The sequence below is a fragment of the Ovis aries genome, chromosome 7, assembly GCF_016772045.2.
Source record: "Ovis aries strain OAR_USU_Benz2616 breed Rambouillet chromosome 7, ARS-UI_Ramb_v3.0, whole genome shotgun sequence".
Taxonomy (NCBI): Eukaryota; Metazoa; Chordata; class Mammalia; order Artiodactyla; family Bovidae; genus Ovis; species Ovis aries.
This window is the reverse complement of record NC_056060.1, coordinates 22,454,810-22,526,898: the sequence shown is the minus strand read 5'-3', so window position 1 is coordinate 22,526,898 and position 72,089 is coordinate 22,454,810. Positions and strand designations below refer to the sequence as shown.

Sequence of the window (72,089 nt, the reverse complement as noted above, 5' to 3'; positions counted from 1 at the left end):
CAGGTTTGCTTATATACTTTTGTTATACATAGGGATGAATACAGAGTCATGCGGGGGTCAGCAGACCTGACCCTTGTCACAATCAAGTGCTTCATATAAAATTATACAAAGGTCTTATGGATTTTACATCATCTTCTGGCCATGAGGCCTGCTGACATTTTATGGCCCTTTCTGATAATGGTCAGAAAACTCATTTTTTCCAGGGGTGATTTTTTCTTAAACCAAGCGCCACCCTCCAAATAAAGTTGCATTCCTATAGGGTGAGGGTGTAGTGGGTTACAATCAAGAAAGGAAAGTTTAACATGATTAATCTTAAAGGTTAATACTTATTTCTCCTATATGCTAGTTATATTCATTATAAGGGCAGGGAATATGGAGATTTAGCAGCAAACATCAGCCCAACAAATGAAAACCCTTCACCAATGTTCCCCTTAAGATCAATTTAGTCTTAAGATAGTGATAAGCTACATTTTTGCATAGCAAGAACACAGTGATTTATAAAAAAAGTACAGTGATCTATAACAAAAGAGAAAATTCATTAACTCAAAAAGTCTAGTATTGCTAACATCAAAAACTACTATATTTCCTTTTCTATATTCCAAATACATTGATTAATATATTCCCAGGTGCCTAAGGATATGGAGGCCTGGTGGCAATCAATGAGAAAAGCCCTATGCTAATTAAGACTTTCAAAATACTCCAAACTCTCTGTGCTGTTTATGGTTGAGAGGTTGTCACACAAGCTAGTCTGTCAGCAGAGAGGTTTGACCTGAGACACCCTTGTTACACCCAGGGCAGGGAATTAGCAGCAATTATTGGCACAACAAATGAAAAACCCTTCACCAATATAATTCCTTATCAACCCACTATAATATACTAATAATTTTCTAACTTCTCAAAAGAGTCTGTATTTAGAAAGTTTTAAAGCATCTCATGCCTCTCACGGTTGAGAGGCTATAAACAATCACATGTGGCCAGACGAACCTGCTCAGGCAGGCTAGAGAACCTTCAGAGGAGTTTGCAAGTTGAAACACTCTTGTTACACCCAGGAATTTTTATTAACTGGAGCTGCAAGTTAACTCCTTCTCCAAGAGAAATGGTGATGGGGGAGAGCCCCCGTAAAGTCAGAGGTATAGGTGAGAGCATGAAACAGTAAAGTAGGTAGACTCTGGTTTTGGGGGTAGATGCTCAGGAACAGGGGGTTTCCTGAGGCTTGATCCCGCCTTTGCGTATGCCGAAGCCTCCTTCCTCATGACATTTGCCGTGGGCGGAGTTCCTCACACTAGCTCCCAGCACTACCCAAAGCAATTTATAGATTCAATGCAATCCCTATCAAGCTACCAGCAGTATTTTTCAGAGAACTAGAACAAATAATTTCACAATTTGCATGGAAATACAAAAAACTTCGAATAGCCAAAACAATCTAGAGAAAGAAGAATGGAACTGGAGGAATCAACCTGCCTGACTTCAGGCTCTACTACAAAGCCACAGTCATCACAGAAAACAGAAATATAGATCAATAGAACAAAATAGAAAGCCCAGAGATAAATCCACACACCTATGGACACCTTATCTTTGACAAAGGAGGCAAGAATGTACAATTGAGAAAAGACAATCTCTTTAACAAGTGGCGCTGGGAAAACTGGTCAACCACTCGTAAAAGAATGAAACTATAACACTTTCTAACACCATTCACAAAAACAAACTCAAAATGGATTAAAGATCTAAATGTAAGGCCATAAACTATTAAATTCCTAGAGGAAAACATCGGCAAAACGCTCTCAGACATAAACCACAGCAGGATCCTCTATGACCCACCTCCCAGAATATTGTAAATAAAACAAAAAATAAACAGATGGGACCTAATTAAAAGTAAAAGCATCTGCACAACAAAGGAAACTATAAGCAAGGTGAAAAGACAGCCTTCTGAATGGGATAAAATAATAGCAAATGAAGCAACTGACAAACAACTAATCTCAAAAATATACAAGCAATTCCTACAGCTCAATTCCAGAAAAATAAATGACCCAATCAAAAAAATGGGCCAAAGAACTAAACAGACATTTCTCCAAAGAAGACATACAGATGGCTAACAAACACATGAAAAGATGCTCAACATCACTCATTATCAGAGAAATGCAAATCAAAACCACAGTGAGGTACAAATTCACACCAGTCAGAATGGCTGCTATCCAAAAGTCTACAAGCAATAAATGCTGGAGAGGGTGTGGAGAAAAGGGAACCCTCTTACACTGTTGATGGGAATGCAAAATAGTACAGCCACTATGGAGAACAGTGTGGAGATTCCTTAAAAAACTGGAAATAGAACTGCCATATGACCCGGCAATCCCACTGCTGGGCATACACACCGAGGAAACCAGAATGGAAAGAGACACGTGTACCCCAATGTTCATCACAGCACTGTTTATAATAGCCAGGACATGGAAACAACCTAGATGTCCATCAGCAGATGAATGGATAAGAAAGCTGTGGTACATATACACCATGGAGTATTACTCAGCCATTAAAAAGAATACATTTGAATCAGTTCTAAAGAGGTGGATGAAACTGGAGCCTATTATACAGAGTGAAGTAAGCCAGAAAGAAAAACACCAATACAGTATACTAATGCATATCTATGGAATTTAGAAAAATGGTAACAATAACCCTGTATGTGAGACAGCACAAGAGACACAGATGTATAGAAGTCTTTTGGACTCTGTGGAAGAGGGTGAGGGTGAAAGGATTAGGGAGAATGGCATTGAAATATGTAAATTATCATATGTGAAACAAATCTCCAGTCCAGGTTCGATGCATGATACAGGGTGCTCAGGGCTGGTGCACTGGGATGACCCAGAGGGATGGGATGGGGAGGGCGTCGGGAGGGGGGTTCAGGTTGGGGAACACATGTACACCCATGGTGGATTCATGTTAATGTATGGCAAAACCAATACAATATTGTAAAGTAAAATAAATAAATAAATGGAAGAAAAATAAAATGGAAAAGAGAAAAGGAAAGCAAAAAGTAATAACTAATTTAATACAGGCTAAAAATGAATGTAAGTATACTGCTTACTCTTGTTCAACAGTCAATTATTCTGACTTACTCAAACACAGAATTAAATACAACTTATTCTTAAAGTTCCAAGTATCTTTTAGATAAAAACAATGTTATTAATAACCTAACACATGAAGTTCCACTCACAACTTTATTGTCAAAAGAAAACAAAACTTACTAAAAGAACTTCTAGACAAATATTTATTCAAATTTAAAGGAGGGGAGAGAATTTCAAAAGCTCATCCAAGCACTGAGAATGGCACATGATGAAACCAAAACCCCCACATAAAGTACCACAACTAGAGAAGCCTGCATGACCCAATGAACACCCAACACAGTCAAAATTTAAAATAAAAAAAAATTCATAATTGTGAATTTTTTCTCTATCACTTTGAAATGTATGTATATCTTTTAAAAAGCTAAATAAGCCTCTTGCCAGTTTTACAATCCAGAAATATTTGTCAAGCACCTGAGAGCCATCTCTTTGAAATGGACTCATCAAGGGGGACACTCCCGCCTCTAAGTGTCTGTGAAGGGCAAGAGCCTAACCTCGGCTGGCACCTTGCTGTAAGTTGTAAACTTTACTCCTGTCAAAGAAACGAGCCATTTTTTCTTCAGGTCAAGAAAATCAGCAAGCACAAGTGGCTACCCCAAAGACCAGGTAAAGGTAAGAAGGAATTCTTGACAAATGGTGCTGTCAAATCTTCCTACCTAAGAACTAGTTATTTTTTATCTTGAGAAATGCCTAAAATGAGCTGCATGTGTTTGGCTACATAATGGGGTAAAAAAATTTTTACCTCTTTGCAGTATCTTTAATGGATAGACCAGGAAAAATACTATATTCTGATTTAACTTTTATTCAATAATAAAACTGTTTTCTTTCTTTTCTTACCCTTATGGAGAGGTGTTCTGGATTGGCAGGAAATTTTGGTTTTGTTTTCCCAAGAAAATGGGCCATGTCTTTCCATAATCACTGCTCTTACCTGTAAAAGTTGACATGACACTTTGAGACGAGTGTGGGATATCTATGGCTCTGCCACTTACTGGCTGTGGGGCATTATACACCAGTGTTGTGATCATCAATTTCCTCATAAGTACTTTGGAAGTAAATAAATAGCACTTACTTTACAGTGCTATTATGAGGATTAACAGTGTTTTGTGAATTGCCAGGCACCATGGATTAAAAAAATTAAGTTTGCAAGGCAGAATGACAGATTCAATAAGATACATTAAAAACGTCATCTGGGGGGTCCTGATATTCTGTGCAGCGAATATGTAAAGAACACAGTTTCCGTATTCAGGGAACTCGTTCTTGGGATGATGTAGAGCCAGTCACTAGTTCCCATAGCCATTGATCTTCATGAGCCACAACTTAAGAATCCACTCACCTACAACTTCCATTCAGAGAAGTAATTTTTATGAACAACTCGGACACTCTCCATGCTCCTGAGGTAATCTGTGCCTTCATAAAAACACACTGTGATGCTGAAGGCCATAATCAAAAGCCCTTGTTTGGGTATGGACTTCCCTGGTGGCTCAGATGGTAATGAATCTGCCTGCAATGTGGGAGACCTAGGTTTGATCTCTGGGTTGAGAAGTTCCCCTGAAGAACAGAATGGCAGCCGACTCCAGTATTGTTGCCTAGAGAATTCCATGGACAGAAGAACCAGGTGAGCTACAGTCCATAGGGCTGCAAACACTACTGAGCGACTAACACACACACACACACACATTTCTATATATGAAGTGGTGTCAGTGCTAGGTTTTAGTCCAAATGGAGACACTGTAAGTGTCTTTAGGCTTTCAAGATTAACTGTTGAAGGAAGAATGAAGATCTCTGAAACAGGAAAGGGATTAATAATTAGGGCCAGGGCAGAGGAGGGGGAGCAAGAGAATTTCTGGACAAGAAAATTGTTCATAATGCACTTGGTCCTGCTTTCTTATCACCAATTCTTATCTCCAAGTGTCAAAATGAAGCTTGAAATTAAAACAAGACAATTTATTTCATACTGCTGTAATTTTATAGTTTCATGAATCCATATGTCTAGGTATCAGGGACCAATATGAGCTTTTATTAATTTGTCCAGAAATTCTTTTCAACTTGATTGTTTCTCTTTTCCAAACCATACTGATACCTCATATAAGAATAGAAACTCAAAAATAAGAAAAATAAAAGCAAAGATAGAAGCAAGTAAAAAAAGGTAAAGTATATATGGAAAGAAGAGGGTGGAGACATAAGGAGTAAGAGAAAATGGCAGAAGAGTGTTTAAACTGGAAGTCGTTGTCTATATGAGTTTCTCACAGCAGCACTTGGGGCCCAGTGACTTTTTTGTGGGAAGGGGCTTTCCTGTGCATTGGAGGATATTTAGCAGCATCCCAGGCCTCTACTCACTAGATACTAGTAACACACTCTCCTTTCCCCAGCTGTGACAACCAAAACTGTCTTCAGATACTGCCTTTGGGGGGCAACTGGTTGTAAACAAACGGTTTATATGTTAAATTTATTGAGTAGAAGCTTCAAAGAGATGATAGAAAGATAAATAACAAATGTATGTTGATAGGAGAGAGATGATAGATGGATGAATAGACACAGTAGAGCTGGATATTTCATATAGGTATTTCATTTTATATATTTCATTATATGTGTGTGTGTGTGTGTGTGTGTGTGTGCGCTCATATTGGGCTTCCCTGGTGGCTCAGAGGTTAAAGCGTCTGCCTGGAATGCAGGAGACTTGGGTTCGATCCCTGGGTTGGGAAGATCCCCTGGAGAAGGAAATGGCAATCCACTCCAGTACTCTTGCCTGGAGAATCCCATGGAGGGAAGAGCCTGGTAGGCTACGGTCCATGGGGCCGCAAAGAGTCGGACACGACTGAGTGACTTCACTTTATGCTCATAATATAGATATCCTCAAAGTTTCTGCTCTCTCAATTTGACGTAGGGATCATCTAACATTCACTTCTTCAGTCAATTTTGTGTGTAATATTTCATATCATATATATATATATATATATACTGCCAATATATGTTTCTAACATATATATATATATATGTAAAAAAGACTGAGGAACTAAATATTTTGACTATTTCCTATTATTTCCTAGCATTTCCTAAATATTTCCTATTATGACTTTTTTTTATTTCAAGTGGCTATTTTTCCTAGACTGTTTCTGTGTCATTTGACATTAATACACTCAAAAAGTAAAATACATGGAGTGTAAAAAATGCAAATAGTCATATGTATTTGCATTAATTATATATATTTGCATAATATATAATGTGTATGTTATATATATCAGAGAAGGCAATGGCACCCCACTCCAGTACGCTTGCCTGGAAAATCCCATGGACGGAGGAACATGGTTGGCTGCAGTCCATGGGGTCGCTAAGAGTCGGGCACGATTGAGTGACTTCACTTTCGCTTTTCACTTTCATGCATTAGAGAAGGAAATGGCAACCCACTCCAGCGTTCTTGCCTGGAGAATCCCAGAGACAGTGGGCTCCCGTCTATGGGGTCGCAGAGTTGGACATGACTGAAGCGACTTAGCAGCAGCATATTATATATATATATATAGGTCATCACAACCCAGAAAACTCTAAATCTGATCATATCTGACATTTTAGCTTGGCCAATATCTCTTATCTATGGTTCTTTATAGATAAGAAACCATTTCTTTATTCTCCCTGTAAGGTATGGTCTCCCTATTCTTTACATGATATATTCTATATATACTCAGAGTTTACAGAAATAGATTCCTAAACACTAAAAAGACAACCCTTCCATTATCCCCAACATAATAACAGACCCCCACACACTCCCACAGACCACAGTGTGTAGAAGGACTAAGTCATAGATGGGTGGAGCTCCCACTACACAGCTGAGTGATGACACTTAGGCTTGGCTGCTGTTGAATCTCTCATGAAAACAATCAGACACACAGGAACAGAATCAGTCCCATGAAATTCAATATTTAAAGGAGCTTGACATTAAGGTGTGTCCCTGTAGCAAAACAGTAAAGAATCATGAAGACACAAAGAAGAGTCTTGCTGAGTCTCCTATGGATACAGATTTGCTGTGAGTTAAGAACATCCCAGGGGGAACCTGAAGGAACATCAAGATCACACCTAAATTTGGAAAGGAAAAATGTGGGAGGGTATGATGGAGGAAAAGAGAGAACACAAGTCTCTTGGACTGTGTCCACCATGAGGATGGAAACAAGAGGAAAATGCCCTCCACTTGGAAACAGCCACAGTCATTGTTCAGGGACCCTCACCTGTGCCTTTTTCTCTCTTTCTCAACAGGGCTCAGCGTGCAGATGAAGGTGGAGCAGAGTCCTGGGGTTTTGACCCTCCAAGAGGGCAGAAATTCTTCTCTGATATGCAATTATTCTATCTCCATAAGAAGCGTGCAGTGGTTCCAACAAAATCCTGATGGACGCCTCATCTCCTTGTTTTACATAGCTTCAGGAATGCAGCAGAAAGGAAGACTGAAATCCACAATCAATAGCAAGGAGCGTTACAGTCAACTCTACATCAGAGACTCCCAGCCTGGGGACTCAGCCACCTACTTCTGTGCTGTGGAGACACAGTGCTCTGCAGACACCTGCAGCCTGTACACAAAACCATAGTTGAGGACTTAACCCAACCCCCAGAGTTGGAGCAGATGCCCAATGTGATTAGAATTGAAATCTCATTGTCTTGCATCTCCTGATTCCTGCAGAAGGCATTTCTATAGAACTACAACTTGACACTGCAGAGTAGGCATATAAGCAGGTCTTCCGGAGATCTCTGTAACTAGGTAAAATCTATAGACTGATAAACTCTTTCCTATCTGATTCTGTCTTTCTGGACAGAAGTGAGCAGCTGGTTCAGTGTAGAGCAGAACCCTTGATCCCTCCATCTCTGAGGGCAAGAAAGCATCAGTCTCACCTTCTCTTCAACATCTTTTTATAGCTTACACTGGTACAGACAGAACCCTGGGAGAAGGTCTATTTTCCTTTTTGAATACACTTAAATGGGGAATAAAAGGAGCAAAAGAAACCAAGAGCCACTATTAGTATGAAGGCTGGCCAGAACTTTCTGCACACCAGATCAGAGACTTAGCCACATCCCTTGTGTTGTGGGGACACAGTTCTTCCCAGGCACCTGAAGTCTGAACCCAGATGTATGTCTGCAGTCCCCAAACCCAACACGAGATAGAGGTGTCTGAATGTTTTTACTGACACCTAACGTGGTATTAAGAAGTGACTCTGGATAAATCAAAGTGATTTCACTTTCAAAAAAAAAAAAAAGGAAATGCTGATGAATATTAAATTAGTAACTATCTCTTTCATTTCCTGAATAGAACTATTCCTAACATCCTAATCCCTAAATCAGAGAATCAGTGACATAGTAATTCTAGTTAGCAAATCTTAAGCCAGGTTATAAGGTTCTGTGTAAAAATGGTTATATTCAACCTGAATGCTGTTTATTCATAACCCATATTATTCTCATGCTTGAAGGGAAATCATAGAAAGTCAAACCTTTAAGTGTCAAAGAAAGACAATGCCATGCTCTATAATCCTTCACTTAATTTTGTTTCAACTTCTTACAGTGCATTTAATTGTTGATTTTGTTCATATTCAACAGTATTTACTTATATCATTTGTATCATTATCCTTTTTGTTATGTTTTGGAAGACCATTGGAGAAAAGCTAATTTCAAGTCATGAAAATGCTATTTCATCTTGAGAAAATGAGTCACAATTTTTGTACCTCATTCAAGAATCCTCAGTTGAGGACATATTTTCAACCCACTTATTCACAAGGTTTGTATATTCAATCATTCAACAAATATGCATTTAATATCTGTCAGGTAATGGATAAGGAGGTTTCAGTAAATAAAGAGTTCTTTCTCTTGTTGAATATGTAGCCCTTTGGCAAACAGATTTTTGACATCATACATTTCTTATAAAGTAAAATAGGATGAAATTTAATATTATAGAGGCAAATAGATGTCAGTCAGAGAGAGCTTCCTGGATTGTGTGATGCCTCAGTTTGAAGCTTACTAGTTTAATAGGAGTTAATTGGGCTAAAGACAAAAGAAGGTGGGAGGAAAGTGCTCCAGTTTGAGGAAAACCATATACATGTGGGAAGCAGACAGATGACAACTAATTTAAGACCTAAAATATAATTTGCAAGTGATAGAAACACTTCATGTTGTGAGGGACTTAAGATAAACAATAATAGTTCTTGAAATAAGCAGTCTTAATATTATGATGTGATACAGTAAAGGATATGAGGAACAAAAGTCACTAAGCACACCCACATACTCAGGGTGTAGAGGTAGGAATAACTGCATTGAGGACCAGTAAAAAGAATCATAAATCAGTTTTTTAAGGAATCTCCACACTGTTCTCCATAGTGGCTGTACTAGTTTGCATTCCCACCAACAATGTAAGAGGGTTCCCTTTTCTCCACACCCTCTCCAGCATTTATTGCTTGTAGAATTTTTGATCGCAGCCATTCTTACTGGCATGAAATGGCACCTCATTGTGGTTTTGATTTGAATTTCTCTGATAATGAGGGATGTTGAGAAAGAAATATTAGTTCTCTAGAAACCCTATTCTTTTTAAAAGCAGAGAACATTTTGAAATAAGCTGTGGAAGATATCATAAATACAATACATATGCATGAAACATTTTGACTATTGAATAAAAAATGACAGTTGCTTTTAAAACAGGAGAAATAGTGAAACAACTAAGACAGAAAGATAAATGCTTTATGATTTCACTTATATGTGAAATCTAAAAACCAGGACAAACTAACAAAGATAACAAAACAGAAACAGAGTTATGGATGAAGAGAATAAACAGAGCAAAACAAGGCATGAGGAGGAGGAAAAAAGAAATAGGTGAGATAGATTAAGAGGCACAAACCTCCAGCAGCAAAATAAATGAATCACAGATATAAATTGCATAGTGGAGGAAATATAGTCAATGGTTATGTAATATCTTAGTACGGTAAAACATAGTGACTAGACTTTTGTGGTGAGTATTTTGAAATTCTGAATCACTATGTTCTTTAAAAGATCAGATTGTGGTTACCAGGGGCAGGAGGCAGGGGGAGATGGAATAGGATGAAGGCAGTCAAAAGGTACAAAGTTTCAGTTATAAGATAACTAACTAAGTACTGTGAAGGTAATGCACAGCATAATAAATATAATTAACACTGCTGTATTTATACATAAAAGTTGAGAGTAAATCCCAAGAGTTCTCACCACAAGGAAAAACAATGTTTTCTATTTAATTTTATATCTATATGAGATGATGTATGCTCACTAAACCTTCTGTGGTAATCATTTCATGATGTATATGTCATTATGCTGTACAGATGAAACTTACACAGATCTGTATGTCAATTTCATCTCAATAAACCAGAAGGAAAAAAAAAGAGAGTAAATATGCTTTTTTTTTCAAGTGCTATCTTAAGAGAACAAAGATTTTCTGGCTATTCCAGAATAGCTGATATAGAATTATCTTCTAACTGTCAGTTCAGTCAGTTCAGTCACTTAGTCATGTCCGACTCTTTGCAACCCCATGAATCACAGTACTCCAGGCCTCCTGTCCATCACCAACTCCTGGAGTTCACTCAAACTCATGTCCATCAAGTTGGTGATGCCATCCAGCCATCTCATCCTCTGTCGTCCCCTTCTCCTCCTGCCTTGAATCCCTCCCAGCATTAGGATATTTTCCAATGAGTCTACTCTTTGCATGAGGTGGCCAAACTATTGGAGTTTCAGCTTTAGCATCAGTCCTTCCAAAGAAATCCCAGGGCTGATCTCCTCCAGAATGAACTGGTTGGATCTCCTTGCAGTCCAAGGGACTCTCAAGAGCCTTTTCCAACACCACAGTTCAAAAGCATCAATTCTTTGGTGCTCAGCTTTCTTCACAGTCCAACTCTCAAATCCATACATGACCACTGGAAAAACCATAGCCTTGACTAGACAGAACTTTGTTGGCAAAGTAATGTCTCTGCTTTTGAATATGCTGTCTAGGTTGCTCATAACTTTCCTTCCAAGGAGTAAGTGTCTTTTAATTTCATGGCTGCAGTCACCATCTGCAGTGATTTTGGAGCCCAGAAAAATAAAGTCAGCCACTTTTTCCACTGTTTCCCCATCTATTTCCCATGAAGTGATGGGACCAGATGCCATGATCTTCATTGTCTGAATGTTGAGCTTTAAGCCAACTTTTTCACTCTCCTCTTTCACTTTCAGCAAGAGGCTCTTTAGTTCACTTTCTGCCATAAGGGTGGTGTCATCTGCATATCTGAGGTTATTGATATTTCTCCCGGCAATCTTGATTCCAGCTTGTGCTTCTTCCAGTACAGCGTTTCTCATGATGTACTCTGCATAGAAGTTAAATAAGCAGGGTGACAATATACAGCCTTGATGTACTCCTTTTCCTATTTGGAACCAATCTGTTGTTCCATGTCCAGTTCTAACTCTTGCTTCCTGACCTGCATATAGGTTTCTCAAGAGGCAGGTCAGGTGGTCTGGTATTCCCATCTCTTTCAGAATTGTCCACAGTTTATTGTGATCCACACAGTCAAAGGCTTTGGCATAGTCAATAAAGCAGAAATCGATGTTTTTCTGGAATTCTCCTGCTTTTTCCATGATCCCGCGGATGTTGGCAATTTGATCTCTGGTTCCTCTACCTTTTCTAAAACCAGCTTGAACATCAGGGAGTTCACGGTTCACATATTGCTGAAGCCTGGCTTGGAGAATTTTGAGGATTACTTTACTAGTGTGTGAAATGAATGCAATTGTGTGGTAGTTTGAGCATTCTTTGGCATTGCCTTTCTTTGGGATTGGAATGAAAACTGACCTTTTCCCATCCTGTGGCCACTGCTGAGTTTTCCAAATGTGCTGGCATATTGAGTGCAGCACTTTCACAGCATCATCTTTCAGGATTTGAAATAGCTTCACTGGAATTCCATCACCTCCACTAGTTTTGTTCATAGTGATGCTTTCTAAGGCCCACTTGACTTCACATTCCAGGATGTCTGGCTCTAGGTGAGTGATCACACCATCGTGGTTATCTGGGTCATGAAGATCATTTTTGTGTAGTTCTTCTGTGTATTCTTGCCACCTCTTCTTAATATCTTCTGCTTCTGTTAGGTCCATACCATTTCTGTCCTTTATCGAGCCCATCTTTGCATGAAATGATCCCTTGGTATCTCTAATTTTCTTGAAGAGATCTCTAGTCTTTCCCATTCTGTTCTTTTCCTCTATTTCTTTGCATTGATCGCTGAGGAAGGCTTTCTTATCTCTCCTTGCTATTCTTTGGAACTCTTCTAACTGTAAACCACTCCAAAACTGGGAAAACATATGAAACAACTGTTTCCAAGGAGTGCAGACAGTGAAAGTTTGCCATTTGTGGAAGAAAGAAAGCCTGCAGAACGACTGCCACACTCACTAGACATCTCCCAGGGGATTTTCTAACCTTTAGCATAAGGACCTGGAGCCCCGCAGAGTGGCAGCTTGCTGTATGCAAGAAACAGAGATCAGAATTAGGGCTGGTAATATCACTGGAATTTGAGGGGAAAGGTGTTGGAGAGAATTGAACTTCTTAAAAAGGACCTTAAAATCTGTAGAGGGAGTTTTTTGAACCTACACAAGAGCTACACATGCACACACACACAGAGAGAGAGAGGGAAAGCTGGCAGAAAACAGCTTTCGAGGGTCTAAAAACTCCAAGGAGATTTCAGAGACTTCGTTGTGTTGGGAAGACCTAGGTGCTCTGGCTTTTCTACAGTGAAGAATTTTGGTAAAAATGCCTTGCTCAACTGAATCACCAGAATAAAAATTATGGGCCAAAAGTAAGGGCTAAGTCCTGGTACAAAAATAAATAAATAAGGAATAAAAAACTTGCCCTAACAGATATTAAAGTAAAACTCAAAAATAAATAAAGTAAACCTCAACAGACTTTAAGTGATAATTTAGCAAACAATATATTTTTGACAAAGACAAAATAATCGAGTTCTGCCTCTTGTTTTTTCCAACTTTTTGTTTTGTATTTTAGTTGATTAGCCATGTTGTGATGGTTTCAGTTGTACTGCAAAGTGACTCAGTTATATATATACCTGTATCTATCCTTCCCTGGTGGCTCAGATGGTAAGGAATCCGCCAGCAATGCAGGAGACCTGGGTTCAATCCCTGGGTTGAGAAGATCCCCTAGAGGAAAGTATGGCTATCCACTCCAGTATACTTGACTGGAGAATCCCCACGGAGAGAGGAGCTTGGCAGGCTACAGTTCATGGGGTTGTAAAGTGCTGGACCCAACTGAGTGACTAAGAACAGCACAGCACATTCTATTTTAAAATCTTTTCCCATTTAGATTGCTATAATACATAATATTGAGCAGAGTTCTCTGTGCTATACAGTAGGTCCTTGTTGACTATCCATTTTAAATATAGCAGTGTGTATATATCAATCAAAATTCCCTATCGTTTCCCCTCACCCTTCCCCTCTGGTAACACAGAAATACCATACTGACTGGAGTAAGTCAGACAGTGAAAGAGAAATATCCTATGATATTGTGGAATCTAAAAAGAAATGATACAAATGAACTTATTTACTAAACAGAAATGGACTCACAGACTTAGAGAAGGAACTTATGGTTACCAGAGTTCTATTTCCATCTTCAGTTCAGTTCAGTTCAGTTCAGCCGCTCAGTCGTGTCCGACTCTGCGACCCCATGAATCGCAGCACGCCAGGCCTCCCTGTCCATCACCATCTCCCGGAGTTCACTCAAATAAATATTTCAGCACTTATTCTTACCTACAATTATTAATTGCCCAACTGATTTAATATTGAAATCACAATAGATTCTTCTTGCCTTTTACATTGGATTAAGCTATGGAGACATATTAGATGTGAATCAAGAGTGAAGACAAAAAAGCATGCTGCCTTTTTGGCATCTTCTAGTACCTTTCAAAATGGCAACCCACTCCAGTGTTCTTGCCTGGAGAATCCCAAGGCCAGGGGAGCCTGGTGGGCTGCCGTCTACGGGGTCGCACAGAGTCGGACACGACTGAAGTGACTTAGCAGTACCTTTCAATGTTATGAACTCGTTCTGTCTATAGACTTTACAGGATTATGTAATTTTTTCTCATTTGTGAATATGGAACATGTTAAATGAGCCCATCTAAATTCTAACAGAGGTAATTCAGTTCAGAGGTCGATTTAATAAAGAGGATGAATTTTAGTGCTCTCATTTGAGTTTTTAAGAGAAGTGTCTAGAATTTGCATCAGATCAAATTACCCTGTGATGCTTATTTTTATTTAATTAGAGTAAATATGGTACCTTTGAAGACCATGTAGCATGCAATTACATTGATTCCAAACTCCACATGTTCTAAGTTTGAAATCGTTATGTTTAATGGAACACAATACCCTTATGTGTCACCCACGACACCAATTCTTCTTAGTACATTTAAATAAAGTATTTGTCTAAACATATCAGTCGACAAAGTGCCTCTCATTTGATCTTACATAATTGTCTGTATTCTTGGTTATCAGTTATCATTTTTACTTACTTTCTCTCTAAATATATATGCATGTAATAGATATGTGGTTGGCCAAAAAGTTTGTAAGCTCTTACAGAAAAACAAATGAAATTTTTGGCCCACCCAATAAAATTATGTGATCTCTGAAAACGTTTTTTTTTTTTTCTCTTAAAACCTCTGATTTTAATATTTTTAATGGGTAAAGGATTGCAAACTCATATTTAGGACATAGAGAAATGCATTTTCAGAAATATTCTACATGTGAACTAAAGGGGGCAATGCTTCCCTTCATAAATATGAGTAACTGGTTAAAAACAGGGCTGTTTACATGTGAAACAGAAGGCACTGTGGAAGGAAATGAATAAAGTGGAAGAAGTGACGGTCAGATTTCTGTTTGCTTGGGCAGGAGAGAGGACGACCTGAGTCTTTGCAGGAGAAATGAGCAAGTTCTTGGGAACATCACTGTTGATTCTGTGGCTCCAGTCTGACTGTGAGTTGTGGGAGGGAGGTTTAAATATAGGATAAAAATGCCAAGAACAATGCAAGGCTGGGAGCTGAGACAATCGGGGACTTTTATTTCAATATGTTTTACTGGATAATAATGATTTTCTGTGGAAATTTTAAGAACAAAATTTGAAATCTGTTACTCTCTTTCCAAACAGGGGTGAAGAGTCAACAGAACAGTGCTCAGCAGCAGGTTAAACAAAATCCTCCATCCCTGAGTGTGACAGAAGGAGGGGTTTCTATTCTGAACTGTGACTATGATAATACTATACTTGATTACTTCCAATGGTACAGAAAATACCCAGCAAAAAGTCCCACATCCTTGATATCAATAAGTTCCATTTTGGAGAAAAATGAGGATGGAAGGTTCACAGTCTTCCACAACAGAAGTGCCAAACACCTCTCCCTGCACATCTCAGCCTCCCAGCCTGGAGACTCAGCCTTGTACCTCTGCGCAGCCAGCACACGGTGCTCCCCAGGCACCTGCAGCCTGTACTCAAACATGCTCTGGGGACTCAGACTCAGAGACACACAGACTTGCTTCCCATTATACGTGGCAGCGTGAGAAGCTGTGCCGTAAAGTGGGTGAGACTGCTGACCTTTCCCTTCTCCAGGGGATCTCCCCAACACAGGAATCAAACAGGGGTCTCCTGCACTGCAGGCAGATTCTTTACCAACTGAGCTATCAGGGAAGCCCAGCTAAACTTCAAAGACGACCAATAGGTGGCAAGTCCTACATTCCATGGGCTCCAGGGTTTCCAGGAATCTAGCCTTTTTACTCTCAGAAAGAGGCTGCTGGGTCAGCTAAGCTCCAATCACTGGTGATGCTTTGTTGCCATTTGCTCCTGGAATGAGGTACCCTGTTTCACCTGTTTTCCAGAGAAAAGAGGTGTTCAGGATGGGGAATCAGATCCCACTGCAAGTTTTATAGTGAATGCTGGTGTGCTTTTGAATATCACAGCCATGTGCTTCAGTTTTATATAAAATGGATAATATAATACATTATTATTTTTCTGGCTAAATATGCCTTTCCATTTAATGCATTTGAGGTTGTGTATGCTGTAAATCACATTCATTTACTTGTTTCTTAATTTATAAGTACTTCTAGGCAATGCTTTAGCAAATCACTTACTGTGTACTCTTTCCCTGGACGACATTCAAATATTTGACACATTGTCATCAGTAAAAGACATTGTCTTATTGTTGTTCAGTCACTCAGTTGTGTCTGGCTCTTTGAGACCCCATGGCCTGCAGCATACCAGGCTTCCCTGTGTTTCACTATCTCCAAGAGTTTGCTCAAACTCATGTCTATCAAGTCAGTAATGCCATCCAATCACCTCATCCCATCCTTCTCATCTCATCCATCTCATCCTCCTTCTGCTGCCCCCTTCTCCTTCTGTTCTCAATCTTTCCTGGCATCAGGGTCTTTTTCAAAGAGTCAACTCTTGACATCAGGTAGCCAAAGTATTGGAGCTTCAGCTTCAGCATCAGTCCTTCCAATGAATATTCAGGACTGATTTCCTTTAGCATGGACTGGGTGGATCTCCTTGCAGTCCAAGGGACTCTCAAGAGTCTTCTCCAATACCATAGTTCAAAAGCATCAGTTCTTTGGCACCCAGCTTTCTTTATAGTCCAACTCTCACATCTATATGTGACTACTGGAAAAACCATAGCTTTGACTATACAGATCTTTCTTGGTGAAGTGATGTCTCTGCTTTTTATTATGCTGTCTACGTTCGTCATAGCTTTCCTTCCAAAAAGCAAGAGTCTTTTAATTTTAAGGCTGTAGTCACTGTCTGCAGTGATTTTGGAGCCCAAGGAAATAAAATCTGTCACTGTTTCCACTTTTCCCCTTCTATTTGCTACGAAGTGATGGGACCAGAGGCCATGATCTTAGTTTTTTGAATGTTGAGTTTTAAGTCAGCATTTTCACTCTCCTTTTTCACCCTCAGCAAGAGGCTCTTTTGTTTCTCTTCACTTTCTGCCATTAGAATGGTATCATCATTAAGCTTTTGTGGGAGTTAACCAGGTTGAAAGACAGCCTAGAAGAAAAGTGATCTTACAAGTAAGAATAGCACACACACAGGGCAATAGAGATTATAGTGAATTTCAGGACTGAAAGTCAAGATTATGTTATGAATAAAATCACACAAATACAACATTTTCAAACCAACACTGCAAAGTAACCATAGTCTCAATTTTTAAAATGAGCAAACATAATCTTCATGAAGTTATCAAAAGTATTCTTTATTTACTTGATATTCTAATAATTTTTTTTATTTGACATATGTCCTAGATCCAAATACATATTGTATCTGCACTCAGGAAGCATGTAAAACTGGAAAGGCCATTACAAAACAGTGCAAGCAAAGCTACCACAAGGGAAAAGTAAAATATGGGCACTAACAGAGGCATCCAAATTGGAAAAGGAGTATAAGAGAATACTACCTAAGATAGGTGGTGTCAATGTCAAGACTTTTAAAAGAATTCATCAAAGATGGAGTCAGGTAAAGAGTATTACAGAAAAGGGGAAATAGAATGTGCAAACGTCAAGTTAAGATTTTGTTTAGGAGGATGACATCAACTCAGAATGGCTGGAGCACACAACTCCAAACAGGCAACAATAAATATAAAACTAAAACAATAAGCAGAAGCCACCTTGTGAAAATAATTATGAACCATTATGAGATGCTGTATATTATCTGGAAGGCATTGAGAAGCACTGTAAGGGATCTGCACAGCAAATGTTACACTGAAATGTTAGTATATGAAATATGATTATTTCATATATGCATATGTACTTATATATGTAACTATATATATACTGTATTTATAAATACAGTATATATATAGTTATATATGTATATATACATATGCATGTATGTATATGTGTGTACATACATATATACATACATGTATATACATGTACATATATATGTATATATACATGTATATATATGTACATACAGTATATATATAGTTACATATATAAGTACATATGCATATATAAATATATATACACTGATATTTACCTTGGTTTTTCTTTTTCTGTTAATCTTGGAGTAATTCTCTCTCTAACACTGGTATTGATAGACCTAACCTTATAGAAGAAACATCTTGGATGTAAACTTATTCAGGAAAAGTCAAAATTCACTTTTCAATGAGCATTTCTTAGTCTGACCACAGGGAGCACTGTTCTCAAGGACTCTAGACAGGCATACAGTTCCCTGTGAGCTGTGAAAGTGTTGTAAAATCTCTCTGATTGGTTATCCCCAACTAAAAGTCAGCATCCTAGCACCACCATACCATGTTGATCACCTCCTACAGTTTTATTTAGAGAACCTAGGCTCACTTGAAATGACCACTTTTGTTTAATAATAAACATGTTACCTACACTTCACTGAACACTTAGCATATTCTAGGAACTTCCTGCAGGAAATTTTACTTAATTCTTGCCTGGTGGGAAAGGTGAAACTCTTGAGAGATTATTCTTCCCGACTCCCATCCTTTCTATTATACAGAAGGGAGAGTGAGGCTAAGATACTCATCCAACGTCAGAGTTAGTAAATGGAGGATATGGGATTTAATTTAAGGGATTACATTTAATCACAATCATCTACTACCTCTGAGAGTAGACGCACAGTGATACCCCGGCCTTCACAGTCTGTGCCCGACCCTGAACCTGGACTACAGATGCTCTCCAGACAGGACTTCTGCAGGGCACTGACCAGAAGAGTCCTTCAGGAAGAAAGAGAGACCAAGGGAAACAGTTGTTTCAATGTGAAATGCAAAAGGGGGTTTTGCTCTTAAGATCATATCTAATTTAACATTATTTTCTTGATCATTATATAATTTCTGGTTAGATAATTGTGTAACTGCATAGTAGGTATTGTATATTAAATAAACAACCACACAAATTTCAATTTAAAAAAACCAAAGTGAGTCACCATATGACTGAACTACACATGTAAACTACATTGTTGTCTGTAAATGAAATGGAACACCTCTTTCTTCTGCTAGATATCCACAGCTTCTCATTATTAAAAAAAAAAAAACAACTAAGCAATAGTGTACAGAGGTTCAGGATTTTTAATTTTAGGGGGGCAGTATGACAAGCTGAAGGTAATTAAAGATAAAAAATAATTTCTCCTCATCTCACAGATGTCAAGTGACCTGGAATCATAGGAAATAATCTGTCATCATAGAAGTGATCTTCTACTATAACTGAGCCCAGGACAAATAACATTGAATAGAATGGAAATTTTCCTTTGTCCTAGTGAAATAGTTACCTAGATCACCTTCAGAAGTCTAAGATAATCTGAAAAGGGAGCAGACTTTAAAGGGAGGTGTTTAAAAACATGATTTGAGAAAGAAAAGGATGGCAGAGAACAACACCTAGGTTGTGAAATTTCTACCTTGAAATTCTGTGTGTAATAATATAGAACTATCCCTTACAAGGACACAAAACCATATCTGCAGTTTAATTTAAAATATTTTTTCTTTAATTGAGAAGGAAAACAGATATTGTATTTTTAAATGTCAACCTAAATTAAAGGGTACATTTACATGGCCCCCAAATTTCTGGAGAATATATGAACAACTTTTTCAGGAGGAAAGAGACTATTTTAAATGCATTTGGTGGTTCAACTTATTCTATGCAAGAATGCACAGGATATGATCTGACAGTTCATCCTACCAACCAAACCAATGTCTGCTCTGAGAGAGCTGTACTGCTCATGGCCAACAATTCTGTGGAGCTTTACACAAAGCCAAATAAGACTGAGCAGGGTCAGCGCAGGAGATGGCTTCTTAAAACACAGGAGCCAACATGACTCTTGTCAGCATATGATGGGCATGATGGCCTCTGACTCCACTGGTAGGAAGAGTTGCTAATAGGGAGGCTGAGGACAGTGTTGGATTGTGGGGAGACAGTGAGAAGGAGCAGAGAGGGTGAACAATGACTTAACGTAACAAATACTCAGGAAAATAAGAAGGGAGGAGAAAGGAATCCATAATTGACTCCCTTAGTCTTGACTGAAGATTTAACTCCTGCCCTTGAAGTTTTTGGCCAGTTCCTTATTTGTCAGCACCAAGCATCAAACTTTTTGTTTCTTCTGTTTACAGGATCCAGATTGTCCCAGATCACTCAGTTCTAACCAACAACAGTTAGTCAGGAGAGCAAGAATGAGGAACTGGACAGTTCCTATGACAACAGGCTTATATGTTTTGTACTGTATTGTACAAAAGTCCTCCCAGTGAGGAGATGACTTTCCCCAAACTCAGCACACAGTGCAGAAGCCGATGCAACAGAGGGTCAAAATTTTGTGAAATTCCAGAAAGCTACAAAAATGATCAGGCTCATCATATTATCATCACAACTAGAAGATTCTGCAATATACGTTTGCTGTCTCAGAGAAATGACTACAGAAAAAATAAAAACATGATAGAAGAACTTTACAAAAAACTCATAACTCAGCTGGAGCAATTGCCTGTTCCCATATTCGCAGAGAAGACACACAAATCTTACCCAGACATTTTTTTAGAAGCTGGTGGTTAAAGGGAGTAAGATAAGATTTATAAAGGAAGTCACTGAATTCATTCTAGGAAGAACTCCCTCACAGCTTTCTCAGCGACCATACTGCATGCCATACAGAAGCAACATATGAAGGACAGTGTTTAGAAATTATACATGATTCTTGCAGTTTTTATACCTGCTCAACTTAACCTTTTCAAGGAGAGTCCTTTTAGGTCTCCTGGACCCAATTTCCACATGTGCATTGGTGGGGAGTTTACCACACAACACCAAGCACTTCTCTGGACACCAGCTGCATCCTTCTATTCAACTCAGCTCTGCCATCCTCCAGCTGAAAATAACATCATTTCCCAAAGGCTAGGGCTCAGTACTACCAGACAGCCTCCTCTATCCCATCCCTCACTGAAACTGGAGGTTCAAATAATTTACTCCAGGGCTTCCCAGGTAGTGCTAGTGGTAAAGAATGTGCTTGCCAATGAAGGAGACAAAAGAGATGCCAGTTCAATCCCGAGGTTGGAAGATCCCCTGGAGTAGCAAATGACCACCCACTCCAGTATTCTTGCCTGGAAAATCCCATAGACAGAGAAGTTTGGCAGGCTATAGTCCATTGGGCTGCAAAGAGTCAGACACAACTGAGCAACTGAACATAATAACTTACTCCATTTCAGTGTGCCAAACACAAGCCTAGGTTATTATCTATACTTCTACATGACTACCTATAGACCAGACATTCCTGTGACCTCATTCTCAGTTTCCATGAATTTAGTAAAGCAGCTCACAGAGCTCAGAGAAATATTTTACTCACTAGTATGCTGTGCCTGCTAACTCGCTTCAGTAGTATCCAACTCTTTGTGACCTTGTGAACTGTAGCCCGCCAGGCTCCTCTGACCATGGGATTCTTCCAGGCAAGCCTACTGGCGTGGGTTGCCATGCCCTCCTCTGGGGGATCTTCCCAACCCAGGGATTGAACCTGCATCTCTTATGTCTACTGCATTGGCAGGTGAGTTCTTTACCACTCACACCACCTGGGAAGCCCTTTACTCACTAGATCGCTGGTTTATTATAAAAGGATATAGGTCAGGAACAGCCAGATGGAGAGATGCATAGGACGAGGTATGTAGGACATCCAAGCCCTCTTCGGGTGACCTCTCCCAGCACCTCCATGAGTTCACCAACCCAGAACCTCTCCAAACCCAGTATTGTGAGTTTTAGAGAGGCTTCTTTACATCACCATGATTGATTTACATCACCATGAATGATTTACATCATTGGCCGTTGTGGATCAATTCAATCTCCAGCCCCTCCCCTCTCCCCTGTGTGGTCAGGAGGAGAAAGTTTCAACCATCCAATCAGTTGGTTGATAGTGAATAGCTTTTAATGCAAATTATTATTTGATTTTTTAATAGATAACAAATACATGTGGTATAAAACTTAAAAAGTATTCAAAGGATATATGTAGCACATATAGTATATATAAGAAAGTAACACTCTCTCTCACCTGCATCCCCACTGTCCTCAGTATCCTAGTAAAAATACTATTAAAATTAAAATTTTCCTCGAGTTATTTGTATTCTAGTTGTTGAGTTGTAAGTGTTCTTTATATATTCTGAATACTCAGCCCTTAACAAATGTGATTTGTAAATAGTTACTCCCATTCCTTGGGTTGCCTTTTTCACTTTCCTGATAGTATCTTTTGAAACAGAAGCTATTTAATTGTGATGAAGCCTGATTTATCTATTTTTCTTTACTTGTGCTTTGATTGCATACCTTAAGAACCATTGCCTCATCCAAAGTCACAAAGATTTACATCAATGAGTTCATCTAAGAGTTTCATAGTTTGAATTTTTACATTGAGGCCATTGATCCATTTCAGACTAATTCTTCAGTGGTGGAAGGTAGAAAGATATAACTTCTTTCCTTTGCATATGAGACATTTGGAGTCCCTGACCAAAAGAAAACTGAGTGGATATAGCAAATAAAGTGGACATTAAAATAGGAATTGTTGCTAGGAATGCAGAGCAGCACTTCAGAATGATTAAGTGCACAATTGACCAGGAAGACAGAATAATCCTATTTTATATGCACTGAATAATATACCTTCAAAATATATCCAACATAAATTGGTAGACTTAATCAGCAGAATTAAACTAGTAGAATTTGTTGATTTAAAAATAGTCACTAGGCAAACATACAACTCTGCTGCCAGACATTAACATCTATCATCAATAGAAACACAGAGAAAATATTCTCTACTTACACAATTACTAAATTGTATTCTTTACCTAATTTACATATATAGAAGACTGTACCCCAAAACAACAGAATACAGATTATTTTCAAATTCACTTGCAATATTTATCAACTTGTTCATACTCTGGATCTTAAAGCAAGGCTTAATCAATTTCAGAGGATTTAAATCATTCAGAACATAGTCTCTGATGTTGATCAGAGATGATGTTGATCAGAGATATTAAATAAGAATTCAATAACAAAAAGATAATTAAACTTTATTCCTGTACTTGCTAGATAAAATAGCAAATTTTCAAAGCTATTCCTCCAGAGAAACATCAAGGCAAAACAGAGGTTGGGGTGGGGTAGATGTTTCAGTCCCTGAATGGAATGCCCTCCTTATGAACATTATTTCCTATTAGGGACAGAAACATCTAAAAGTCACAGGAACTCTGCACTCAGCTACTCAGAGAAGGGCTGGTCTCTGCTATGATAAGAACAAGAGAAATTTAGAGAAGAATGTCTGTCAAGCTCTGGCCTGGTCTGCTGTGGGTGTTCATGGCCACCTTTGGCTTCAATACATGTGGCCCTAAACATAGGGCCTCAGTTTCCTTTTAGAGCTCAATGGTGGCCCCGTGCAAGCTGTGACTGGCAGGGGGGTTAGAGGGAAGAGAGGTGGAGAAATGAACAAGTAGGTAACCCTTTTCTTGGTCCTAATGTCATAACCTCGGGTAGCTCTCATGACTCCTGAGACATTTCAAAGGACCAACTCTGTCTTCTATTCCCACAGGATCCAGCTTGGCTGACAAAGTAACCCAAGCTCAGAACATAGTAGCAGCACAGGAAGAAGACCATGGACTGCATGTGTGAAACCACATCGGGAAGGCAGACTTTGTACTGGTACAGAGAGCTTCCTGGTGGAGGGATGGAATTCCTTATTTATCAGGATGATAATAGAGCAAATGCAAGGAGGGATGGTTACTCTGGAATTTCACTGGGAAAAAATGTTCATCAGCCTCACATCTCTTCCTTGCAACTGGCTGACTCAGAAACGTATTTCTGTGGGCTCTTGGAATACAACAGTGAGAGAAATGACAATTCAAGTCAGTTCAGTAGCTCAGTCATGTCCGACTCTTTGCGACCCCATCAGTTGCAGCACACCAGGCCTCTGTGTCCATCACTAACTCCCAGAGTTCACTCAGACTCATGTCCGTTGAGTTGGTGATGCCATCCAGCCATCTCATCCTCTGTCGTCCCCTTCTCCTCCTGCCCCCAATCCCCCCCAGCATCAGTCTTTTCCAATGAGTCAACTCTCCTCATGAGGTGGCCAAAGTACTGGAGTTTCAGCTTTAACATCATTCCTTCCAAAGAACACCCCGGACTGATCTCCTTTAGGATGGACTGGTTGGATCTCCTTGCAGTCCAAGGGACTCTCAAGAGTCTTCTCCAACACCACAGTTCAAAAGCATCAATTCTTTGGCGCTCTGCCTTCTTCACAGTCCAACTCTCACATCCATACATGACTACTGAAAAACCATAGCCTGGCTAGACAGAACTTTGTTGGCAAAGTAATGTCTCTGCTTTTCAATACGCTACCTAGGTTGGTCATAACTTTCCTTCCAAGGAGTAAGCGTCTTTTAATTTCATGGCTGCAATCACCATCTGCAGTGATTTTGGAGCCTCCAAAAATAAAGTCTGACACTGTTTCCACTGGTTTCCCATCTATTTCCCATGAAGTGATGGGACCAGATGCCATGATCCTCGTTTTCTGAATGTTGAGCTTTAAGCCAACTTTTTCACTCACCACATCACTTTCATCAAGAGGCTTTTTAGTTCCTCTTCACTTTCTGCCATAAGGGTGGTGTCATCTGCGTATCTGAGGTGATTGATATTTCTCCCAGCAATCTTGATTCTAGCTTGTGCTTCTTCCAGCCCAGCGTTTCTCATGATGTACTTTGTGTGTAAGTTAAACAAGCAGGGTGAGAATATACAGCCTTGATGTACTCCTTTTCCTATTTGGAACCAGTCTGTTGTTCCATGTCCAGTTCTAACTGTTGCTTTCTGACCTGCATAAAGGCTTCTCAAGAGGCAGGTCAGGTCATCTGGTATTCCCATCTCTTTCAGAATTTCCAGTTTATTGTGATCCACACAGTCAAAGGCTTTGGCATAATCAATAAAGCAGAAATAGATGTTTTTTCTGGAGCACTCTTGCTTTTTCGATGATCCAGTGGATGTTGGCAATTTGATCTCTGGTTCCTTTGCTTTTTCTAAAACCAGCTTGAACATCTGGAAGTTCATGGTTCATGTATTGCTGAAGCCTGGCTTGGAGAATTTTGAGCATTACTTAGTAGCATGTGAGATGAGTGCAATTGTGCGGTAGTTTGAGCATTCTTTGGCATTGCCTTTCTTTGGGATTGGAATGAAAACTGACCTTTTCCAGTCCTGTGGCCACTGCTGAGTTTTCCAAATTTGCTGGCATATTGAGTGCAGCACTTTCACAGCATCATCTTTCAGGATTTGAAACAGCACAACTGAAATTCCATAACCTCCACTAGTTTTGTTCATAGTGATTCTTTCTAAGGCCCACTTGACTTCACATTCCAAGATGTCTGGCTCTAGATGAGTGATCACACCATCGTGATTATCTGGGTCATGAAGATCATTTTTGTGTAGTTCTTCTGTGTATTCTTACCACCTCTTCTTAATATCTTCTGCTTCTGTTAGGTCCATACCATTTCTGTCCTTTATTGAGCCCATCTTTGCATGAAATGTTCCCTTGGTATCTCTAATTTTCTTGAAGAGATCTCTAGTCTTTCCCATTTTATTGTTTTCCTCTATTTCTTTGCATTGATTGCTCTGGAAGGCTTTATCTCTTCTTGCTATTCTTTGGAACTCTGCATTCAGATGCTTATATCTTTCCTTTTCTCCTTTGCTTTTCACCTCTCTTCTTTTCACAGCTATTTGTAAGGCTTCCCCAGACAGCCATTTTGCTTTTTTGCATTCCTTTTCCATGGGGATGGTCTTGATCCCTGTCTCCTGTACAATGTCATGAACCTCCATCCATAGTTCATCAGGCACTCTGTCTATCAGATTTAGGCCCTTAAATCTATTTCTCATTTCCACTGTATAATCATAAGGGATTTGATTTAGGTCATACCTGAATGGTCTAGTAGTTTTCCCTACTTTCTTCAATTTAAGTCTGAATTTGGCAATAAGGTGTTCATGATCTGAGCCACAGTCAGCTCCTGGCCTTGTTTTTCCTGACTGTATAGAGCTTTTCCATCTTTGGCTGCAACGAATATAATCAATCTGATTTCGGCATTGACCATCTGGTGATGTCCATGTGTAGAGTCTTCTCTTGTGTTGTTGGAAGAGGGTATTTGCTATGACCAGTGCGTTCTCTTGCCAAAACTATATTAGCCTTTGCCCTGCTTCATTCTGCATTCCAAGGCCAAATGTGCCTGTTACTCTAGGTGTTTCTTGACTTCCTACTTTTGCATTCCAGTCCCCTAGAATGAAAAGGACATCTTTTTGGGAGTTAGTTCTAAAAGGTCTTGTAGGTCTTCATAGAACTGTTCAACTTCAGCTTCTTCAGTGTTACTGGTCAGGGCATAGACTTAGATTACTGTGATATTGAATGGTTTGCCTTGGAAACGAACAGAGATCATTCTGTCGTTTTTGAGACTGCATCCAAGTACTGCATTTTGGACTCTTTTGTTGACCATGATGGCTACTCCATTTCTTCTAAGGGATTCCTGCCCACAGTAGTAGGCATAATGGTCATTTGAGTTAAATTCACCCATTCCAGTCCATTTTAGTTTGCTGATTCCTAGACTGTTGACGTTCACTCTTGCCATGTCCTATTTAACCACTTCCAATTTGCCTTGATTCATGGACCTGACGTTCCAGGTTCCTACGCAATATTGCTCTTTATAGCATCAGACCTTGCTTCTATTACCAGTCACATCCACAGCTGGGTATTGTTTTTTCTTTGGCTCCATCCCTTCATTCTTTCTGGAGTTATTTCTCCACTGATCTCCAGTAGCACCTACTGACCTGGGGAGGTCCTCTTTCAGTATTTTATCATTTTGCCTTTTCACACTGTTCATGGGTTTCTCAAGGCAAGAACACATCCAAGGTCCTGGGCAGCACCCAAGTGTGTCAGGCTGTGATGGTGCAGGAGTGGCCAGGGGGAGCTACCTCCCACCCAAGACCAGGGGCAGCAGTGAGGAGGAGCTACCCCATGCCCGAGGTCAGGGGCAGCAGCCAAGAAGAGCAACCTCACATCCAAGGAGCGGTGGCTGCCCGTGCAGGAGCGCTGAGAGGAGCTACTCCACGTTCAAGGTCAGGAGGGGCAGCCGTGAGGAGATACCCCTCGTCCAAGGTAAGGAGCAGTGGCTGCACTTTGCTGGAGCAGCTGTGAAGAGATACCCCATGTCCAAGGTAAGAGAAACCCAAGTAAGCCAGTAGGTGTTGCGAGAGGGCATCAGAGGGCAGGCACACTGAAACCATAATCACAGAAAACTAGTCAATCTAATCACAGGGACCACAGCCTTGTCTAACTCTATGAAACTAAGCTATGCCATGTGGGGCCACCCAAGACAGGCGGATCATTGTGGGGAGGTCTGACAGAACGTGGTCCCCTGGAGAAGGGAATGGCAAACCATTTCAGTGTTCTTGCCTTGAGAAATGACAGTAGAGATAAGCAAAAACCTTAGAGCTGTATTAAGGCAGCCACCTGCTTAGGGTTTTAGGAAAATCCCATGAAAAACAGTCAGGAAGAAGGCAGACACTGTGGTAGCATAGTTTAGACATTCTAATGTAAATTTTTCTTGTATAAAACATGTTCCTTTTTTATTTCAGTATATGAAAGAACATTGTTCCCTGAGATTCCCAGCTATTATGTTTGTGTCTTTGATTAATATAAATCCCAAAGTGATTTTCAAATTGTTCCTAAACAGCTACATTGAAGAACCTGCTTATTTCAGGAAAATTAGAAGCAATCAATTCTTGAATTGCTGGATTTTCAGACCTGAAATTGTGGGAAAAACCATTCATTTTCTCTTCCATTATCATGCTGATTTTAGTAAATCATGCTGATTTTAGTAAATCATACTGTTACATAATGCATTTTATTACTTTGTATATTTTATAAAAACAAATTTTATAAATCCATAGATATATGACATTAACATAATTCAAATAAATAAGAACTAATTTTTGGAAAAATCTAAATCATTAAAAACAGCTTTGACTAAAACAAACTATGATCATTAGAGACTCAAAATACAGTTGGACTTTGAACAAACCACATGGGTTTGAATGTGAGGGTCCATTCAAACACGGACGGTTTTCAAAAGTAAACACAGCACTGCTACATGATTCTCAGTTGGTTGAGTTGCAGGTACAAAACCTCAGATATGGAGGAATTGCATATAAGGAGAACCAAGTATAAGTTATATGTAGGTTTTCAACTGTTGGCCCCCAAAACTCTTGCGTTGTTGGAGAGTCAACTGTACTTCAACTCTTAACAAACTCAGGCAGACAAAATCTATTTACAACATCTGAAGCCATAGTCCTTCAGATGTGGCTGAAGAATATAATAGAAGAAGAATATCCCTGGAGGCTAAGTCACAGAATGGCTTCTTGCTTAAGACACAATCAGAATCTCATCAAAACAGAGTAAGAAATGCAATGCCCCCTGGGGCCCCAGACTTGCTTGAGACCAACACTGTGTGTCTTTCTTCTCCTTTCCAAGAGAACCTTGCATGATATAATCCAATGTCTATTCCATAATGGTATATTTAATGTGTGGAGTTTACTTGTTTCCTTTGTTTGTTTTCTGCTTATTTATTTCTTCATTGATTTTCAGACCCAGAAGAGCCTGAAGAAGGCTATAGAATCTCAGAGACTCTGCCTTTGCTCAGGAGTGACTGAACAGGCATCCTAAGTTGTCTTCCTTGAAGAAGTACCTGTCTCCTACATGGAGAGAAGACAGGAAGTGAGTTCTCAGTTACAAGTGGGAAGGCTGACTATGGAATGCACAATGGCTGTTCATAAACCCTGTACCCAGTTTCCTCTCCTCCAGCCATGCTGGAGAATTGTGTGTCTCCTGAAAATCGACATGGCCACAGCATTTGCTTTGGCCAAGGAAGTATGAGTAGAAATGGCATGTGGCACCTCATGGTACAGGAATTTAACTCTCTAGATGAGCTTTCAACCTCAGCTTTCTCAGACTGTGGTGACTACTGAATTCTGTATTGATACAATATTAATGGAGCTTCAAATACCAAAATGTTAGTCCTCACATGTATTATAGCTGACCTGGAGAATCTTCTTCATTCAAAATGGATGACATATGTGCAAACAACTCTTTCTTTGAGGCACTGATACTTTGGAGTTGATTATTACCACAGAATAACCTATCTTAACTGGTGTACCAAACTTACTTAACAACAGAAAGAAGGAGGAAACACTATACAAGGACAGCTTAATTTTGACACTAAATCTTGAATGAAGAAAAATTTTTAAAGGAATATGATAGGGTCATTCAATGAACATAAGTTAAAACTTTTAAATGAAATAGTAGCAAAAAGAATTAGCATTTTATATAAAAGCATAATATATGACAGTCATGTTGGGTTTCATGTATGTTTAGTCAACATTTTAAAGCAATCAAAGTAATAATCCCCATTAATAAAAATATTTCAACAGTTACACAAAAGTGCAATCAACAGTCACTCAAAATAAAGCAATGAATTCCCAATGAATTAGGATTGAAAGAAAAGCTTCTTCATTCTGGTAAAATGTATATGCTATAAACATAAAGCAAATGCCAAGCTTAATGGTGAAATGTTAAGTGCTTTCTTTCATTGAAGCCAAATAGTACTATTTCTACTAAAATGTGTACTGGGTCCTAGCCAGTTATAGAAAGGAAAGAAAAATAAATAAAGTTTTAATAATTAGAAATCAAGGACTATATGATAGTCACAAATATGATTGTGAGGTAAGCAATCCAAAATAATCTGCAAATATATTACATTATTAAAGCAGTTGAGCAATATAGAATTTAAAATATATTTTATATGCAAGTAACCAGAAATAGAGATGAAATTTTTTTAAAAAATTCTTAAAATAGCACAAGAATCAAAATCCTTAAGAATAAAATTTTAAACTGTACTTATAAGACCACAGCACAGAAAATTACAAACCATGAAGAAATTAATTTCAGTTGTAAATAAATGGGAGGATATACTATGTTCATGAATTTAAAGATGCATGAGGCAAAAATGTCAAATTATTTCACATTTTTTAAATAGATTCAACTCTCTGTATGTATGTAAAAGTGAAAACCAGTTCTAAAATTTGTATATTTTAAAAGGCCAAGAATATATAAAACACACTGAAATTTTAAAAGCAAGTAGGAGGACGTCCTCTACCTTAAATATTAAGCCCATGAAGTTAAAACTGTGGAATTAGTGAAAGAATAGACAACTCGATATAGACCATCAGCTCAAAGTATTTCATTTGCCTTTCACATATCTATCTTTCTCCTTCTTGCTGTCTGCATCAGGAGGCCAATCTGAGTGAACCACAGGAATATGGCTCCTTTGAAGTGAGTGCTCTTATAAAAGAGGCTTCAAAGAGAGCCTTTGCCCCTTCTACCACATGAGGGACAGCAAGAAGGCATCACCTGTGAGCCAGGAAGCATACCCTCACTAGACACCCAATCTGCCAGTGCCTTGCTCTTGTACCTCTAGCATTCAGAATTGTATGGGGAAAAATTTCTCTTGTTTTGAAGCTACTCAGTCCTCATTTGTTAAGGAAGTCCAAATGGATTAGGACAGAAACAGAGTAGGTGAGTGGTTGTCCAGATGGAGTTTCATGGAGAAAAATGGTGGGTGACTGCTAATGGGTACAGGTTCTTTTTACAGATCATGAAATGTTCTAAAATTGAGTGTGGTGACATTTGCACAACTCTATAAATAAACTAAAAAACATTGACCTATACAATTTAAGTGGGTGAATTATATGACATGTAAGTTGTATCTCAAAGAAGTTGTTATATAAAAACAAATCAACACAAAATAAAAGAACCACAATACTGATAGTTCTCTGTGCTTGATCTGGATTGTCCATACCACCTGACCTCTGCAGGAATAAACACTAAAAAGCTGTACTTGAGCATGACTTTTGTGTTATATAACTAGATGATACAATGACTCTTATTTTTCATATTTACCTTCAGCAATCCCAATAGTTCTCTCATTTAAATATTGACACCAACCTTAAAACACTATTGCTAGTTTATAACCTGGCACATAGTAGATGCACACTGGATGTAGATTAAACTAACAGTGACTATATGACCACCATGCCATCGACTACCACATTCTCAAAACCAAGCTTTCCCTTTCCTAAATTTTTGAATTCTTCCATTTTTGGAGGATGGGGAGTAAGAACTGGTGTGCTGTCTATCTGAATTTTGCCCGTAGGTCTACTCTTGCTTTTATCTTCACTGCTAGATGAAGAAAATGTTAGTTGCTCAGTTGTGTCCGATTCTTTACCACCCCATGAATTGCAGCCCACCAGCCTCCTTTGTCCATGGAATTCTCCAGGCAAGAATATGGGAGTGGGTAGCCATTTCCCTCTTCCAGGTGGTCTTCCCAACCCAGGATTGAACATGGGTCTCCTACATTGCAGGCAGATTCTTTACCATCTGAGCCACCAGGGAAGCTGTATACTTTTGTTCAGTTTGTTTTCCAGAAAATTAGAATCTTTGGTTTGGAATAATTTTGAGAGTCATTCCATATAATTCTATATAACTTCTCCAATCTATATTAATTAATATATTCACTCAACAAATTAGCATTAAGTGTAAGCAAAACCTGTGCCAAATCCCATGCTAAACAATGAATAAACTAGCCTTTGGAAACTGCCCTCCAACATGGGAAGTTCAAGATAATAAGGGAAGTAAAAGGCATTTGATTGAGGGATATTTAAAACTATTTCTGTGAGAAATATGTCACAGAAATATAAAATTTCTAAAATTTTAAATGTCCTAAAATTCCCAAGTGACTGGAAATGATTCAGTCTTTAGAGTACTATATTAGGAACCTTGCCACTAGAGGGCCAGAGGGAGCACCTGTGAGATAGCTGTTCAGAGTTGAAACGCAAAGCTTGAAAGGCTGCTGATTCCAGGTTCTAAGGAAAGGATTTCATATAAGCAGTCACAAGAGGGCGCTGTTACTTCTGCAAACCAAAGCTCCATCCAGGGTGACAGAGAAGTTATCATTGAGTTGTACAAAGAACTGACTCTTATCCCCTTTATCACCTGTACTTCAAAATTTCACCTTGAGTGTGTGCACAGTTTTAGGGACATGAGTAAGCCATTTTCCAAATGCAGAGCAAAGAGCTGACCCTCCACAGGAAACAAGAGGTAGAGGTGATTAATAGTTTAATTTTAAAAGGCCAAATATTTCTTACTAGAGTGGAGTAATAAGCTTAGATATTGTAACAGAGAAGGATGAGTAATCTTAAATTTTATTCTATCCCATTTCTTTAATAATAACCATTTTGGGGGATAACAGAAATAGCTTTATGGTTACTTTTGTCTCTTTTATAAGATGGTTTCATTTCCCTCTCCAAATTTTATTTTCCCCTCTTTTTCTCTCTTCTTTTCTCCTATTATCCTCAATTCATTTCACCCCAAGTCATGAGCAATGAGACTAGTAACTATGCATTATGAAGGACACAAGTGAAATAAGAATAAGTACCATACAAGTCATTGGTTCCTGGGCCAAGACCAGAGGAATTCAACAGTGTTCATCCGAAATATGCTCACACAGACATAGACTATTTATGTTTGGACCTTGAAAATAACCTTAATGTAAACTTTCTGAATTACAGCTTAAGGTTGGGAAAATATTACTAGTCTCTTTTTAGATTTGTTTTTAGTCCTGGGCATGGAAGCAGACCCAATCAAGAGACAGCTGATACTTGGCTGGGGAACACCCCAATGAGCTGCCTGGTGTGGGGCTGTGCAAGTGGCTGCTGATTTGGCACTTGGGACCTCCCCCAAATTAGGCTTAGACACAGATCCTGAGCTCTGAGGCCGGGACTTCAACTATGAGACTGGTGACAGGAATAACTCTTCTCCTAGCTTTGGGTAAGTGATCTGGGCCTAAGAAAGAATGGCTTTCATGGCTAAAGACAAAGACAGACGTCTGCTGCTTTCTCTTCTCCCACTGTGCTTTACCAAACTACAGGGAAGAATGTGCATCTCTGTGTTTCTATGTGTCTGTGTGTTTATCTACAGACCCTGATCATCACTGTGAGAGACTATCACATCCTCTACTCACAGAAGAACTCCAGAGTCTCAGTTTTCAGACTCTAAGGAGGCTGGGGCTTCAGTGAATCCAAGGGTCATGAAGGACAACAATTTATCTTTGGCTTTGTGGCTCTAAGTAGCTCAGTAATAAACACTAGTAATACTTATTTTGTCCAGTGCAACAAACATGAAAATTCTCAAGGACAGGGCAAAGCCAGAGAGGGGAATTCTGGCAGTGTTTATGAACCTGCCCCTTAGGCACACCCTGATTTGACAATCCAGAGCTAACCTATTGTTTCTCAATCCCTCAGGTGTATTGGGAGATTCTAAGACCACACAGCCAAACTCAGTGGAGGGCACTGAAGAAGAACCTGTGCACTTGCCCTGTAATCACTCCACAATCAGTGGATCTGAGTACGTATATTGGTATCGACAGATTCCCCGCCAGGGTCCAGAATACTTGATTCACGGTCTGAACAACAATGTGACAAACAGGATGGCCTCTCTGAGCATCGCCAAAGACAGAAAGTCCAGCACCTTGGTCCTGCCCCAGGTCACCCTGAGAGACACCGCTGTGTACTACTGCATCCTGAGAGACACACACTGGGACAGACGGGGCTGCACCTGTGCAGTATGTCCTTGGTGGGAAAGGGAAGCCCCAGCAGTGTAACTTGTTAGAGCCAGTTTGGAAGACAATCTTACTATATCCATAGAAACATATAATAGGCATATCCTTAGTTAACAATATTTTACTGAACCCTTTAAAAATTACTAAGAGAGTATATTTAAAGTATTCCTATCACAAAAAAATAAATAAAATTTTAAAAATAAGGAGAGCAAGAGAAAACTTCTGGACATAACCAATATGTTTATGACATTGTTTATGGTGATGGTTTCAAGACTATATTTTTCCCTCAAACTTATCAAGCTTTATACATTAAGTGCATACTGGTTTTTGTACATCACTCATATGTCAAAGAAGTGATTTTTGAAAAATTTCAACACACTGACTTTCATAATATTAAAATTGTTTGTTCATTAAAAGACACCATTAGAAAAATACAAGCAAAAGCCACAGACTAGCAGAAAGACTTCACAAAATATTTAACAAAAGATCCATATCTAGAATATACATATTATATATAATATATATATTATACATATAAACTCTTACAATTTAATAAAACAAAAATTTATTGTTTTTAAATGGGCCAAAAATTTGAACACTTTACCAAAGTATGCCTGTGTATGGTAAATAACTGCATGAAAAAATGCTCAGAATCATTATAGTATGAGAGATGCAAATTAAAATAAGATACCACTACATACTTGATAGAATGGCTAAAATAAAAATGACTGGCAATTCCAAGTGTTAATGAGGTTTTAGAGCAATTGGAACTCTCATACAGTGCTGCTAAGAATGTAAATGGTCCAACTACCTAAAACACAGTTTCACTATTTCTTCAAAAGTTAAGCATACACATATCACATAACCTAGCAACTCCATGCCTACTTATAACCCAAAAGAAATAAAACCTTATGTCCATACAAAAAACACTTAGACATGAATGTTCATAACAACTCATAAAAGAGTAATTGGAAATAATCCTAAAGTCCATCAACTGGTAAATAAATAAATAAATTGATATACATCTGCACAGTGGAACACTACTTAGCAATTCAAAGGATGAACTACTAATAAATATAACAACATAAATGAATCTCAAAATAAATATGCCCAGAGAAATAAAGAGAAATTATACACTCTATATTCTATTTACATAAAATTAGAGAAAATGCACACCAGTGTATAGTAAGAAAAAGCAGATAAGTAACCACTTAGGAATGAATAGGGGTTGGAGGTATATACTAGGAAGATATATAGGAGAGATTAAAAATGAGCAGAGAATAGAGTCACTAGGGAACTTTTAGGGTTGTACATCTGCTCTTTACCTTCACTGTCATAATTTCACATTTCTATTCCCATGTAAAAAACAATCAAATTGTACATTTTAAGTATATGCAATTATTCAGTGGTCAAGTATGCCTCAAAAAAAACAGTTTTTTAAAAGAATAAAACCCAAAGCAGATAGAACCTAATGAGGAAAAACAGGCTACAAATAACAGAATTTTTCACTTTCTCATAATTACAAAGGGGAAACTGTTTCAAACTGTGAGTATAACAGGATATTTTATATATCTCATAATAAATAGCATACTCTGTTGTAAAAAGAGATATAATCCATATATAAATTAATTCCTAAAAGTCATGAATTATTCAACACTTCTCAGTCTAGCCAAAGGATGACAGGGTCTAAAAAATATTTGAGTTAGGTTTGCGCAGTGCTGGACAAACAAGAAACCAGAAACCTGGTCTCTAATTGGTTCAGTTTCCTACACCAATGGGAGACCACTGAGCTAAAGTGACCTCTGCTGGGGAAGCACATTCAAGAAAACCTAATCGGGCTGTGTTTCCTAAGGAATCATGGGATGGAGACACTTCTGCAAGTACTGGAAGGGACAATGGGGTTGCAGACAGCCTGTGAGGATGTAGTTAAATGTAGGAGAGTCAGGAGATAATGCCAACTTCATGAGGGCAGGAAATGAGACACCTTCAATCCTGGGAAAGCCCTTTTGAGACCCAGATACAGAAGTAGAAGTAGACAGTCTTCTGTGTTGATGTAATAACCTTGCTGCCTGCGGGAGTGAGGCAGGGAAGGAAAAAACCATTTCTAGAAATTAAAAGATGCTTACTCCTCGGAAGAAAAGTTATTACCAACCTAGATAGTATATTCAAAAGCAGAGACAGTACTTTGCCAACTAAGGTCCGTCTAGTCAAGGCTATGGTTTTTCCTGTGGTCATGTACGGATGTGAGAGTTGGACTGTGAAGAAGGCTGAGAGCCAAAGAATTGCTGCTTTTGAACTGTGGTGTTGGAGAAGACTCTTGAGAGTCCCTTGGACTGCAAGGAGATCCAACCAGTCCATTCTGAAGGAGATCAGCCCTGGGATTTCTTTGGAAGGACTGATGCTAAAGCTGAAACTCCAGTACTTTGGCCACCTCATGTGAAGTGTTGACTCATTGGAAAAGACTCTGATGCTGGGAGGGATTGGGGGCAGGAGGAGAAGGGGACAACAGAGGATGAGATGGCTGGATGGCATCACGGACTCGATGGACGTGAGTCTGAGTGAACTCCGAGAGTTGGTGATGGAGAGGGAGGCCTGGCATGCTGCGATTCATGGGGTCGCAAAGAGTCAGACACGACTGAGCGACTGAACTGAGTATGAACAGAAGATCTTATGTGGGTCTCTTGTATTCTCTTTACTTATGAACAAGTCTCATAGCCAAAAACTGGACCACTGATCACAGTCCCTGATCATCCAAGAAAGAGAAGATTTCACCATAAACTGTAATTCCTCAGTTTAAGGAACTCACATGCCTTATACTGATACAGGCAAAAGCATAGTAAAGGTCTGATCTTCTAAATGGTGTTGCAGAAAATTAAGTCAATGACAAATAAGTGCCAAGTTGAATGAGAAAAAGCAGAAAAGTTCCCTGAATATTACACCCTCACAGTCCAGCCACTTGGGCATCAAGTCTGTAGAGAAGACACATATCTCCAGACCTCTCCAGGCTGTCCTGAAAAACACAGCTGGACCACAGATGCTCCCTGACAGAGGACTCCCAAGGGGTGGCTGAGACACTTGCTGAAATAAGGAGCCTAAGAAAGATGCTATTGTCCCATTGCCAAAAGAAAGGGAAAGGAGTCAGAGCAGAAGAAGCTATGCCTTCATTCCAAAATTTAATTTGGCTTTTTGTCCTGGTAACTGTTACTTTTTGGTAGATAAAACCTGAAACAGGGGTGAGAATAGCATGAATGTCAGTGACTGCTGCAATAACTGTGCACAAATCTAGTGCCTTAATTGTCCCAAAGAAACTCTTTCCCATCTGTTATTCACATACCTTGTTAATAGAAAGAAATTCTGAGTCATTTATCAGATTCCTTGTGGCATATTAAGACTGCAACATGAGGACTAGTACAACAATATTGACATACTGGGACAACTCATGGAGAGTACTTTTTTCTAAGTGTATGTTATAGACATAGAGGTAGACCAAAAGATATATGTGAGAGTGGTTGGGGTAGAGGCAGAGAGAAGGAGGAGAGACGTAGATTAGCATCTAATCTGGTCTCCTACTGACCTTCACTATTCCAGCGTCGGACCTCACCTCTTCTCACTGCCCATGGGCTACAGTCACACCCAGTCGGCCTCTCACATTTGATATAGCTTCACAAAGAAACAAGTCATACTCATTCCTGGGCAGAGCTCAATCTGTAGACTTTTTTCACTTGTCTTACTGTTGTTGATAAAAAGATCAGAACTTAGGACCAGATGGAACATAACTGGGATGTGTAAATCTTTTGCCTTTAGTCCTTCACAATCTCTGTTTAGGCAGATACTTTATCTGCCTCCCTCCCATCTCTGTTCCTGCTTCTTATCCAGCCCCTCATGTACCCTGTGACCCTTCACTACCCCTTTTGCAGACCCAAAGTCTAATGTTTCTAGTCACTGAACTGCTTTTCAAAATCTTCTCTCACTTTACGGTTTCCATATCTATTTCCCAAATCAGTCTTTAAAATGGAATGATTTATACCCTAAATGACATTCAGTTCAACATGCTAGATTAACTGTCCTCAGATTGTATTTGCAAAGGGAATGATATAGGAGATTGAAAAGAAGTCACCTCAAATGTGCATTTTGAGTTGTTATAACAGTTGGGCAGAAAGAATGTTTCATGGTAAAACAGTTTCCCACATCTTCAAACCATAGTGTAGGTCATGTGCCTGTGTGTAGGGCAGATCCCCTAAGCAAGGGTGCCAGCACCACAGTGTTGGGATTTTTTAGAAATATATTTTAATTCAAATTTGTTCAGAAGGAAAATATACTACAAGAAGGAAAAAGGATAAAGATTCTTTTGCTTGACACTACAGTTAATAATTGACATCATCTGTTATGTAAGATGGATTTCATTTTCATAACAATCATGGAAATAATGGTGCACAATACACATTTAAAGAACCATATTCATTTAGATTTAATATAGTAGAAGGCATCAAATGAAGATATCATTAGCTTCATTTTGCTGATGAGAAAACCGAGAGGCAGAAAAATTCCCATCAAGGAATGCTTCTGAGAACTTCAGTTCTGTGGAAACACAGGAGATCCACAGCCACACCAGAGACACTGAAGCCACTTGCCCATTATGCCGTCCTAGCCTCCACCCTCTTCCTTTCATTAAGTGCCACTGACCAAATTTTCTCATGGTCATTGCTCACTGACCTGGGGCCTGGAGGTAGGTCACACTTTGTACCCACTTCCCCAAACTGCATATCAGAAAATGGTGAAAACAGGGGCATTTTGTTTCTGATTCTATCAGGTAAATGAGCTAGATCTTCTTTGATTCCAAAAATCTCTCCCCAAGGACAATGTATGCAGTCCTGGATCTGTCAGTTTCCTGCAGTTGAAAACAGGGCCCTATAGTTGCTTCATTTTATTTTACTTGGATTTCTGTTTTATATGATTCCTGTTTTATAACTTAAAATAAAAATAACCCATCTTTATGGCAGAATTATCATTCCTAAAAAGCTCACTACATCCATTTGCTACTCATGATTTTCTGGCTTAGCAATTCCAATTAGAACATCATTTGAACAAATAAATTAGGACACACAGAAGTGGTATTACTTAGGTTGTTCCAGTTAGCACACTTTAGACATATATGACATATATCTTAGTAATCTGAGTGTTTTTTAAAATTTCCCTACAAATTACCGCAATCTGAGAGAGTAAAGATGTATTCTTAGAGGCCTGAGAGATATGGTTCTCTATATGAATCACATTTACAGCTTTGGCTAAAACAATGATCATTAGAAATTCACAATACAGTTGAACCTTGGACAAACCACATGGGTTTGAACTGTGTGGGTTCACTTATACAAGGATCCTTTTCAAAAGTAAATACTGACTTAAAACTCAATATTCAAGAAATTAAGATCATGGCATCTGAAATCCCACCACTTTTTAGTAAATAGATGGGGAAACAATGGAAACAGTAACAGACTTTATTTTCTTGGACTCCAAAATTACTGCAGATGGTGACTGCAATCATGAAATTAAAAGATGTTTGCTCCTTGGGGAAAAAAACCTATAACAAACCTAGACAGTGTATTAAAAAGGGGAGACATGACTTTGCTGACCAAAGTTCACATAGTCAAAACTATGGTTTTTCCAGTAGTCATGTACGGATGTGAGAGTTGAACATTAAAGAAGGCTGAATACAGAAGAATTGATGCTTTCAAAATGTGGTGTTGGAGAAGACTCTTGAGAGTCCCTTGGACAGCAAGGAGACCAAAGCAGTCAGTCCTAAAGGAAATATACCCTGAATATTCATTGGAAGGACTGATACTGAAGGTGAAGCTTGAATACTTGGCCACCTAATACGAAGAACTGGCTCATTGGAAAAGACCCTGATGCTGAGAAAGATTGAGGGCAGGAGGAGAAGGGGGCAACAGAACATGAGATGGTTGGATAACATCACTGACTCAATGGACATGAGTCTGAGCAAATTCTGTGAGATAGTGAAGGACAGGGAAGCCTGGCATGTTGCAGTACATGGAGCAAAGTGTCAGACGTGACTTAGCAATTAAACAACAACAATATTCCATATATATATCATCACAACCCAGAAGAGTTTCCCAATCTGATCATGTCTCAGATTTCAGCTTGGTCAATATCTTTTACCTATGGCTCTTTATAGACATAGAAATCATTTCTTTATTCCCCCTCTAATATACTGTCTCCCTAATCTTAACATAAATTATTTTATATATACCCAGAGTCTACAGACAAAAAAAAAAAAAGAAAGACTTTTACACCTTGAAAAGATAACCCTTTCCTTACACCTAACAAACACACAAACACACATAAAACCTCACAGACCACAGTGTGTAGAAGGACTATATCATAGATGGGTGGAGCTCCCACTACACAGCTGAGTGATGACATTTAGGGTTGGCTTCTGTTGAATCTCTCATGAAAGCAGTCAGACACAGGAACAGAATCAGTCCCATTTTCAAGATATGGTGAATACCAATATTTAAAGGAACTTGACATCAAAGTGTGTCCTGTATCAAAAGAGTAAAGAATCATGAAGACACAAAGAAGAGTCTTGCTGGGTCTCTTGTGGATACTGATTTGCTGTGAGTTAAGAACATCCTGGGGGAACATGAAGGAACATCACACTTGAATTTAGAAAGGAACAAAGTGGAAGGGAAGTTGGAGGAAGTGAGAACATGAGTCTGTTGGGCTGTATCCTCCGCCATGAGGATGGAAACTAGAGGAAAATGCCCTCTATTTGCAAACAGCCACAGTCATTGTTCAGGGACCCTCACCTGTGCCTTTTTCTCTCTTTCTTAACAGGCCTCAGAGTGCAGATGAAGGTGGAGCAGAGTCCCGGGGTTCTGACCCTCCAAGAGGGCAGAAATTCCTCTCTGATATGCAATTATTCTATTTCCATGACCAGTGTGCAGTGGTTCCAACAAAATCCTGATGGACGCCTCATCTCCTTGTTTTATATAGCTTCAGGAATGCAGCAGAAAGGAAGACTGAAATCCACCATCAATAGCAAGGAGCGTTACAGTCAACTCTACATCAGAGACTCCCAGCCTGGGGACTCAGCCACCTACTTCTGTGCTGTGGAGACACAGTGCTCTGCAGACACCTGCAGCCTGTACACAAAACCATAGTTGAGGACTTAACCCAACCCCCAGAGTGGGAGCAAATGCCCAATGTGATTAGAATTGAAATCTCGTTGTCTTGCATCACCCAATTCTTGCAGAAAGCATTTCTGTGATGCCCAGTGTGATTAGAACTGAAATCTCGTTGTCTTGCATCTCCCGATTCCTGCAGAAAGCATTTCATAGAACTACAACTTGACACTGCAGAGTAGGCACATAAGCAGGTCTTCTGGAGATCTCTGTAACTAGGTAAAATCTACAGATTGCTGAACTCTTTCCTATCTAATTCTGTCTTTCTGGACAGAAGTAAGCAGCTCGTTCATTGTAGAGCAGAACCCTTGATCCCTCCATCTCTAAGGGCAAGAAAGCCTCAGTCTCACCTTCTCTTCAACATCTTTTTATAGCTTACACGAGTACAGACAGAACCCTGAGAAAAACTCTATTTTCCTTTTTGCTGCTGCTGCTAAGTCGCTGCAGTCGTGTCGAACTCTGTGTGACCCCATAGTTGGCAGCCAACCAGGCTCCCCCGTCCCTGGGATTCTCCAGGCAAGCACACTGGAGTGGGTTGCCGTTTCCTTCTCCAATGCATGAAAGTGAAAAGTGAAAGTGAAGTCGCTCAGTCATGTCCGACTCTTAGCGACCCCATGGACTGCAGCCTACCAGGCTCCTCCATCCATGGGATTTTCAAGGCAAGGGTACTGGAGTGGGGTGCAATTGCCTTCTCCGATTTTCCTTTTTAAATACACTTAAATGGGGAATAAAAGGAGCAAAAGAAGCCAAGAGCCACTATTAGTATGAAGGCTGGCCAGAACTTTATGCACACCAGATCAGAGACATAGCCACATCCCTTGTGTTGTGGGGATACAGTGCTTCCCAGGCACCTGAAGTCTGAACCCAGATGTGTGTCTGCAGTCCCCAAACCCAACCCGAGATAGAGGTGTCTGAATGTTTTTACTCACACCTAACATGGTATTAAGAAGTGACTCTGAATAAATCTAAGTGATTTCACTTTCAAAAAAAAAATGGAAATGCTGATGAATATTCAATCTAGAAACTATCTCTTTCATTTCCTAAATAGAACTATTTCTAACATCCTAATCCCTAAATCAGAGAATCAGTGACATGGTAATTCCAGTCAGCAAATCTTAAACCTAGTTATAAGGCTCTCTGTTAAAATAGGTATATTCAGCCTGTATGTTCTTTATTCATAACCCATATTATTCTCATGTATAAAGGAAAATCATAGAAAGTCAGTCTTTAAACCAGTCAATCCTAAAGGAAATCAGTCCCAAATATTCATTGCAAGGACTGATGCTGAAGCTGAAGCTCCAATACTCTGGCCACCTGATGTGAAGAACTGACTCATTGGTATAGTCCTTGATGCTGGGAAAGATTGAGAGCAGGAGGAGAAGGGGACGACAGAGAATGAGATGGTTGGAAGGCATCACCAACTTGATGGACGTGAGTTTGAGCAAGCTCTGGGAGTTGGTGATGGACAGGGAGGACTGGTATGCTGCAGCCCATGGGGTCACAAAGAGTCAGACACGACTGAGCAACTGAACTGAACTGAAAGTGTCAAAGAAAGAGCAGTTAAGGATCTGTAATCCTTCACTTGATTCTTCCGTGGTGGCTCAGATGGTAAAGCATCTGCCTGCAATGCGAGAGACCCGGGTTATTTAATCCTTCACTTATTTTTGTTTCAACTTCTTACAGTACATTTAAGTTTTAATTTTGTTCATATTCAATAGTATTTACTAATATCATTTATATCATTACCCTCTTTTATGTTTTGGAAGACCATTACAAAAAAGCTAACTTCTAGTCAATAGTATGCTATTTCCTCTTTAGAAAATGAGTCACCATCTTTGAACATCTTTCAAGAATCCCCAGCTGCGGACATATTTTCTACCCACCATTACTCGCAGAGTTCGTATATTCAATCATTTAACAAATATGCACTTAATATCTGTTAGGTACTAGATAAGGAGCTTCCAATAAATAATGAGTTCCTTCCCTTTTTGAATATGTAATCTAGTGGGGAACCCATTTTTGTTATCATACAGTTCCAAATTAAGTATTATAAATGCAAATAGATATCAGTTGAAGACAGCTTCCTGAATCATATGGAGTCTCAGCTTGAAAACTAACAGATTAATAGAAGTTAATCAGGCTAAAGGACAAAAAAGGTTTGGGGGGGCGGGGGAAGTGCTCCAATTTGAGGAAAAGCATATGGATGTGTGAAACAAGGCAGATCATGGCTAATTTAACACCTGAAATGTAATTTTCAAGTGATAAACACTGCATGGGTGACTCCTTATGTTGTGGGAGACTTAAAATATAATAGTTCTTGGAGTGAATAGTTTTAATATTACAATGTGATAAGGTGAAGGGTATGGGGAACAAAATTCACTAAGCACATCTTCATACTCAGGGTGTACAGACAGGTGGTAATTGCATTGAGAACCATGAAAAAAAATCACAAAAGTAATTAATTATAAGGAGTATTAGTTCTCTAGAGACCCTATTCCTTTTAAATGCAGAGAACATTTTAAAATAAGCTGCACAAAATATCATAAATATGATGCACATGCAAAATACATTTATTTGACTGAAATAAAAATGACAGTTGCCTTCAAAAGTGAGGAAATAGTGAAATAAGCCAGACAGAGACCAATACTGTATGATTTCACTTATATGCAAGCAACAGAGCAAGTGAACAAATGTAACAAAACAGAAACAATGTTATGGATGCAGAGAACAAATGGGCATTGCCAGAGCGATGGGAATGAGGAGGAGGAAGGGAGTAGATGAGGGAGATTAAGAGGCACAAACTTCCAGCAGCAAAATAAATGAGTCACAGATAGGAAATGAATAGTGGAGGGAATACAATCAGTTATTATGTTTAATATCTTTGGATGGTGACTAGACTTGTGATCACTTTGAAATACTTAATCACTGTGTTGTATAAAAGGAACTAGCTTAGCATTATAGATCAATTATATACTTCACAAACAAACAACCAAATTCATAGAAACAGAGATCAGATTTACAGTTAGTAGGGGCAGGGGCTGGAGGGAGAGGTAATTGGATGAAGGCAGTCAAAAGGTACACATTTTCAGCTATAAATAAGTAAGCAGTAGGAATGCGATATACAACATAAATATCATTAACACTGCTGTTTGTTATACATGAAAGTTAAGAAAGTAAATCCTGTGAATTCTCATTATAAGGGAGAATGAGAGGGGAATTAAATCAACATTTTTAAAATGTTCATTTCTAATTTTTAGTTATTTGCATATAAAATATAATTTTTAATATTATACGACTAAACTGCTTTAGTCATATATTTGTAGATTATTTTGCATTGTTTATATCACAATCACATCTGTGATATGATAGTCCTTGGTTTCTAATATAAAAGCTTTTGTTAATTTAATTTGGTAGCTATACAAGATAATGGAAGTTCACTAAAATTATTCTGGCAATGATTTCATGACATAAGTCAAATCAGTATGTTGTACACCCTAAATTTATGCAGAGCAGTATGTAAATTCTTTCAATAAAACTAGAGGAAAAAATAGAGGAAATGCATAAAAACATGCTATCTTAAGAGAAAAATCTACTTTTGTTTTTTATATATAGCTGATACTGGAATTATCTTCTAAGCGTAAACCACTCTAAAACTGGAAAAAGTATGAAACAACTGTTTCCAAGGAGTGTAGACAGTGAAAGTTTATAGTTTGTAGTTTGTAGGAAAAAGAAAACCTGCAGAATGACCCCCACATTCACAAGGCATCTCCTAGGGGGATTTTCTACCCTTCAGCACAAGGACCTGGAGCCCCAGCAGAGTGATAGCTTGCTGTTTGCAGGAAACAGAGGTCTGAGTTAGGGCTGGTAACATCCCTGGACTTTGAGGGAAAAGGTATTAGAGAGAAGTGAGCCTCGTATAAAGGATCTTAAGATCTGTAGAGGGGATCTTCTGAACCTACACACAAGCTGCACGTGCACAGAGAGAGACGTGGATAGAGCTAGCAGAAAACAGCTTTTGAGGGTCTAAAAACTCCAAGGAGATTTCAGAGACTACACAGTACTGGTAAAATATAAGAGCTCTGGGCTTTCCAGAGTAAAGAATGTTGGCAAACGCTTTGAACTTTCAATGGAGTCACCAGAACAAGGACTGCAGGCTAGGGGTAAGGGCTGAATTCCAATATAAAAGAAAACAGGAAAAAAACAAAAACTCTGCTCTAAAAGAGATTAAAGTAAGCCTCAACAAATTCTAAGGGATTATTTAACAAATCTAGCATTTTTTTAGAAGAAGACAAAACAATCCAGAGTTCTGTGTATTATTACCTGCATCATAGAACACACAATAAAACAGCTATTCCAGGAATTATCCTTACCTGCAATCATTACTTGCCCAACTGATTTAGGAGAGAAAGCACGGTAGTGTCTCCTTGCCTATTACATTGGATTAAGCTGTGAAGACAACCAGATGCGAAGCAAGACTGAAGACAAATATGCTACCTTTTTGTCATCTTCTGGTACCTTTCAACATTATTGCCTCATTCTTTCCGTAGACTTTACAGGATTGTGTATTTTTTGTCATTTGAGAATATGAAACACATTAAATGATCTCATCCAAATTCTAAGAGAGATAATTTAGTTCAAAGGGTGATTTAATGCAGAGGGTAAATTTTTTTGTGGTGGTTTGTGTTTTGAAGAGACATGCCCAGAATTTACATCGGATTGAATTATCCTGTGGAATTTATTTAACCAGAACAAATACTGTACCTCTGAAGACCATGTAGAATGCAACTAACTACATTGAAGAAAAAGATTGCAAACTGCCATTGTTATGTATTTGTAACCATTGTAGTAGATAGACCATCATATGATTTTTGTCCCCCAAGATACCAAGTCTTCTTAGTATTTTAAAATAAGGTGCCTGCCTAAATACACCAATTGGCAAAGTGCCACTCATTTGACCTAACATAATTCTCTATATTGGAGAAGGAAATGACAACCCTCTTCAGTACTCTTGCCTGGAAAATCTCATGGACAGAGGAGCCTGGTAAGCTACAGTCCACGGGATGGCAAAGAGTCCGACACGACTGAGTGACTTCACTCTCTTTCACTAATTCTCTATATAAACAGTTATTTTCTACTTGCTCTCTCGCTACATATATATATACATATATATATGTGTGTGTGTATGTGTATGTATATATATATATATCTTCCCTGGTGGCTCAGATGGTAAAAGCATCTGCCTACAATGTGGGAGACTGCAATTCAATCCCTGGGTTGGGAAGATCCCCTGGAGAAGGAAATGGCAACCCACTCCTGTACTCTTGCCTGGAAAATCCCATGGACAGAGAAGCCTGGTAATCTACAGTCCTTGGGGTCACAAAGAGTCAGACACGACTGAATGACTTCACTTTCTTTCTTTCTATACATACATATATATATGTGTATATATATATATATATATATATAATGTGATCTCTGAAAGCCTTTCTTTCTCTTACAAATATGATTTTAATGTTTTTGTAGGGAAGGGATTACAAACTGATCTTTAAGAAACACAGAAATGCATTTTTAGGAATTTTCTGCATGTGGGCGAAAGGGGGCAGTGCTTCCTTTCATGAACATAAATAACTTTGGTTAAAAACAGGGCTGTTCATATATGAAGGCTCTGTGGAAGGAAATAAATGAAGTGGAGGAAGTGGCAGTCAGATTTATGTTTGCTTGGGCAGGAAAGAGGACGACCTGAGTCTTTGCAAGAGAAATGAGTAAACTCCTAGGAACATCGTTGCTGATTCTGTGGCTCCAGTCTGACTGTGAGTTGTGGGCAGGAAGTTTAAATATAGTAGAAAAACTCCAAGAATAACGCAAGGCTGGGAGATGAGATAATTGGGGATTTTTATTTCAATATATCTTCTGGCTCATTATGGTTTTCTGTGGAAATTTTAAGCATAAAATTTGAAATCTGTTACTCCATTTTCAAACAGGGGTGAAGAGTCAACAGAAGAATGGTGACCAGCAGAAGGTTAAGCAGAATCCTCCGTCCCTGAGCGTGACCGAGGGAGGGATTTCTATTCTGAACTGTGACTATGATGACATTATGTTTAATTACTTCCAATGGTACAGAAACTACCCCTCAAAAAGTCCCACATTCCTGATATCAATAGGTTCCGTTTTGGAGAAAAATGAGGATGGAAGGTTCACAGTCTTCCACAACAGAAGTGCCAAACACCTCTCCCTGCACATCTCAGCCTCCCAGCCTGGAGACTCAGCCTTGTACCTCTGCGCAGCCAGCACACGGTGCTCCCCAGGCACCTGCAGCCTGTACTCAAACATGCTCTGGGGACTCAGACCCAGAGACATACACACTTGTTCCCCATTACACACTGCAGTGTGAGAAGCTGTGCCTTAAAGTGGGTGAGGCAGCTGAGCTTCAGAGAAGATCAACAGGTGGCAAGTTCTACAAATGAGTTAAGACTATTCCATGGGCTCCAGGGTGTCCAGGAATCTAGCCATTTTCCTTTTTCTTACCTTCAGAGAGAGGCTGTGGATCAGCTGAGCTCCAGTCACCAATGATGCTTTTTTCTGACTTGCTCCTGGAATGAGGTACCTTGTTACGCCTGTATTTCAAGGAAAAGTGTGTTCAGGATAGGGAACCAGATCCCACCGCAAGTTTCACCAGTGGATGCTGGTGTGCCTTTGAGTATCAGTAGACATGTGCTTCAGTTATGTATAAAATGGACAATATAATACATGATTATATTAACTGCGTGTGTATTAGTCACTCAGTTGTGTCTTACTATGCAACCCTGTGGACTGTAGCCCGCCAGGCTCCTCTGTCCATGGGATTCTCCAGGCAAGAATCCTGGAGTGGATTTCATGTCCTCTTCCAGGGAATCTTCCCAACCCAAGGATCAAAACTGTGTTTCTTATATGTCTCCTGCATTGGCAGGTGGGTTCTTTGCCACTATCACTACCTGGGAAGCCCTTAGGTAAATAAACCTTTCCAGGTAAAGCATTTGAGAATGTGTATATTGTAAATTACATTTATTTACTCTCTGCTTCACTTATAAGCACTTCTGGAGAATGCCACAACAAACCATTTGCTGTGTATTCTTTCCCTGAATGACATTCAATATTTGACACATTGTCCACAAGTAACCATTGAAGTCCTGTGGATCATAATAATAAATACAAGCATCTCGTGAAGTTTGTCAGCTGCAAAGACCTTATTATTGGTAGCCATTCTTACTCTCTGCTGAGGTGGATATAGGGCATTGAGCATTTAGGATGCAGTTCAACGTTGAGTGGGAAGAACCAGGCCAAGGTCATTCTAGGAGGACCATATGATCCATATGAATTTAGAGGATGTGGAAAACATCTCAAAGGCTTAGTAAATCAGAGGTGTTCAGTAGGTTGTCAGTTAATCAAAACCACAAGTAGTTTATAACTTCAAACTTATTAATCTACATGGTGAAAGTTTACCTACATGAAAATCTCCTTTCCTACAATTGAGCAGTAATGAAATGAGTCTGTTAGCTAATAAAAGATATCTTGACATTTTATATTCTAACTTCCACTGTCTATTTGTATGACCTTTTGCTACCATCCCATCAGTAGATTGGTAGTGAAACAATTTTAATACAAATTATTCTTTGATTTTTGAATATATAATAAATGCATATGGTATAAAATTTTTTAATTATATAAAAGGGCATATACTGAATGTATCTATAGTGTATGAAAAAAGAAGTGAAAGTGTTAGTCACTCAGTCATATCTGACTCTTTTCGACCCCATGGACCATAGCCTGGGTTCATGGAATTTCCCAGGCAAGAACATTGGAGTGGGTTGCCATTCCCTTCTCCAAGGGATCTTCCCAACCCAGGGATTTAATCCCGCATTGCCAGCAGATTCTTTACCACCTGAACCAGCAGGGAAGCCCATCTATTGTGCGTACAGGAAAGTAATGTTACTTCTTACATGCATTCCCACTGTCCTCAGAACCCTAGTAAAAAAATATGATTAAAATTTAAAACTTCCTTGAGTTATTTGTATTTTTATTCTTGAGTTATATGTGTTTATGTGTTCTTTATGTATTCTGAATACTCAGGCCTTAATAGACATGATCTGCAAATAGTTTTCCCCACTCTGTGGGTTGTCTTTCTCACTTTCTTGATACTGTTGTTTGAAACAGAAGGTTTGCAATTTTGATGAACCCTAATTTATCTACATTTTTAGCTACTTGTGCATTGCTATAATATTTTTAAAACCATTGTCTAATTCAAGATCACAGCAATTTACATCTATGGTTTCTTCTAGGAGTTTGATGGTTTAAATTTTTGTATAGAAGTCTTTGATTTTTTTCAGGTTAACTCTTTAATATTGTAGGAGATAGAGATACAACTTCATTCTTTTGCATATGAATAATGAGAGATCTGATCCGGAATCCCTAACCAAAAAAGATCTGAGTAGCTGTGCTAATATCAGATAAAGTGGACATTAAAATGGAAATTGTTACTAAAAATACAGAACAGCACTTCAAAATGATTCAGTACACACTCTACCAGGAAGATAGAAACAATTCTATGTTTGTGTGCACGCACTGAATAGCATAGCTTCAAACTACATCCAACATAAATCAGTAGAGTTAATGAGCAAGATTAAACTTGTAGAATTTATTGATTCAAAAATAATCAGTAAGCAAATATACAACCCCTGTGGTAGGACATTAACACACATCTCTCGATATTCCCTCAAGTAGAGAGAAAATATTCTCTACTTATCAAAGACAATTACCTATTTTTTACCTAGTTTACATATATAGAATACTTTAATCCAAAACAACGTAATACAGATTATTTTCAAATGCATATGGAATATTTATCAAAGTTGACTCTACTCTGGATTTTCAAGCAAGGCTTAATTATTTCAAAAGATTTCAATCATTCAGAATACAGTCTCTGATCACAATGGTATTAAGCAAGAATTCAATAATAAAAAGATAATTAAACTTCATTCCTGTAACTTGCTAGTAACGATAGCCATTTTTAAAAGGTATTCCTCCAGAAAACATCAAGGCAAAACAGTGTTTTGTGGTGGGGTAGATGTTTCAGTCTGAATAGACGAATGGAACGCCCTTATTATGAAAATTACTTCCTGTTTGCGGTAGAATCATCTAAAAGCCACAGGGGCTCTGCACTCAGCCACTCAGAGAAGGGCTGGTCTGTGCTGCAGTAAGAACAGGAGCAATTTCAGCCAGAGAAGAATGTCTGTCATGCTCTGCCCTGGCCTGCTGTGGGTGTTCATGGCTACCTTTGGCTTCGGTACGTGTGGCCCTAAGCTTGGGACCTCAGCTTCCTCTTAGAGCTGAAGGATGGCCCTGTGCAAGCTGTGACTGGCAGAGGGGTTAGAGGGAAAAGAGGTGGGGAAATGAACAACTAGATGACCCTTTTCTTGTCCCTGTGTCATAGCTTAACCTAGCCCTCATGATCCCTGAGTCATTTCAGAGGACCAATCCTGTCTTCTCCTTTCCCCACAGGATCCAGCATGGCTGACAAAGTGACCCAAGCTCAGACTACCGTAACAGGGCAGGAAAGAGAAGCTGTGACCATAGGCTGCACGTATGAAACCTCTCAGACTTATTATACTTTGTTTTGGTACAGACAGTTTCCCGGTGGAAGGATGGAATTCCTTATCTATCAGGATAGTAATCAAGCAAATGCAAGGAGGGATCGCTACTCTGTAAACTTTCAAAAGGGAAAAAAAATCATCAGCCTCACCATCTCTTCCTTGCACCTGGCTGACTCAGCGAAGTATTTCTGTGCTCTCTGGGAATACCACAGTGATAGAAATGATAGTAGAGGATAATCAAAAACCTTAGAGCTGCATTAAGGCAACCACCTGCTCAGAGGGTTAGGAAAATCCCATGAACCACAGACAGGAAGAAGGCAGGCACTGTGGTAGCACAGTTTAGACCTTCTAATGTAAACTTGCCTCCTATAAAATATGTTCCCTTGTTTGAACTCAGTGTATGAAACTGCACTATTTCCTGAGATGCCCAAATACTATGTTTGTTCCTTAGGTTAAAATAAATCACAAAACTCTAAACAACTAGATTGAATGCACCCACTTATTCTGGGAAAATCAGAAGTAGTGTCTAATTCTTGAATTGTTGGATATTCAGATCTGAAGCTGTAGTAAAAACCATTCATGGGCTTTCCTGGTGGCTCAGGGGTAAAGAATCCACCTGCCAGTGCAGGTGACAGGTTCTGTCTCTGGCCCAGGAGGATCCCACGTGGAGCAGGATAACTAATCCTGTTCACCACAACTACTGAGCCCTAGAGCCCGTGCTTCACACCAAGAGAAGCCACTGCAATGAGAAGTCTCTGCATCACGACCAGAGAGTGACGCCCTTTGCCGCAACTAGAGAAGCCTGTGCAAGGCAATGAAGATCCAGCACAGCCAAAAAATTAAAAACTATTCTAAAAAAACATTCACTTTCTCTTCCAATATCATCCTGATTTTAACAGTCCTCACAAATACAATAATGCACCTTATTACCTTGTATAGTATGTATGTGCATTTTATTTTAAAAATGAAACACATAAATATAAGACCATTTTGGAATCAAATAAATAAGTTACCAATCTTTTGAAAGACCTGGAGGATCAAAATCAGCTTTGCCTAAAACAAACTATGGTCATTATGGATTCACAATACAGTTAAACCTTGAACAAATCACATGGATTTGAACCTTGGGGGTCCACTTATACACGGCTTTTTTTCAAAAATAAATACAACAGTACTACATGATCCTTGACTGACTGAACTGTGGGCACAAAACCTCAGATAATGGAGGAATCATATGTAAGGAGGATCTACTACAAGTTACACACAGTTTTTCAACTCTGTGAAGGGCTACCCCCCACCCCTGGACTCCTGCAATGTTTGAAAGTCAATTGTATGCGGTGTTAGAAAGTGATCTAGTTTCATTCTTTTACAAGTGGTTGACCAGTACATTGTTGATTTATCTCTGGGCTCTGGGCTTCAGCCGTTAAAAAGAATTCATTTGAATCAGTTCTGATGAGATGGATGAAACTGGAGCCGATTATACATATATATAGGAATTTAGGAAGATGGCAATGACTGTATGCAAGTGTATAACGGACACTCAGTGGGGATGATTTCACAGCATGCCCCATGGAAAGTCAATTGTATTTCTTCAGCTCCTAACAAACCCAGGTAGAGAAGGCTGAGAAGTCTATTTACTAATATAGAAGTGATAGTCCTTAAGATGTGGCCAAAGAAGATAATGGAAAAAGAATATCCTTGAGCACTAAATCAGAGAATGTGCAAAGCAATGAGCAAGCTAGCTCCTTACATAAAACACAATCAGAGTTTCATCAAAATAGGGTAAGAAATGCCACAAGCAATTCCTCCTGGGACCATAGAGTTGCTTCAGATCAGCACTGTGTCTCTTCTCTTCCCAAGAGAACTTGGAATAATATAATCCAATGTCTTCTCCATAATGGTATACTTAGTATGTGGAGCTTACTTGTCTTTCTTCACTTGTTTGTTTTCTGCTTATTTGTTTTTTCATAGATCTTCACACCAAGAGATATCTGAGGAAGACTACAGGGTCTCAATTAGAGACCTTGCTTTTGCTCAAACGGGGTGACTGAACAGGGGTTCTAAGCCATCTACCTTGGAGAAGGAGTACCTGCCTCCTGCATAGGGAGAAGGGAGGAAATGAGTTCTTGGTTACAAGCGGGGAGCTCAACTATGGAGCACATGGTAGCTATTCATCAGTTCTCTATCCTGTTCCCTCTACACCAGCCATGCAGGAGAATTGCCTCCTGAAGACTCGCAGGGCCATAGGACTTACTCAGCCAAAGAAATGTGAATAGAAATGGCCTGTGTCGCTTCATGATAGTGGCATTTAACTGCCTAGTTTAAATTTTAACCTATACTTTCACAGACTGTGGTGATTGTTGAATTGTGTGTTGATACAATATTTACAGAGGTTCAAATGAGAAAACATTAGCCATCACATGTAGTATAGCTGACCTGGAGAATCACTTTGATTCTAAATGAATTATGACTATTTCATTGAGCCATGGATATTTGGAGTTGCTTATTATAACAGCATAAAGTGAAAGTGAAGTCACTCAGTCGTGTCCGACTCTTTGCGACCCCATGGACTGTAGCCCACTAGACTCCTCCGTCCCTGGGATTTTCCAGGCAAGATACTGGAGTGGGTTGCCATTTTCTTCTCCAGGAGATCTTCCCAACCCAGGGACTGACCCCGGGTCTCTCGCATTGCAGGCAGACGCCTTACCGTCTGAGCCACCAGGGAAGTCGCATAACAGCATAACCTATCCTAACTTGCTTACCAAACTCACCTAAACACAGAAAAAAAGGAGTAGGCACTGTAAAAGGACGCCATAGTCTTGAAACTAAAACTTGAATGAAGAAAATTTTTACAGGGTATAAGATAGAGTCTTTCAATGAACAGAAATTCAACACTTTAATGAAACATCAGCAAAAAGAATTAGCATTTTATATAAAAGCACCCACAACCAAGTTGGGCTCTATGTATGCTTATTCAACACTTTAAATCAATCAAAGTAATAATTCACATTAATAAAACAATATACAATCAATAAAAAATACACAAAAGAATTAAATGTGTAATCAACATGTTCTCATTATAAAGAAAGAAATTCCCAGCAACTTAGGAGTAAAAGAAAATCTTCTTCACTTTTTTAAAAGGTATATGCTATAAACATAAAGCAAATACCCAACTTAATGGTGAAATATTAAATCCTTCCTTTCAAGGAAGCCAAATAGCACTATTTCTGTTAAACAGTGTACTGGATCCTAGCTAGTATAGAAAGGAAATAAAAAGAAACAAAAGTTTTAACGATTAGAAATCAAGGACTATCATATCACAAATATGATTGTGATATAAACAATGCAAATTAATCTACAAATTACTAAAGCAGTTTAGTAATATAATATTTAAAATTATATTTCATATGCAACTAACTAAAAATTAGAAATGAAATTTTAAAAAAATATTATGAAAAGCACATAAGAATCAATGTACTAAAAGTAAGAATCAATATACTTAGGATTAATTTTGTAAAATATAGTTACACTACCACAGCATCAGTTCAATTCAGTCCATCAGTCGTGTCCGACTCTTTGCGACCCCATGAATCGCAGCATGCCAGGCCTCCCTGTACATCACCAACTCAAAGAGTTCACTCAGACTCATGTCCATCAAGTCGGTGATGCCATCCAGCCATCTCATCTTCTGTCGTCCCTTCTCCTCCTACCCCCAATCCCTCCCAGCATCAGGGTCTTTTCCAATGAGTCAACTCTTGGCATGAGGTGGCCAAAGTACTGGAGTTTCAGATTTAGCATCATTCCTTCCAAAAGAAATCCCAGGGTTGATCTCCTTCAGAATGGCCTGGTTGGATCTCCTTGCAGTCCAAGGGACTCTCAAGAGTCTTCTCCAACACCACAGTTCAAAAGCATCAATTCTTCGGCGCTCAGCTTACTTCACAGTCCAACTCTCACATCCATACATGACCACTGGAAAAACCATAGCCTTGACTAGATGGACCTTTGTTGGCAAAATAATGTCTCTGCTTTTGAATATGCTATTGAGGTTGGTCATAACTTTCCTTCCAAGGAGTAAGCGTCTTTTAATTTCATGGCTGCAATCACCATTTGCAGTGATCCTGGAGCCCAAAAAAATAAAGTCTGACACTGTTTCCACTGTTTCCCCATCTATTTCCCATGAAGTGATGGGACCGGATGCCATGATCTTCGTTTTCTGAATGTTGAGCTTTAAGCCAACTTTTTCACTCTCCTCTTTCACTTTCATCAAGAGGCTTTTTAGTTCCTCTTCACTTTCTGCCATAAGGGTGGTGTCATCTGCATATCTGAGGTATTTCTCCCGGCAATCTTGATTCCAACTTGTGCTTCTTCCAGTCCAGTGTTTCTCATGATGTACTCTGCATAGAAGTTAAATAAGCAGGGTGACAATATACGGCCTTGAGGTACTTTTTTTCCTATTTGGAACCAGTCTGTTGTTCCATGTCCAGTTCTAACTGTTGCTTTCTGACCTGCATATAAGTTTCTCAAGAGGCAGGTCAGGTGGTCTGGGATGCCCATCTCTTGAAGAATTGTCCACAGTTTATTGTGATCCACATAGTCAAAGGCTTTGGCATAGTCAATAAAGCAGAAATAGATGTTTTTCTGGAACTCTCTTGCTTTTTCCATGATCCAGCGGATGTTGGCAATTTGATCTCTGGTTCCTCTGCCTTTTCTAAAACCAACTTGAACATCTGGAAGTTCACAGCATAGAAAACTATAAAAAATAATTTATAGTTGCATATAAATAAGTCCCTGGTGGCTCAGTTGGTATAGAATCTGCCTGCAATGCACGAGACCTGGGTTTGATCCCTGGGTCAGGAAGATCCCCTGGAAAAGGGAATGCAACCTACTCCAGTATTCTTCCATGGGCAGAGAATTCCACGGACAGAGGAGCCTGGTGGCTACTGTCCATGGGATCATAAAGAGCTGAACATGACTGAGTGACTAACACACGCATATAAATGGGAGAATATACCATGCTCATGAATTAAAAGACGAGGCAAAAATGTCAGCCTTTTCACATTTTATATATACATTTAATGAAGCCCCCAGCAGTCTCATCTCTGTATATATGTGTGTAAATGGAAAAGCTAATTCAAAACTTTGTATTTTCTAAGAGGTCAAGATTATTTAAAGCACTCTGGAATTTAAAAAGCAAGGCAAGGACTTTGTCTACCTTAAATATTAAGACTATGAAGTTAAAACTATGGTATGATTGAAAGAATAGACAACTGGATACAGATTGTCAGCTCAAAGTATTACATTTGCCTCTCACATACAATCTCCGATCTTTCTCCTCCTTGCTCTCTACCTTGGGAGGCTGATCTAAGTGGACCACATCAATATGGCTCCTTTGAAATGAGTGCTCTTATAAAAGAGGCTCCAAAGAAATCGGTATGCAGGTCAAGAAACAACAGTTAGAACTGGACATGGAACAACAAAGGTCTATCTAGTCAAAGCTATGGCTTTTCCAGTAGTCATGTTTAGATGAGAGAGCTGGACTATAAAGAAAGCTGAATGCCGGAGAACTGATGCTTTTGAACTGTGGTGTTAGAGAAGACTCTTGAGAGTCCCTTGGACTGCAAGGAGATCCAACCAGTCCATTCTAAAGGAAATCAGTCCTGAATATTCATTGGAAGGACTGATGCTGAAGCTGAAGCTCCAATACTTTGGCCACCTGCTGAGAAGAACTGACTCATTGAAAAGACCCTGATGCTGGGAAAGATTCAATGCAAGAGAAGGGGACGGATGAGAGGATGAGATGGTTTGATGGCATCACCGACTCAATGGACATGATTTTGAGTAAACTGTGGGAGCTGGTGATGGACAGGGAGGCCTGGCGTGCTGCAGTCCATGGGGCCGCAAAGAGTCAGACAGGACTGAGTGACTGAACTGAACTGAAAGAGAGACTTTGCCCCTTCTACCACATGAGGAGACAGCAAGAAGGCATCACCTATGAGCCAGGAAGCCGATCCTCACTAGAGAGGCAGTGCCTTGTTCTTGAACCTCCAGCCTCTAGAACTGTATGGGGGAAAAAAATCTCTGTTGTTTCTAAACTACTCAGTCTGTGGTTTGGTAAGGCAGTCCAAGTGGACTAAGACAGAAAGAGAGTAGATTAGTGGTTGTCTAGATGTAATTTCATGAGGAGAAATGGTGAGTGTCTGCTAATGGTATAGGTTTCTTTAAGAAATTATGCAATGTTCTAAAACTGGCTTTGGTGATGGCTGCACAATTCTGTGAATATACCAAAAAAACCATTAAATTGTACAATTTAAATGGGTGAACTGAATCTTATGTGAATTGTATCCCAAAGAAATTATTATGTAAAAACAAATCAACAAAAATGAAAAGTGCCACAACATTGGTTCTCTGTGCTTGATCTGGATTGTCCATACCATCTGACGGTTACAGTAATAAACACTAGATAAAAAGTTGCAACTTGAGCTTGACTTTTGTATTGTGTAACTAAATGATATAATGACTCTTAACTTTCATATTTCCTTCAGCACTCCCATTGTTTCTCTCACATATTTATATTATATATATATATGTTATTGTATATATTATATATACTATATAACATAATATTTATATAGCATACTAATTTATAAACATATATATATTTCTATCATTTATATATTACACCAGTCTTATATTTTAATTGTTAGTTTATAACCTGGCAAGCAGTAGATACACATTGAATGGTGATTAAATTGACATTGACTACACAATCACCAATCCATAGACTGCCACATTTTCAAAACCAAGTTTTCCCTTTCCTATATATGTGAATTTGCCCTTTTTTGTAGGATTTAAAAAAAAGAACTAGTGTGCTGTCTATTTGAATTTTCCTTTTAGGTTTGTTCTTGCATTTATCTTCACAGCTGGATACTTGTGTTCAATTTATTTACCACAAAATTAGAAGTTTTGGTTTGGAATAATTTTGAGAGTCACTTCATATAATTTTTCCTAGTACATATTAATTAATACATTTACCCAACAAATTAGTATTAAGTGCTTGCTGCTGCTACTGCTGCTAAGTCGCTTCAGTCATGTCCGACTCCGTGTGACCCCATAGATGGCAGCCCACCAGGCTCCCCCATCCCCGGGATGCTCCAGGCAAGAACACTGGAGTGGGTTGCCATTTCCTTCTCCAATGCATGAAAGTGAAAAGTGAAAGTGAAGTCACTCAGTCATGTCCGACTCTTAGCGACTCCATGGACTGCAGCCTATCAGGCTCCTCCGTCCATAGGATTTTCCAGGCAAAAGTACTGGAATGGGTTGCCATTAAGGGCTTAGCCTGTACCAGATCCTATGCTAAAGATGAATAATGGGGCCTTTGGAAACTGCCCTCCAACATGGGAAGTTCAACACACTAAAGGAAGTAAAAGGCATTTGATTGAGGGGATTTAGAATTATTTCTGTGAGGAAAAAAAGGTCACAGAAAGTGTTCTAAAATTCCCAACTGACTGAAAACAATTCAATCTTTAGAGTACTATGTCAAGAATCCTTGCCACTAGAGGTCCAGAGGGAGCACCTGTGTGATACTTATTCTTAGAGCTGAAACACAAAGCCCCAATGGCTGCTGACTGACTTAAGTTCCATTTCTTAGGAAAGGAGTTCATGTATGCAGTCACAAGATGGGGCTGTTACTCTGGAAAACCAAAGCTCCAACCAGGGTGAGGGAGAAGCTATCAGTGAGTTATACAAAGAATTTACTTTCATCTTCTTCATCACCTTGTACTTCATAATCTCACATTGAGTTTCAAGGGCCTGGGTAACCCCCTTCCTAAATGCAGAACAAAGAGCTGACCCATTCACAGGGAAAAAATGGAGAGAATGATTAATAGTTGAATTTTAGTGGCCAAATATCTGTTCCTAGAGTAGAGTAATAAGCTTAGTATTGCAGCTGAATAGGATGAGTAATCTTAATTTTATTCTATCACATGGGCTTCCTTGGTGGTTCAGACAGTAAAGCATCTGCCTGCAAAGCGGGAGACCTGGGTTTCATCCCTGTGGTGGGAAGATCTTCTGGAGAAAGGAATAGCACTCACTCTACTATTTTTGCCTGGAGAATTCCATGGACAGAGGAGACTGGCAGCCTGCAGTACGTGGGGTTGAAAAGAGTTGGACATGAAGTCAAGTGGGCCTTAAGAAAGCATCACTACGAACAAAGCTAGTGGAGGTGATGGAATTCCAGTTGAGCCATTTCAGATCCTGAAAGATGATGCTGTGAAAGTGCTGCACTCAATATGCCAGTAAATTTGGAAAACTCAGCAGTGGCCACAGGACTGGAAAAGGTCAGTTTTCATTCCAATCCCAAAGAAAGCCAATGCCAAAGAATGCTCAAACTACCACGCAACTGCATTCATCTCACACGCTAGTAAAGTAATGCTCAAAATTCTCCAAGCCAGGCTTCAGCAATACACAAACCGTGAACTTCCTGATGTTCAAGCTGGTTTTAGAAAAAGCAGAGGAACCAGAGATCAAATTGCCAACATCCGCTGGATCATGGAAAAAGTGAGAGAGTTCCAGAAAAAGATCTATTTCTGCTTTATTGACTATGCCAAAGCCTTTGACTGTGTGGATCACAATAAACTGTGGACAATTCTGAAAGAGATAAGAACACCAGACCACCTGACCTGCCTCTTGAGAAACCTATATGCAGGTCAGAAAGCAAGAGTCAGAACTGGACATGGAACAACAGACTGGTTCCAAATAGGAAAAGGAGAACATCAAGGCTGTATATTGTCACCCTGCTTATTTAACTTATATACAGAGTACATCACAACAAATGCTGGGCTGGAAGAAGCACAGGCTGGAATCAAGATTGCTGGGAGAAATATCAATAACCTCAAATATGCAGATGATACCACCCTTATGGCAGAAGGTGAAGAGGAACTAAAGCCTCTTGATGAAAGTGAAAGAGGAGAGTGAAAAAGTTGGCTTAAAGCTCAACATTCAGAAGATGAAGATCATGGCATCTGGTCCCATTACTTCACGTCAAATAGATGGGGAAACAGTGTCAGACTTTATTTTTGGGGGCTCCAAAATCACTGCAGATCATGATTGCAGCCATGAAATTAAAAGACGCTTGCTCCTTGGAAGGAAAGTTATGACCAACCTAGATAGCATATTCAAAAGCAGAAACATTACTTTGCCAACTAAGGTCCATCTAGTCCAGGCTATGGTTTTTTCCAGTAGTCATGTATGGATGTGAGAGTTGGACTGTGAAGAAAGCTGAGTGCCAAAGAATTGATGCTTTTGAACTGTGGTGTTGGAGAAGACTCTTGAGAGTCTTGGACTGCAAGGAGATCCAGCCAGTGCATTCTAAAGGAGATCAGTCCCGGCTGTTCTTTGGAAGGAACGATGCTAAAGCTGAAACTCCAGTACTTTGGCCACCTCATGCAAAGAGTTGACTCACTGGAAAAGACTCTGATGCTGGGAGGGATTGGGGTCAAGTGGAGAAGGAGACAACCGAGGATGAGATGGCTGGATGGCATCACCAACTCGATGGAAGTGAGTCTGAGTGAACTTGGGAGTTGGTTATGGACAGGGAGGCCTGGCGTGCTGCGATTTATAGGGTCGCAGAGTCGGACACGACTGAGCGACTGAACTGAACTGAACTGAACTGAGCGACTTTTGGAGAAGGCAATGGCACCACAGTACTCTTGCCTGGAAAATCCCATGGACGGAGGAGCCTGGTGCGCTGCAGTCCATGGGGTCGCTAGGAGTTGGACATGACTGAGCGACTTCACTTTCACTTTTCATTTTCCACTTTCATGCATTGGAGAAGGAAATGGAAACCCACTGCAATGTTCTTGCCTGGAGAATCCCAGGGACGGGGGAGCCTGGTGGGCTGCCATCTATGTGGTTGCACAGAGTCGGACACAACTGAAGCGACTTAGCAGCAGCAGCAGCAGAGTGACGTTCACTTTCTTTCACATTTTGTTAATAACCACTTTGAGGATAACAAAAGAAATCGCCTTATGCTTATTTTCATCTCTCTTATAAGATGGTTTCATTTCATTGCCCTTTCCATATCTTCTTTTCCCGTCTCCTCCTCTCTTACCTTCTCCTTAGTGTTCTCAGTGCATTCCATCCCTAAGCATGGGCAGGAGAGGATAAAGTATGCATTAAAGAAGGCTCGGGTGGAATAGGAATAAGTAAAATTCAAGTCATCTGTTCCTGGATCAAACCAGAGGAATCCAATAAAGTCCACATAGAAGATGCTCAAGACATCTTTCCAGGAGCCAATAAGGAGACCTGCTTACCAGGTGACTTGCCTTTTAGACTGGATTCTAATTTTCTTTTCCAATCAGACTGAGAACACCAGTATTATACAACTATGAAGTTATTTTTGTCATAAATGTTACAAATATTTTCTTCTACTGTGTCATTTTATTTTTAACTTATGGTATTTTTTTTTTAGACCAAAATGAAGTTTTTAGCTCTTGAAGTTAAATTGTATATATATTGCTGTTCCTGAGACTTCTTTCCCCTACCTGGGAATATAGATAGGAATTCTCTTCTTCCCCCCATACCCCAGGGCTCAACATAGGTCTCCTGGATTAAATGATGTTTCATACCAGCTCAAAGGAGCATCAAATCACCAATAGTGGTTGGTTTTTCCTTCTTGTACAAACAGATGGATAACCTCCTTGTGGAAGAAATGATTTATTCAGACTCATTCAGACATAGCTGATTTGAGTTTGAACCTTTAATGCATACTGTAAGCTCTCTGAATTAGGGCTAAACATTGGGAAAAGAGTGTTACACTCTATTTAGATTTGTGTTTAATTTGGGGATGTGAGTAGACCCAACCAAGAGACAGCTGACACTTGGCTGGGGAACACCCCAATGAGCTGCCTGGTGTGGGGCTGTGCAAGTGGCTGCTGATTTGGCACTTGGGACCTCCCCCAAATTAGGCTCAGACACAGATCCTGAGCTCTGAGGCCGGGACTTCAACTATGAGACTGGTGACAGGAATAACTCTTCTCCTAGCTTTGGGTAAGTGATCTGGGCCTAAGAAAGAATGGCTTTCACAGCTAAAGACAAGGACAGATGTCTGCTGCTTTCTCTTCTCCCACTGTGCTTTACCAAATTGCTGGGAAGAATGTGCATCTGTGTGTTTCTATGTGTCTCTGTGTTTTCTAGAGAGTCTGAGCATCATTATCAGAAGTTATTAGATCCACTACTCACAGAACCCCCATGAATCTCACTGCTTTCTGGCTGTAAGGAGTTTTGGCATTCAGTGAATCCAAGGATCATGGAAAACAGCAACGTATCCTTGGCCTTGTGGCTCCGACTAGCTCAATAATAAATACGAGTAATATGTAACACATAGGACATGAAATCTCATGAAAATCCTCAAGGATGGGGCAAGGCCAGAGAATGTTTATGGGAATGTTTATGAACCAGCCCCTTAGGCGCACCCTGATTTGACAATCCAGAGCTAACCTATTGTTTCTCAATCCCTCAGGTGTATTGGGAGATTCTAAGACCACACAGCCAAACTCAGTGGAGGGCGCTGAAGAAGAACCTGTGCACTTGCCCTGTAATCACTCCACAATCAGTGGATCTGAGTACGTATATTGGTATTGACAGATTCCCTGCCAGGGTCCAGAGTACTTGGTTCATGGTCTGAACAACAATGTGACAAACAGGATGGCCTCTCTGAGCATCGCCAAAGACAGAAAGTCCAGCACCTTGGTCCTGCCCCAGGTCACCCTGAGAGACACCGCTGTGTACTACTGCATCCTGAGAGAGGCACAATGGGACAGACGGGGCTGCACCTGTGCAGTATGTCCTTGGTGGGGAAGGGAAGCCCCAGCAGTGTAACTTGTTAGAGCCAGTTTGGAGGACAATCTTACTATACCCATGAAACATATAATAGGCATATCTTTAGTTAACAATATTGTACTGTACACTTTAAAAATTACTAAGAGAGCATAGTTTAAGTATTTCTATCACAACAAAGGACTGCTGCTGAGGCTTGAAGCTCCAATACTTTGGCCACTTGATGTGAAGAGTCAGCTCATTGAAAAAGACTGATGCTGGAAAAAATTGAAGACAAAAAGAAAAGGGAGTGGCAGAGGACTGAGATGGTTAGACAGAATCACCGACTCAATGGACATGAATTTGAGCAGACTTTGAGAGATAGTGGAGGACCGAGCAGCCTGGCATACTAAGTCCATGGGGTAGCAAAGTGTTGGCTGCAACTTAGAGACTGAACAACAACAACAATATCACAACAAGTAAATAAAAATTTAAATATAAACAGAGCAAGAGAAAACTTTTGGAGGTATAACTACACACTGGAATACTACTCAGCAATTCAAAAGAATGAACTATGATAAATGTAACAACATGGATGAATCTAAAAATATATATGGCCAAAGAAACCAGACAGGAGAAAGTATTTACTCTAGGATTCTATTTACATAAAACTGGAGAAAATGCACACTGATCTGCAGACTAGTGATTGCTTCGGACTGAACAGGGGTTGGAGGAGGGACATGGTAGGAAGATATACAAGAGGGATTAAAAAGGAGCACAAAGAATAAAGCTACCAGGGAACTTTGGGGTCCTGCATGTGCTTTTCCTTTTATTATAATAATGATTTCACACTTGTACACCTTGTAAAAAATGATCAAATTGTACATTTTAAGTATATGGAACTTATTTGATGTCAAGTTCAAAAGCAGAGACATTATTTTGCCAACAAAGGTCCGTCTAGTCAAGGCTATGGTTTTTCCAGTAGTCATGTATGAATGTGAGAGTTGGACTGTGAAGAAGGCTGAGCGCTGAAGAATTGATGCTTTTGAACTATGGTGTTGGAGAAGACTCTTGAGAGTCCCTTAGACTGCAAGGAGATCCAACCAGTCCATTCTGGAGGAGATCAGCCCTGAGTGTTCTTTGGAAGGAATGATGCTAAAGCTGAAACTCCAGTACTTTGGCCACCTCATGCCAAGAGTTGACTCATTGGAAAAGACTCTGATGCTGGGAGGGATTGGGGACAGGAGGAGAAGGGAACGACAGAGGATGAGATGGCTGGATGGCATCACCGACTTGATGGACATGGGTCTGAGTGAACTCCAAGAGTTGGTGATGGACAGGGAGGCCTGGCATGCTGTGATTCATGGGGTCACAAAGAGTCAGACACGACTGAGTGACTGAACTGAACTGATGCCTCAATAAGGAAGGTTTTAAAAGAATGAAATAAAAAACAAACGGACCCAATGTTAAGAAACAACTCTACAGTGAGCAGAATTTTTCACTTTTTTAAATTTACAAAGGGGAAACTGTTTCAAGCAGGCAAGAGTAACAGCGCATTTTTCTATATCTCACTAAATAACGTACTCTGTTGCAATGTGTTGTGCTGTGCTTACACGCTCAGTCCTGTCCAACTCTTTGTGGCCTTATGAACTGTAGCCCATCAGGCTCCTCTGTCCATGGGATTCTCCAGGCAAGAATACTGGAGTGGGTTGCTATGCCCTCCTCCAGGGGATCTTCCCAACCCAGGGATCAAACCCAGGTCTCCCACATTGCAGGCAGATTCTTCACTGTCTGAGCTATCTGTTGGAATAAATACATGCAACTCATATATAAATTAATTTCTGAAAAGTTAGTGATTATTCAACATTTCTCAGTCTAGCCAAAGTATGGTAGTGTCAAGTATTTGAGTTTAGGTTTGCACAGCGCTGGGTAAATAAGAAACTAGGTCTGATCTCTGATTGATGCAGTCTCCTGCACAAATGAGGTCTCTCAGAAAAGTCTTCATCCCTGAGCTAATGTGACCTCTTCTAGGAAAGCCCATTCAAGAAAACCTGACTCAGCTGTGATTATTGTGAAATAAAGGGATGGAGACTCTTCTGCAAGTACTCGTAGGAACACTGGGGTTGCAGGCAGTCTGTGAGTATGTGGTTAAATGTGTGAGAGTTAGGAGATCATGACAACTTCCTAAGGGCAGGAACTGAGTCACTTTCTGTCTTGGGAAGGCTGTTGAGACCAGATACAAGTAGAAGTAAACAGTCTTTAATACTGATGTGGTAATGTTGCTGCCTGGAGGGAACAAGACAAGGTAAAGAAAAAACATTTCTAATATGAGCTTGAACATCTTATGTGAATCTTATATGTATAATATATATATATATTTTAACTTTATCATTTTGAGCAGGCTGAGTATCCAAGAACTGGAGCACAGATCATGATCCCTGATCATCCAAGAGGAGAAAGATTTCACCATAAACTGCCATTCATCAGCAACAAAAGCACAGTGAAAGTCTGATATTCTTGGTGGTACTATGGAAATTTAGGGAAGAAAAGAGTCAATGAAAAATAACTGTCAATTTGGATGAGAAAAAGGCAGCAAAGTTCCCTGCATATCACAACCTCCAGTCCAGTCACTTGGGCATCTACTCTGTAGGGGAGACGCACAGTGATTCCAGATCTTTTCAGGCTGTTCCCAAACATACAGCTGGACCACAGATGCTCCCTGACACAGGGCTCCTGAGGGGTGGCTGGGACACTCAGAATGAGAAGCCTAAGGAAGATGTTATTGTCTCATTCCTGAAAAGGGGGATAAAGGAGTGAGAGCAAAGGAAGCTATACTTTCATTCTGAAATTTAATTTGACTTTTCATTCTGGTAATTGTTACATTTTAGTGGGTAGAACCTCATGGGGTGAGAATAGCATGAATGTCAGTGATTGCTGCAATAACTGTTCACAAATCTTGTGCTTTAATTGTCCCAAGGAGACTCTTTCCCATCTGTTATTCACACACCATGTTGATAGAAAGAAATTCTCAGTCATTTATTGGGTTCCTTATGGCATATGAAAACTCTACCATGAGTACTAGAACAGCAAGATTGTCATACTGGGCAGAGTCAAGGGCAATATTTTCTTCTGAGTTTACATTGTAAATATAGAGATGAACAAATAGATGGGTAGATAGATGAGAGAGAGAGAGAGAAGAAGAGAAAAGATATAGAGCTATGCCTAATCTGCTCTGATACTTCTCCAACAACCTGGCCTCACCTGTTCTACCTCCCAAGGGCTGCAGCCCCCTCACCTTTGACTTAGCTTCACAAAGAAACAGGTCATACTCAGTCCTGTGGCAGAGCTCAATTTGCAGACTTTTTCTGCTTGTCTTATCGCTGTTGATAAAAAGATCAGAACTTAGGGCCAGATGGAACAGAACTAAGACATGTAAATATTTTGTCTTTAGTTCTTCACCATCTCTGTGCCTTTATTTGCCTCCCTTCCATCTCTGCTCTTGCTTCTTACCAACTCTTCTTGTACCCCAGTGACTCTCTACTACCCCTTTTGTCCATTCAAAGCCTATTGTTTCTAGTCACTGAATTGCTTTCCAAAACCTTCTTTCACTTTATGGATTCCATTCCCAAGTCAATCTGTACTCTAACTTCCATTTCAGTACGACATACTGGATTAGCTCTCCCAGATTGTATTCAAAAAGGGAAATATTCGAGGAGATTGAAAAAAAGTCACCTCATATGTTATATTTTCAGTTGCTGTGACAGTTTGGGAAGAAGGACGTTTCATGGTAAAACAGTTTCCCACACTTTCAAACCATAGTGTAGGTCATGTTCCTGTGTGTAGGGCAGGTCCCCTGAGCAAGCACCACAGTGTCGGGGTTTTTCAGAAATACATTTTTATTCAAACTTGTTCAGAAGCATAATATACTACAGAAAGGAAAAAGGATAAAGATTCTATTGCTTGACACTACACATAATAATTGGCAGCATGTGTTATGTAAGATGGATTTCATTTTCATAACAATCATGGAAATAATGGTGTATAATACACATTTAAAGAACCATATTCATTTAGATCTAATATAGGAGAAGACATCAAATGGAGATATCATTATCTTCATTTTGCTGATGAGAAAACTGAGAGGCAGAAAAATTCCCATCAAGGAATGCTTCTGAGAACTTGATTTCTAGGGAAACACAGGAAACACAGCTACTCCAGAGACACAGAGGCCACTCGCCCATCTTGTGGTTGGTCCTTACCTCTACTGTCTTCCTTTCATTAGGTGCCATTACCAAATTTTTTCTCATAGTCATTGCCCACTAATCTGGAAACTGGAGGCAGGTGAAGCTTTGCACACACTTCTCCAAACTCTCTATCAGAAAATGGTGGAACCTGGGTCATTTTGCTTCTGACCTTGCCAGGTCCATGAGCTAGACCTACCTTGATTCCAAAATCTCTCCCCGGGGACAACGTGTGCAGCCCTGGAGATGTCAGTTTCCTGCACTCAAAAGTGGTTCACTGATTGTTACTTCATTTTGTTTTACTGGGGTTCCTGATTGGTTTCTTTCTTCTTTTACAACTTGAAATAGAAATAATCCATTCTATTAATGCAGGATTTTTCTTCCTGAATAAGCTCACTACAGGCATTTGCTATGCCTTGATTTTCTGGCTTAGCAATTCCAATTAGAACAGAATCCAAATAAATCAATTAGAATACACAGCAATGGTATTTCTTAGGTTGTTTAGGTTGTTATAGGTTATATATTTTGTTATTGCACACATAAAGTATTGTTGCACACTTTAGACATATATAACATATATCTTAGTAACCTGAGTGTTTTTTTTTTTTTAATTTCCCTACAGATTACCACTAACAATCTGGGAGAGTCAGGATATAGTCTTGGAAGTCTGGGAGATATGGTCCCCTATATGTATGAAATTTCTCTGAAATCCCATATTCATGAAATTCACATGTTACATTCTACTTTGTAATATAACCTTATTTGTTTCAATATATGAAAAAAAAATGCTTTAAACTGATCATCCAGAATCGCACACCATGTTTATCCCAGTGCTTAATGTCACCCTTATACACTGCTAGCTGGCCTATTTTCCCTTAGAGGATAGAAATATATTGATAGAATTCTCAAGGAAATGGGGATGCATTCAAGGCTGAGGCAGTTGGTCTCACGGAAAACCAGAACAATAACTCCTCATTGTTATTACAGCCACAGCCATGGTGATCACAAGAGGGTCAAGAGACCTAGTGATAAACCTCTCATCCTGTCATCTCTGAGCCTCCCACATTCCATTAAGATAGGAGTAGATTAATGCAAATTTGTTTTTATCTAATGAAGATATTTTTGGATTTTTTGTTTTTTTCTTAATGCATTTCTACAATAAAATAATGCACAATCATTTAAAAAAGAAAGGTAAGGTTATCAGCATTTTTACTTGGTCAGAGACAGTGATTCATATTAAGAAGCCTGATGCTGCTACTGCTGCTAAGTCGCTTCAGTTGTGTCTGACTCTGTGCGACCCCATAGATGGCAGCCCACCAGGCTCCACCGTCCCTGGGATTCCCCAGGCAAGAACACTGGAGCAGGTTGCCATTTCCTTCTCCAATGCATGAAAGTGAAAAGTGAAAGTGAAGTCACTGAGTCGTGTCCAACTCTCAGCGACCCCATGGACTGCAGCCTACCAGGCTCCTCCGTCCATGGGATTTTCCAGGCAAAAGTACTGGAGTGGGGTGCCATTGCCTACTACACAGTAAAGATAGAGAAGAGACAAGGTAAATACACAACCAGAAGTGAATCTCAGGCAAACCAAGACTTGTAATTGGAATTGATACTCGAAGGAGAAAATTGATACACTCAGAAAATCTGAAGTGGAAATCGCTGCTCTCCTAAATATGAAGATCATAGTGGGCTATAAAGACAGATACTCTGGTCAAGACACGGTGGAAGTTCATGAGGTCTTCCTCAGCTTCTCAGCCTAGAACATAGGAGGTTGAAATTCTAAGATAGGGAATCAAGTTTTTTTTTAAAGCAAAATTTCCCCTCTAAAACTTCATTTTATAAAAATGACGTTTTGCTTATTCAGAGTTTTATTTTCTTCTTTAAAAACAGTTGGAATGTTCACACCACTGCATTAATGAGCAATGTCAACCTTCTTCCTGCATTGTCTTTCCAAAGGTTCTTTTCTCTTTTAGGTTTGTTCTGTTTTGTTTATTTGTTTTTTGCCTTTGCCTTTCATGTTAAGTGTGATTTTTTTTTCAAATGTTTAGTGATACCAGATGCTCATTTGTACTTGTTGTTGTTTAGCTGTTATGTCCTGTCTTTTTTACAATCGCATACTCACAAGACTCCATGGGAGTCTCCAGGCAAGAATACTGGAGCGGGTTGCCATTTCCTTCTCCAGGGGATCTTCCCAACCCAGGGATTGAACCTGTGCCTCCTGTATGGCAGGTTTGCCACTGAGCCACTTGGAAAGCCCAATTCATCTATATGTAATAGGTTATAAATCTGGGATTTGAGCAGAAGAAGATGGCCTCACTTCATTCTCAACTGAGACTGGCATCCCAGATTCTTAAGATCTTTTGGTCAAAATCTTTAGAAAAATAGGCTTTCAACTTTCAAGGCACCTGGATTTTTTTTTTTTTTTAGCATTTCCTTCCTTGGGCCCTTATGATTCAACTTCCTTCAGCTAATCCAGTTACCACTTCTCTGTCCACTCTCAATTCCCAAAACATCTTACCTGCTGTCATTTCTTGCTTGTTGTATGAATCCTTTGGCATTCGTAACTTAAAAAAAAAATTTTTTCTTTTGCTGTCATTTCAGTAGGTTCTCAGAAAGAAACAGAAAAAAATATGTCTTTAGTTCATTATGCTTAGTCATGGAGAAGGAAATGGCAACCCACTCCAGTATTCTTACCCGGAGAATCCCAGGGACAGGGAAGCCTGGTGGGCTGCCATCTATGGGGTCGCACAGAGTCGGACACGACTGAAGCAACTTAGCAGCAACTTAGCAGCAGCAGCTTAGTCATAAGAGTAGCTTTCACTGATTTTCTTAAGAGATATTATAAGGTGCTCAGGGGCAGAGTTCCTGTCTTGCTAATGTCTCTGTTTCCGTAGCAGATAGTGAGTACTCAGGAAGCACCCACCAAGTGAATGGGAAAAATAAGAGAAATCAGTTTTAAAAACCTATCAGACAGCAATCTAGCGACTAGCCACAAGGGGGCACTGCCTGTGTTCATATTAACTTTCAAGGTTTGCTCAAAATTCAGAGAAACCTCCAGTTAGAGATCAGACAGGCTGGTATACAGAACAGCATACATTTTAACATTATGACAGCATTCATAGTGCTCCTCTAAGCCCAGGGGAGTTTCTTGAAGCAAAAAAGCCCTTTTAGGAAGTAATTTCTTTGCTGAAATGAGTGATAGGGATGTTCCTTGAAGATTAATAATCCTGTGGATGCACCTGACATGTGAATATTGAGGGTTTCTGAACCTTGCACAGGGAATTCAGGGGTAGAAAATCTGTGAGAGAAGGAGGTGAGATATAACTGGGTCTATGAAAAGAGAAACAGAAGGGAAAATGGGAGGAAGGGAGACGGGGAAAGGAAGAAGAAAAAGGAAAAGCACAGAGCCAAGGCTGGGGAATTAGGGGGAAAAGAGCGTCTATTGCAGCTCTCAGAAAGGTGATCTAAAATGATTTTGCATACTTCCTTTGATTTTCTAAATAGGTGTGAGTGCCCAACAGCTGAATCAGAGTCCTCAGTCTATGTCCATTCAGGAGGGAGAGGACCTCTCCATGAACTGCAATTCCTCAAGCACATTAAACCTCTTGCTGTGGTACAAGCAGGATGCTGGAGAAGGCCTGATCCTACTAATAAAATTACTTAAGGGTGGTGAGTTGGCCAGAAATGGGAAACTGACTGCTCAGTTTGGAGGAACGAGAAAGGACAGCTTACTGAACAATTCAGCCTTTGAACCTAAAGATGGAGGCACCTACTTCTGTGCTGGCAGCACAGTGCTCCCCAAGCACCTGCAGCCTGCACTCAGACTGGCAATGGGCACACCAATCACCGTGCTTTCCCAGTTCCTGCTCTCTTGACATGAGATGCAACTGTGCACCCGACCCCTGGCCCCTGCCCCCTGCCCCCTGCCCCCTGCCCCCTGCCCTTCTGCTACTGCAGACTCATGTAGTCAAGGCTTTACCTTCCAAAGACTGTGCTCTGCTTAATGAACACAACTCCTTTCTAATGTATAGAGTAGGTTTGCTTACTTATTTTGTCAGGATATAAAGTGAAAGTCTCAGTATACAATCACAATTGAATATTTAGCATATTTCTCTTAAAAATGGATAGATATTATGTAATGAGTAGTAAATAAGCCACAGAGATCTAATGTACAGTATAATGAATTTAGACAATAGTAGTGTACTATAATTGTATAGGTATTGCTTCCTTGGCAATCATACTATAATCCTATATAAGTGTGTCAAATTAACACACTGTAGACCTTAAATTCACATGCTGTTACACATCAAATTTATTCAATTAAACACAAATAAATAAAATGTAAAATAAAACAAAAGGATAGCCATCAATGAAATAGAGTTGAGAGACCAGGAATAAATCCATACATCTGTGGCCAATTAATTTTCAACAAAGTGTCAAGGCCATTCAAAAAGGAATCAACACAGGGACAACTGGATAGCTGTATGCAAGAGTACATACATATATAAAAATTAACTCAAATGGTTCAAAGGCTTGAACATAAAAGCTATAACTAGAAACCCTTAGAAGAAAACATAGGTAAAATTTGGTGACCTTGGACTATGAAACAGTTTCTTAGATGCGACATCAAAAGCAAAGTAACCAAAGAAAAAATAGGTAAGTTGAACTTCATCAAAATTTAAAAATTTTGTGCATCAAAGGTCACAAAGTTTTTCACAAAAGAGAGTGAAAATGCAACCCAAAAAATGGAAGACTGTATTCACAAACCAGGTATCTGATGAAGATATACAATTGAAACTATATTTAAAAAGTAACATAATTCAGTAATGAAAAGACAAATACCAATTTAAAAATGGGTTAAAGATTTGAGTAGTCATTGCTCCAAATAAGATCTGTAAATGGCCAGTGAGACCAAAAAGAGATGCTCAACATCATTATTCATTAGGGAATGTAGATCAAAATCATGATATACCACATCACACTGACTAGAATAGACATATCTTTCTTTAAATGGAAAATGATAAGTGTTGGTGAGACTGTGGAGAAATAGAAATGCTACATGATGTAGCCACTTTGGAAAACAGCTTGGCAGTTCTTTAATTGGTTAAAAATAGAGTTACCATTTCTGAGACGGCAATGGCACCCCACTCCAGTACTCTTGCCTGGAAAATCCCATGGACGGAGGAGCCTGGAAGGCTGCAGTCCATGGGGTCGCTGAGGTCGGACACGACTGAGTGACTTCACTTTCACTTTTCACTTTAATGCATTAGAGAAGGAAATGGCAACCCACTCCAGTGTTCTTGCCTGGAGAATCCCAGGGACAGGGGAGCCTGGTGGACTGCCATCAATGGGATCGGACAGAGTCAGACACGACTGAATTGACCTA

General features: G+C 39.5%; 5 gene segments (V, D, J or C); all 5 read left to right on the top strand.

Annotated features, from left to right (window-relative positions):
- The first annotated feature begins 6,985 nt into the window (after nt 1–6,985).
- LOC132660166 (T cell receptor alpha variable 22-like) lies at nt 6,986–7,699 on the top strand. The segment is given in 2 exon segments: nt 6,986–7,131; nt 7,359–7,699. Coding segments are annotated over 2 exon segments (378 nt in total).
- A 25,282-nt stretch (nt 7,700–32,981) lies between these two features.
- LOC121820040 (T cell receptor alpha variable 26-2-like) lies at nt 32,982–33,949 on the top strand. The segment is given in 2 exon segments: nt 32,982–33,036; nt 33,510–33,949. Coding segments are annotated over 2 exon segments (399 nt in total).
- Nucleotides 33,950–40,291: 6,342 nt separating this feature from the next.
- LOC121820045 (T cell receptor alpha variable 22-like) lies at nt 40,292–41,032 on the top strand. The segment is given in 2 exon segments: nt 40,292–40,458; nt 40,679–41,032. Coding segments are annotated over 2 exon segments (378 nt in total).
- A 5,697-nt stretch (nt 41,033–46,729) lies between these two features.
- Nucleotides 46,730–47,473, top strand: LOC121820036 (T cell receptor alpha variable 29/delta variable 5-like). The segment is given in 2 exon segments: nt 46,730–46,835; nt 47,007–47,473. Coding segments are annotated over 2 exon segments (462 nt in total).
- A 2,753-nt stretch (nt 47,474–50,226) lies between these two features.
- On the top strand, nt 50,227–51,065 carry LOC121820043 (T cell receptor delta variable 1-like). The segment is given in 2 exon segments: nt 50,227–50,344; nt 50,560–51,065. Coding segments are annotated over 2 exon segments (387 nt in total).
- Nucleotides 51,066–72,089: the final 21,024 nt, after the last annotated feature.